At 36.9% G+C, this 72,089-nt stretch overlaps 1 long non-coding RNA gene across 6 annotated transcripts; it reads left to right on the plus strand.

The window, feature by feature from the left end:
- The first annotated feature begins 750 nt into the window (after positions 1-750).
- LOC309667800 lies at positions 751-44,281 on the plus strand. 6 transcript variants are annotated; one of them, XR_014267958.1, is made up of 5 exons: positions 751-2,997; positions 18,796-23,197; positions 36,451-37,511; positions 40,449-41,625; positions 42,807-44,281. It is a non-coding gene; the product is annotated as an uncharacterized lncRNA (long non-coding RNA). The 6 variants fall into 6 exon arrangements; XR_014267959.1 differs by having other exon boundaries at positions 40,449-40,551; positions 41,550-44,281; XR_014267960.1 differs by having other exon boundaries at positions 40,449-40,551; positions 41,571-44,281.
- The last annotated feature ends 27,808 nt before the right edge of the window (positions 44,282-72,089 follow it).

The following is a 72,089-nucleotide window of genomic DNA, read 5'->3' on the forward strand; positions in this document are numbered from 1 at the left end:
CTGGTTGCTGTCAATTTCTGGGTTACCTCATTTTTCCCCCTTTGGCTTCTCAGCTCCTCTGTCACCTGTGTAAAAAATTCCCTGCCTTAAATCCTCTTGTTTGAAATACTCAGAGTGGATTCTCTTTTTCTACTGGAATCTGATTGATGTCGGGACATTTCTGTCTAGCTTTATTAATACATTGTACTTATGCTTAATTCTATGATTTTACTATTCTTATTATAAACTCTGATTTTTAATATAAAATCTTTATACGTTTGCCACTATATTCTTTACATCATAAAATTTATTAAGTACCCCCTCGCATTGTTGTCAATGTTTTTTTAAATAGAGGAAGATAAGAACAAGTGCTTAAAAACTCTCTGTATTAAATTTCACTCTTTTGATGTTTCATTTGATGAACTGCGAGACCATGACATATGCAATGCTGGATTCAAATGCTGAAGCATAAATTCATTCATATTTTTACTTAGTAAATGTTTATTGAACCTACTATATGCCAGGTACTCTGCAAAGTTCTAGGAATGTAAGAAAAATGAGTAAGATTTGCAAAGACCCCACAGTCTAGTAAAAAGGACAACCAATTCATAGATAAATATAAAGTAACATGATAAACAGTATAATAGAGACACATTAGAGCAGCGGTCCCCAACATTTTTGGCACCAGGACCGGTTTCATGGAAGACAGTATTTCCACGGACAAGGGGGGGGGGCAGGGGGTATGGTTCAGGCTGTAATGCCAGTGATGGGGAGCCACGGGGAGCGGCCAACGAAGCTTCCCTTGCTCGACAGCCGCTCACCACCTGCTGTGTGGCCCGGTTCCTAACAGGCCATGGACTGGTACCATCCCACGGCCCGGGGGTTGGGGACCCCTGCATTAGAGGCTTTGTGGGAGCACATGGCACAGCTATCAAACCCAGCCTGGCAGTATTAAAGTGAGAAGTTTATTATAAAAGGTATCCTTTAAGCAAAAACACAGAGGTATTTAAGAAACCAAAGAATGAATAAGAAAAAACAATCTCAATTCACTTCCAAAATTTCTATAGGGTATTCCATCTCAATGAGAATTTAGTAAACACTTACTGTGTAACTCACATTGTTCCAAACATTAAGGAATTAAATAAATTCTTATGAAGCAGCTCACAACATACCCAAGGAAAAAGCAGAGAAAATGGACATCCTCTGAGGGTCTACATTCTACTAGACCTTTTTTGTTTAATGACATTAATGATAATAATGTCATTAATCCTCACCAGGACTCTTGGAAATATTTTTTCCAATTTGCAGGCAAAAAACCTGAATATCAGAAAAATATATAACACATTTAAAGTCATATAGATAAGAAAAATCAAGACCAAACCCAATCCACCTGCTCCAAAATCCATACTATTTCCATTAATTTTGTAAGAAGATATTAAGAAAAATACTAACAGTTTATTTTTATACCATTTTTAGAAAATAAAAATTAATATATCACACTACATAATTTAAAAAGTCAAAAATTCTATGAACTTATGATAAAAAACAAAGCTCCCAACCATGGAAGAGCATCTGAAATGGAGAATTAACATTCCAAAGCACAGCAATTTGTATAAGCATTTATCTAATATTCACATAGTATCATGTTTGTAAAATGATAAAATATACTGAGTGTATAATCCACTTGTTATTTTAATAAAAAGTAATTTATCCACTTGTTATTACACCTTTAACTTTGTGCTTTCAGCATTAATACTGAGATTTTACTAGTTGACAATGTGCCTTAATGATGAGGTAAAAATAAAAAGATGAAGACAAAGTTCTATGTCAGATGACTTGATAAAATATAGGATTAGCTTTATTTCAAATAATTCCTGAGTACTCATCTCAGATTCTGGGAAATTATTGCAATCAAACTAGTACTTATTCATCACTACTTCAAGATAGAACTATGCAGAGTATTCAGATTGCTTTGAAAGGCTAAACTCTCACTACTGGGTTTACTAACGTATGCAAAATGTTACAGGTGTCATTTCAACTACTAGCTGAGTTCTGTGACATGAAACCAAAGTTTGAATCGTATGCCACACTCAAGACACCAGCAAATCATTTTTTGTTGTGTCTCAAGAGAAAAAAATAATAATGGCTCAGATCATAAGAGGGACCCAGTTATGTCCTTGGGTAAAAGAAAAAAAAGCAAACAAAATAAAACAAAACAAACACATTGCAATAAGAGTATAGCAAGAAAGATTATAAAGCACAAGGGGAAAAGAAAAGATGACCAAATATTCAAAAGTGCATTGGCCCCCACTCTGTGCACTACCAGAATCCTAGCACACCTAACAATGTCAACACTTCCTAACAAAGGTTTGTGTTTCAGAAATTCGTTTCTAGGGCAAATATGTGTAATCAGAAATAACTTTGCTAATTTAAGCATGTGATAAATGGTGTTTGTGTTCTAAGTTTACACCAGAGAAACCCACTTAATAGTTAACAACTTGATAACATACTCATACTATACAATGTAATCACTATTGATAATGTTGTTTCCAAGAAAATGCATTCTATTCTCGTCCTTGGAAATCTAGAAATACATTTTCCTTAATCGAGGAGGTGGCTTTAGTAGTCTTCTAGGGTTAGAAATGCCGAACAGGTCTCAAACTAGAGGAACAGAAGGAAGTAGAGACAGAGGAAATTGCAAGGGTAGGACTCTGATAGGGGCAGCAGAAGTTGCAACCATGGATGTGAATAGAATTAACTGAGTAGTGTTTCAGGAAAGCTATTCCAGAAAAGGGAAAAGGAACATTCTACTTGCTCTTTTTCTTTGTTTTTCCTGCCCAAAGTACAGATATGATGGCTGGAGCTGCAGTGATGATCTCATAGTCATGAGCTGATTTTAAGCATAGAATCCATGTACTAAAGAAGTAGAAGAAGAAAGAGTGAGCCTGGAAAATTTGCGAAAATAGGAGCTGTTTTACCAGCCTGAATCTCCCTGCCTTTAAACTTCACTTCCATGAGGTAAAGTAAACACGAATCTTGTTCAAGTTGTTCATATTTGGGGTCTTTGTTCCTAGTAACTAAATACTATTTGTAAGTAATACAAGTAACATAATGAAAATTTATTGAGAACTTCTCTTTGCCAGGCACTGTTGTGAAGATAATAAATGAAAGACATCACTCTTGCTTTCAAAGTACTTAGTCTATTGCAAGCAAATAGATGACTACAATAATGTGTAATGAGTGCTTAGTGTGTTAGGAGAGCACTTTGGAGGGATACGCAAACTCACGTGGGGCATTCTTTTAAAGAAAAATCTTGTGTTGTTTGGTCATGATGCAGACTTAGCTAAAGAATTTCAGTATATTCCAGCTGTATAATACTGGTAGGAATAGATTCTTACTTCTCATCAGTCCTTCCCCAATTTTCTTCATCCCAGTGAATGGCATTTAGGCTTTCATTTTGTCTTTGGTGATGTGTCTAGCTATGAAGCATTTTCATGTATCTTCATGGGATTAGTTGGGCTTTTTGAACCTGTAGATTGATATCTTTCATCAGATTTGAAAAATTCTTAGCCATTCTCTCTTCGAATATTGCTTTTGCTTATTATCTCTTTCCTATTCTCCTGATGACAGTTAAATGTATGTGAAACCTCTCCTACTCTATTCTATGTCACATATGCTGTCTTCTGCATTTTCTATTGTTTTGTCTTTCCCTGCTTCATTATGGATATTTTCTTCTAGTTCAGTAATTATCCCTTCAGCTATGTCAACTGTCCATTGAATTCTTAATTTTGATGAAATTTTCAGTTGCTGAATTTCTATTTGGTTTCTTCTCAAGTTTGTCTTGTCACATTTTAAGAGCTTCTGATTTCCTACTTGAAATTATTAAGCCTAAGTTTTATCCCCTTGAATATAGTTGATTTACAGTCTGCGGTTGAAAATTCCAGGATTTAGAGTATCGGTTGGTCGATTTCTAGTCACTTTACATCTGCTGGTCTTGTATTCTCATGTGTCTAATAAGATCTCATTTAATACTGGGCTTGAAGCAGTATTTGTAGAAAAATTTGTGGAGGACACTATTTTTCTCTAGAGAGCATTGTCATTTGTCTTACACAGACACTTATGCATTAGCAATTGAAGATCATCTTTAATTCAATTTCCATGCCTGAAATTTTTCTGGGTCTCCCAGATGACTGGAAGCTGGTTCTATCTGTGCAAGTGCTGGTTTGCTTCCAGTTTACCTAACTCTTATAATACAGCCCTTTGGGGTTCCAGGCTGAGGTAGAAATGGCTCAGCAGAGTTCCAAGTCTTGCCAAATTTTGGACTTTGACTTTTATTCTCTAATCCTCTTGAGGATGTTAAAAGAACAACTCAACCTCCAGACCTCCTCTTCTGGCTGGGCAAATATAGGGCAAAAATAGCCTCAAATATTGGGTTTACCTCTCTGGATTTCCATCCTCTTTTCATCTTAGTCTACTGACTTCTCACTTATTTGTTAGCTCTTTGATTATCCTTAAAAGATTTTTTTAGAAACCCTATATTCCACCTTTATTAGTAGTCTTCAGTAATGATTTGAATGATCAAGTCTGCCATAACCAAAATCAGAAGTCTAGTTCCATCAGGTTTTCTCTAAACTGTATCTGGAATCCATCCAATTCTCTCCATTTCACTACCAACATCCTTGAGTAAATACCATTGTCTCTTACCTAGACCACTGAAATAGTCATTTAACTTAATTTTCCTGTATCCTTGGTTGACTCCTTGAATCTAAGGTTTTTCAACCTCAGCACTATGGACACTTCAGGCCAGATAATTTTTTTGTTGTGGACTGTGGGAGCTGGGTGCAGAGGAGCTGTCCTGTGCATTATAGAATATTTGGCAGCATTCTTGGTCTCTACCCACTAGATGCTAGTAGCACTCTCCCCCTTTCCTCCCTAGTTATGACAATCAAAAATGTCTGCACACATTGCCAAATGTCACCTGGGAACTAAATCACCCTCCATCGAGAACCACTGTTCTAATCTATTTATTATACAAAGTTCAACCTAAAAAGTATATAAGTCATTATCCCCTCATCATTGAACACCCTTTAGTGGCTCTAAGGCAATTATTCAAATTTCTTGTAAAGCCTTTCAAGGCCTTATATGCAAGGGTTACTGCTTACATTCCTAACTGCATCTCATGCCAATTTTCTGTTTAGACTTTATTTTGTAGCTACATTGATCATTTTCCTTCTCAAAACTCTTTATACCTATAGGGCCTTTACATGTGATGTTTCCTTTACCTGGAATGCTTTTATTCTTGCTTTTCATCCTGTAGATCTCAGCTTAATTACCATTTCCTAAATAGACATTTTGCTGAATGAATGAATGAATGAATGGATGAAGCTATTTTAATTCTAGGTTGGACACCATCTCAGATGAAACACCTCATTCTATACCCTCTTAACAAAACAAGACAAGTCAAAACAAAACAAAACCTAAACCTATCAGCTACTCTTATCTTCTCTACCAAGGCAAATTATGATTTTCTCCTGGTTTGCTGAGTCCCAGGAAACAAAGTTCTGGAAAACAACACTGTCCAGTCCTCAGGATTTTTTCTGCTCATCTTTTTTTTCCCTAATACTATCCCTCAGATTGTTTCATGATCCTATTATGCTTTATGACCAAACTAATGACTTCTGAGTGGATTAAAAACAAACCAAGGTTCTTCTTTGTTTTCTTTTGTATTTCCTTTACCCTTTCTCCATATTCCTACAAACTGCAATTTTAAGCACTCAGTGAAATCACACAGATAGTATTTCTCAAAGGGAATTATATCAAATGTGGTTTACTTCATTTTTATAAAAAACATTACTTGGACTCCACATTTCTTTCTTTCGTGTTTAGGTTCAGGAGGATGTTAAGTAACATTATTTCTATTTAGCCCATTATCTCAAGTTTCAGCATAATAATGTGCCTGCCTTAAGGTAGAGGTTAGTTTAATTATTCAAATCTCAGTTGAAAGAATTCTGGAGAACTCTATCCAAATCACCAGACATTTACATTAGCTAACTTCCTGTTGGAGGATAAACAGTCTGCAGATGCTGAATATGAAAGATAGGAAATAATGCCCATTCACAATATTTGTCTACTATTCCTGCTGCAGCTAAGATTATAAAAGATAGAATGTTAACTTCAATAAAAGAGAGCTTGAATTGACAAGACTTATAGTAGAAAATATTGTGAAACAGTATACTGTCTTTTCATATGTACAGTTTATCATCATTATTTATATCAGACTATGAGAAACAGATGTAAGATGTCTGGAGTTTTCTCTAGGGAGAAATAAGTAATACTAATGAAATACAGATTATGCTTAAACAGATAATCAAGAAATTAAAATTTATGGTATCGAACAACTCTTGGCATGGGAATGATCTACTTGAAGCTTCTGAAGGCAGTGTGCACCTGAGGAGAAATATCAGATACTCTGAAAAGAGAGAAAGGGTAATTGAACATTTTACATGATTCCATATTCTCTCCTTTCTTGGCATATCAATTGTTCTTTTTTTACTTTTTTTAGTGGTTGCACTAGAGTTTGCTATATACATTTACAACTAATCCAAGTCCACTTTCAAATGACACTATATTGCTTCACATATAGTGTAAGTACTTTATAAAAACAAAATGTTCCTAGTTCCTCCTTCCTACCCCTTATATAATTGCTGTCATTCATTTCACTTATATATAAGCATATATACATACATGAACATACATAATCAAATACATTGTTGCTATCATTATTTTGAACATTCAGTTATCCTATAAATCAATTAAGAATAAGAAAAAAAAAAGTTTTATTTTACTTTTCCTTATTCATTCTCCAGTGTTCTTCTTTTATGTAAATCCAAGTTTCTGACCTATATAATTTTCATTTTTTCTAAACAACTTCTTTTAACATTTCTTTCAAGGCAGATCTACTAGCAACACATTTTCTCAGTTTTTGTTTTTTTGAAAAAGTCTTTATATTTCCTTCACTTTTGAAGGATAATTTTCCAGGGTACGGAATTCTATGTTGCTAGTTTTTTTCTCAACACTTTAAAGATTCCACTCCCTCTCTTCTTGCTTGTATGGTTACTGAGGTGAAGTCAGACATAACTGTTTTGTTTGCTTCTCTTTAGGCAAGGTGTTTTTTCCCTCTGGCTTTTTTCGAAAATCTTTCTTTATCTTTATTTTCTGAAGTTTTAATGCAATATGCCTAGGTGGAGTTGCTTTTGTTTGTTTTTTTGTTTGTTTTTTTTTAACTTGGTGTCTGACATTAATTTGGAGACATTCTCAGTCATTATTGCTTTAAATATTGCTTCTGTTTCTTTCCATCTTTCTTCTCCTTCTGTTACATGTATTGTTACACCTTTTGTAGTTGTCCCACAGTTCTTGGATATTGTGTTCTTTCTTTTTCAGTCTTCTTTCCCTTTATTTTTCAGTTTTGGTCATTTCTAATGCATCCAGCAATTTGTCAATTACACTTCAGGTTTTCCTACCCTAATATTGGTTCCTTCTTATAAGTGTCTGCTCTGGTAAGTTATGACTCTCTGTATCTGCCTGTTTGTCTCTCCAGTTTTGGGGCAGTAGTTTGCCCTGTCACTCTACTTCTCTGACGGATCTAAGAAGAGTTGTTGATTTTTCAGTTTGTTCAGTTTTTCTACTTGTTGTTAGAATGAAGATTTTCAATCTCCTTACATTTAGTTTTCAGAGGCTCAGTTTCATTATACAGTAATGAATGCATCTGCACCCTCTATAGTAATTAACTTTTTTAAAGTAAATAGGACATTCAAAAAATTATGTTAAAGACACATTTGTTTTTCATTCAAAATGAAAACTATTTTATCTCATCTCATGGAAAATGTATACATTTATAATTTAAACTGAATACACCAAAGAGAAGCAAATATGGAGGCAATTTTTCAATTATTCATGCCGAAATTAGATCTTAAATCCTACATAGAAGCTGGGCAGGATTCATTCTGAGACCAATAGCTGCTCATCAAAGAACTATGTTCATTTTAGGTCTAAAGTTACATAAATGCTGAAATCTTATGTGATCCTACTACCCATTATAAGATATTTAACGTACAGCAGGTGTTATTTAATGGGATGAAAAAATTACATAGATAGTTAATTCTATAGTAAGTCACAATGAGAGAGTCTCAGAAAACACAGAGAACTGAAATGATAGTTCATTTTTTAAGAACACTTTAAACAGTTTCTGAAAAACATGAATTTTCCCATGAGCAAAAAACAAAGCAAACAAACAAAAAACTAAAACAAGGCATGAATATAGAATGCTCCAAAGATACCATATAAACTGCAGAGCTCATCTGTTGCTCATCAGAAAACTGAGACTATATCAGACCTTCACAGAAACTTCTGTAAGTATGAGTGAGTGTTATAGAGGCATGAAAGGCAGCTGGACTTTTAAAGGAGAGGGTTCATAGGTTTGAGATTCATTCTAAGTGTTGAGTGGAGCAAAGGCACAATGAAGAAAACAATGATCTCACCAGGGAAGAAGAACTAAAAGGATTTCCTGAAGATTATGGGTCAAGAGAATGACACAAATATGGGTGTTTTTGGATTTATAGTGACATCAGCTGTTGAAAAGTTTACATATCACACATTGTCTAAATGGACCCAGATTTGCAGAGGTGAAATGTCAGCCTGCTAATCTAATATGTCTCTTAGCTTCAGAAGACAAGGGAATATATGCCTAATTATTATGCAGGGAAAACAGGTGGCGATGACGTGGACATCCAAGTGATGGGGTGATGGATCTTTGGCCATTCATTTTCCTCCTCAGGACATTGAGTGTCTGTTCTCTTCTCCAGGGAACTGCCTGACTTTCTGCTCACTATTTTCCTGGTTATTTGGAAAAGAAGTTAATTACCCACATAGATTGCATTATGTTCTTCATAATTTCAACTCCTCAAGGCAAACCCTCTGTCCGCAAACTCAAACAGAATACGAATTTCTCTTCTGTGTCCCTAAATACTTGTGCATATCTGTGTCATAGCCCTTATCACTCTGTATGGCAGTAGGTTTCAACTTTTTGGGTTTTGAGCATAGAATTTTTGCCAGAATATTTGAAGACATTAACACGTATCTATCAACGTCACTGTGTTCATTGGGTAGCACTTCAGTCTTGTGTTGCTATTTGAGAGGGACATTTAACCTGCTGATTTATACACTCAGGAGGAAAACTTCTCAAACTTTTCAGTAAAGTGCACAATTTCTCAACAGCTATGGCTTAATATCGCATCTCTTACTCCTCATGGTTTTTTTCCTGCAATAAGCCACAGTGCATAAACTGTTCAACCCCTCTTTCATCTCATTGTATATATCCTACTTTGTAATAAATAAAAATTTAAGTGCTCAAACTTTGGCACGTGCCTCTGGAAGATTCAGAGTATACCAATGTCACCTCATAGTGGCTGAGAACCACTGATTTATCAAAATGGTTGGGCTTTTTTTTTTTTTTTTTTACTATTACAGTTAAATAAATGAATCATTTGAATTGAGCATAAGATACTGTTAATATTAAGTCTATATAGTACAAATGGAAGAATTTAAAGGACTTTAAAAAAATATGGCATGCTCTAAAATGTGGGCATTTAATTTTTTAAGTCCCATAACTCTGACCTAAGCAGCCACTAATTTTCAGAACTTTCATGTAAAGATTTTGCAAATATGCCTGCTCTTTCTTCCTTGATCCTGGCCTCTTCTCTGTCTTTTGCTTAGCACAAACATTTCCTGGCTCTTCCCTAAAATTTCATTATAACTCAGAAGTTACATAAGCCTCAGCATGAAAAACTTTAAAACATTAAACCTCTTTTTTTTTTTTTTTAAAGCTGAGGAATGTATTTTATGGGGTCTGCCCAGGACAGTTCATTATCACAAAGCTAGTTGTGGCACCTAAATAATTAAACTATAACCAATATACGTGTGAAATCACTGACTAAAGCTTACCTTGGTGACTGTTTGCCATTAAATTAGTAGGATAAATAATTTATGTCAAAATGGAGGCCTGAGATAAAGCCATTAAAACTGATAGGACTTGTTCATTAATTTTAAGAAATTAGATGAAACACAATTCCCCAAGTGCAAGCTATTCTGTGGCAAAAATGGTGTGTTAGCTCTATAGTTGTATAGATGAGGATTATGGAATTGCTCAGCTGATGTGATAGCTAATGGAATAGGTGTGTATAAAGCATTGTGCTAAATATATATGGAAGAAAGGGTGAGTGTCTATGTGAAGCAACCAAATCAGTACAAAAAAATTCTTGGGTTAAAAAAAATAGAACTGTTTATTTTGGTTTTCAATTTATGGCAATGATTCTTGAATTTTGGTTGGTCTCAAATCATTTATCCCCAAAGAAAATCTGATTCAATAGGTCTAGGGTGAAGCCCAACAATATTCTTTTAAAATGAGCACTGCAGATGTTTCTGATGCAAGTGATTAGTGGACCAAATTTTAAGAAGCACAGGCCTGTGCAGTTTGATGTGTTTGACCACCGCGTCAGCCAGGTCCCTGTCTTGTTCACGTGTATAGCTCTAAACTTAGCTTGGTGCCTTCACTCAGTAAACATCGTTTCTCCAAAGAGCACTTGAGCCTAGGTCTGTGCACAGAGTGGACAGCAAGGCAGACAGAGCTTTGACTGTGTGGGTGGAAGGAGCCCTTTTCAACACCTCATCTCTTAGGACATTCTCTCAAAGTGGCTCTTTTTTGACAGCTGACATTCTGGTGGGGACTATGATAGAAATATGTCAAAGAAAATAGTTGAAACCAAGAGTTAGACTGTTCAATCTACAATGGAAATATCAGTGTTTTCAGGGTAAGTGTCAGTCTGTTTGGGATGCTATAACAGAATACGATAGACCAGGTGGCTTAGAAACAACAGAAATTTATTTCTCACAGTTCTGCAGTCTGGAAGCCTAAGATCAAGGCACCAGCATGGTTTTGTTCTGGTCAGGGCCCTCTTCCTGGTTCATAATGGGTGACTTTTCAACGTGTTCTCACATGGTGGAAGGGGGGTAGAAAGGAAAAACTGACTTATCCTGTCTTTCTCCTTAACTTTCATGCTACAGCCATACTGACAGCACTTCTGATGCCAGATGTATGGGTTTTTTCCCTACACCAAACAGTTCTTTGTGATACCAGCTCAGTGTCCTGCAATTCAATTCAACTCTGACACTAGCTGGAGTTAGCACAGACTCCATAGGTTAAGGGCTCAGTCCCATGAGACAGCCCACCCCCTCCCTTCAGATGCCAAAGGCAAGTAGCAGGTCCCCAGGTCACCCACAACTTCTGTCTGACTTGGCTACAAATCAGAGGTTCCCATGACTCCCCCTCCTTGGAAAGACCAAATATTAGAACAGAAGATGCTATTCTAGATGCTCCTAGTACTCTTATCACTTAGGAAATTACGAGGGTTTTAAGAGCTCTGTGCCCTGAACCAGGGGCAGAGACCAACTGATGTATTTTCTATTACTTCATAGGGGCTAGCTGGCTTTCTGGGGCCTTTTACAAAAGCACTGACCCCATTCACGAGGGCCCCATCCTCATGACCTAAGCACCTCCCTAAGGCCCCACCTCCTAATACCATCACATCAGACATTAGGGTTTCAACTTACGAAATCTGGGGGGATACAAACATTCAGACCATAGCAGTGAGACAGATAGGAAGAACTGTGTTGCTTTCTTTCTGTTTTGCTCCCTTGCAAACCAATAGGGCTGACCTCATTTCTTGGCCTAGACCCAAGGATGTTCTCCTATTGTTAGAACTGGGAGAGTACCCTGGACTAGTGGAGAATACAACATCAAAGGAGTAGTTGTCAGTCTTATGATTACATGAAAGATGCTAAGTGAACAGGTAATAAGGGCTGCTAACTTAGGGGTGGTCGGGGGAACTACACTGAAGAATTGCTGTTTAAGTTGAGAATTGAAAAGTCAGGGGAATTTAGCAAAGTAAAGAATACAGGAGTTGGGTTGAGTGGTGGAGATTTTCATGGAAAGCAAATTGAATGCATACTGGGGTGACTTGGAGGAAGAAAGCCTAATTTGTAACAAAAGCTGAAAAACCAGTAAGGCTGGATCCCTAGAGAATGATGGGAGATAGGCTGGGAAGATAAGCAGGGTTTAGACCAAGGAGAACTTTACAAGTCACTAAGTTTTAAACTGAGTGACTAAGCACTTAATAAATATTGTGATTGAATATCACAATAATCTCAAAGTTGAGAAATAATCTCAAAGTTCATAAATAAATTTTGTGTTTGAATATCACAATAATCTCAAAGTTGAGAAATAATCTCAAAGTTCATAAATTTCCTTGAACCTTGATATGGCAGACCCTACTTACATGCTAACAGAACTCCAGTTTGTTTGAGGTTAGCAATATACCCAACCCCAGGGCATGAATCAAAACAGGTCTAATACAATCATGTCTGTTTTCTTCCTGTTTGCCAGCTACTTATTCTCCTAGCCTCCCTCATGTCAAGGAATGGCCTATATCTGGCCAATCAGTTGTAAAGGAAAGTATGCTCAGGGCTTGCATTAGTTTCCTGCTGCTGCTATTACAAACTACCACAAACTCAGTGCCTTAGCACACAGATGTATCCTCTTAAAGTTCTGGATGCCAGAAGTCCAAAATCAATCTCATTGGGCTAAATTTGAGATGTCAGCAGGGCTGTTCCTTCAGGCAACTCTAGGAGAGGATCAGTTTCCTTGCCTTTTCTAGCTTCCAGAGGCCAACTGCATCTTTGCCTTGTGATTCTTTCCTCACATCACTCCAACTTCCTGCCAGTCATTATATGACCTATTTTTCTTCTGTGTCAAACTCTCTCCACCTTCCTCTCATAAGGACCCTTGTGATTACATATAGGGCTCACCTAGTTAATCCAGAATCATCTCCCATCTCAAGATCCTTAATCATACCCGCAAAGTCCTTTTGCCATATAAAGTAACACTCACTGGTTCTCGGGGCTAAGATGAGGATATGGTGGCTATTATTCCACCTACCAGGTCTTTGGGTAAGTATTTGCTTTCTGATCATTGGAGAGCCCTCTTTTCAGTCTCCCCCTTCCTTGCTAAGAATTCATGGGAGAGATTTTTTTTGTAGCCATGGTTTTTTATTAAAATTTTTTAAAATAAATTTTTTCCAGCCTTATTGAGGTATGACTAACAAATAAAAATTGTATGTATTTAGACTGTACAGTGTGAATGTTGTTTTTTTAAGGTGTAAGATGTGATGATTTAATATACATATACATTGTGAAATGATTATCACAATTAAGTTAATACATCTATCATCTCACACAGTTACTTTATTGGTGAGTGTGTGTGTGTGTGTGTGTGTGTTGAGAACACTTAAGACCCACTCTCTTAGCATATTTCAAGTATGCAATACAGTATTATTCACTCTAATCACCACAACTTAATCAGCATATAACTGAAAATTTGTACCCTTTGACCAACAGGCTCTCCATTTCCCTTACCCTTGAGCCACTGGCAACCATCATTCTACTCTCTGGTTCTTTGGGTGTGACTTTTTTAGATTCCACACATAAGTGAGATCATACAGCACTTTTCTTTCTCTTCCTGGCTTCAATCACTTAGCATAATGTCCTCCCCAGGTTCATTTTTGTGGAGGCTCGGATGCTTGGAGCTGCTGCAGCCATTTTATAACTGGTAAATGACATCAAAGGATGAAAACCCCACACTAAGGACAGAGAGAGGCTGGACTCTTGATAGCAATGTTGAGCTACTGCACAGAACCTTGAACAATATGCCTCCAAATTTCCTTTAGTGAAGACAATTAACTGACTTTTCTATTGATGCCACAGTTAGTAGGTATTGTTACTTGCAGCTGAATACATCCTCATGGTTCCGTTTGACAAATGAAGTTCAGTGCTGTTTGTAGCCAGGAAAACGTTATATTATTTCAATATTATGTGGATAAGACTTTAATAATATAGACCTTAATATTAATATAGAACCAGAAATTTGCACAGCCAGAAGAGAATGAAGAGAATATCTGGTTCAGCCTCTTTATTTTAAAGATTACTAATTTGAAGCTCAGAGAGTTGATAGATTTCTGCAAAGTCAAGAGCCAAAATTCATTCATAACTAGGATTACAATTTCATCTCCTGGCTCCTGGTTCAACAATATTTCCCCTACCCATGAAGCCTTGGAACAATTGAAATGATAACTGGGAGGGAAAAAAAAGGCAAAGAACAAACATCTTACACTTTCTCTGGGATGCAGGCTTTAACTAGGTTTCAAGTTCTTCTAATATAATATAATTTAATGGGGAGAGCTCTTGACATTAAAACGCAAAATTTGTATTTAAAAGGCTAGGATGGTGACACATTAAAGCACTTTCAGGAGGTTAGCAATGAATACCAAGAATAACTGATGGTTGTTATGATACAAGAACAAAGAAGTTGATTCTCTGGAATTAAAGGTGTTTCAGTGTCATTGTTGCTCATGAGGAGGAGTAGACACCTGGATTTCTTTTTTTCTCAGGACAGCTTTATCCAAATAAAACTCGGTGTGTTTCACCACCCATAATGGAAAGTTCCCGTCACTCCTCAAATATCATCATATGGTTGGTGGCCGGTGGATAATGGAGCACTGAGTGTCAAGGTGACTGGCTTTCAATGAACACAAAACTAAAAATTATAGACCTGTCATTCCAGAGGCAGGCCACAATTAGCTGTCTATGCAACTTGAAATTTCCATTTTGCCAGCTGAATAATCCGTTGACTGGAGTTTCTCATTTTGGATGCATTTCCAAGCCTTTTGTGTGCTGGTCTTTTAAAATGTGGATTCTAACGTAAATAAACAGTGCACTTAATCAGATGTATTCTTTTTTAGAAACACCCCCTTCCCAAATACAGACAAACCCCAATATTCTTTTAATAGTTTGTCACACAAACTATTAAACAAAACAATTTAAACCTTGGGTATTTTATTTAGGGATAGTAAAAATTCAAGCTGAAAAATGAGAATCATGCCTTAATATCTGGGAGTCCAGGGTTGAAAAAGAGAAATAGAGTTTTTGGCAGTTAGATGAATTGATAAGATCACCAAGTGAGAAGTAAAATCAGTGCTAAAAGTCAAAACTGGGGAATTTTAGTCTTGGAAACACTTACTGGCTGAAAACTGTCTGTTTACCTGATTTCTGTCTAGATTTGGTTTCTAATTCTATATCTGAGTTCTATCTTTCCTCTATCCTAGTCTTTCAGAGGTAGAGAAAATGATTCCAAAGTGAGGTCTATTGGAAAATTGTATTGCAATTTCCATTCGTTTGCTGTAAATGCAGTAAACTCCAGGACTCTGCAGTCTCAGATCTGATTCTGGACCATCTACTTGAACCTGGATCTTCACTACCCTCCATGTCCCTTGCCCCCAGTCCACAGTGCTCTCTGCCTCACTTGGATGATCCCTAAGTTTAAATTGACTAGCCACAAGGATGCAAGTAAAGTTGACAATCAATACTAATTAAGGAAAAGATCAGAAGTCTGGATCAGAAGTCTTTGAGTGAAATTCTCTCTACAAGTCTTGGAAATCTCATGATTCTATTTAACTTTCCATCATCATTTGAATTACTGAAAATGTTAGGCAAGTTTACATGGAATAGAAGAGGCTTGCTAGGCACAGAAAAAAATTGAATTTGTATTGTATTGAAATAGGTCCTAACTAGACTGTTGATGGTGAAATATTGACTATTCTATTGTTTTGAATGACTGAGCGTCATATTTTACTGGGAATTGATTTCTGAGGCTCAGTCAAGGAGTGATTGAATTTGCAATTAGAGTCACTCTGTTGTGTAACTCAGATTATGCAAAGATCATTCTGAAACAGCACCTGAGATTTAACACAGGATGTAGTGCATGGTTTCTCTTTAATTTCTCTTTATTTGTTGTTGTGTATTCAGTTTTTAAAAGAGCAAAAGACTTTTTTTCATCTCTCTAGAAAAAAAAAGGATGTAATCTAGGCTTGACTATCTGTTTGATAAGAATCTAAACCTAGCGATTGGTTAATATCCTGTCTCCCATTTCAAAAAATAGTAAGCTTTGTAATTTATTCCTAATGATTAGCACAAAAAGGGAAAGGCTTTTCAAAACCAAGATAGAATCTCTTTAATTCCAAAAGTGTCCATTTAAGAAATATAAACTGTGAAGATAAGCAAAGGCTATTTTCTCTAAAGGAAAGCATTTTCAAATGAACAGAACAAGCAAATGTGGATTTAATTAGGTGGAGTCAGATGGGTATTAATTATTCACCTTTCCAGGGCGAGAATAGCGTTGCTAAAGAAATGAATAAGGCATGCTACTGGCTTCTTTCCTTTCCTTTCTGTTGCTGCTGCTCTGATCTGAACTGGCTGAAGATGTGATAGCAGGGGGACAGAATGAAAATTTCTCCTTCCCTTCACAACTGGGGGTAGATTGTCTTTGAAAAGCATAGTATCTTCCATTGAAATAAAACGTTATTGACTATCCACTTTGAGACATAATAAACCTTCTTATATTTCTTTCTTATGTCTGGAATATACACACACTCATTTGTTATACTCTTTTTAACACTTGAAAAATAGCTAAAGTTTGTCCTAATTTTCAGAGTTACGTATATGCTAGAATTAGAGATAATAGCCAAAGTGGCCAAAAATTCAAGTTGATGATAGTCACACAATGACTAGACCTGTTTACTTCTGCACAGTCTCTTTTAAAAGCATTTGTTAAGCATCTGCTCCCTTGCCCAAGTAGGATGCATGATGCATATGGAGTCTACCAATGAACTATACTTAAAACCAGTGCAGTAAAAGATCAGCACTTATCTGAGTACCAAAAAATGTGTTAGTTCCAAGTGGCAAAAAGTGGAGTCAGAAAGAACCTAGGGATAAGATTTAGCAAATTTGGGTTCTACTCCTGACGCTGCTAGTGACTACATGTTACATACCTCTCAATATTTGTCAAAATATTTGTCAGTGTGTGTGTGTCGGGTGGTGGTGAGCACATGGGACAGGATGGGGCTGGAGGGAATAGAGGCAGAGAGAAACCAACCCTGAATAGTGTTTCCAAGAAGCGAAAAGACTCTGTTATCCTGTCTACGTTCTAATTACATGCGTACTCTACATGCTTTTGATTCTTTAGGTAACTTCCTGTTAACTGCCTTTTATAGCTGAGGAAACCAAAACACATGAAGACAAAGTGAGTTGGCTCAAACTGGACAGCTTGTCAATAGCAAAGCTGAAACCAGACTCTAAGCCTCTGATTTTCTGTGTAAGATACATTTTCCCCCTAAATGAGTTATTTTAACCATGGGTCTCTGAAAATACTCAATCTTTTCAAAGTAACTCTGCATCCCTATAGGTTGTTGCAGATAGCTCTTTTAAAAATTGAAATAACTATGATCATCTTAACAAGTCCATTATAAATTTTGATCCGGTATAGAAAAATATGCTATATTTATATGTTAACTATGTTTTAAATTCCATGGCTATAAAGGAAAAGAATTGTAGATATATAGGAAAAGATTCCATTCTTAATTTTAAAACATATTTTGTTGGGGAGAGGTATGTAAAGTATAGAATAGGAGTCAAAAAACACTGAATCCACTTGTGCAACGGCTGTTCAGGTAAAATTCCTTGGTGAAGCTGGAAACCACTTGAAGAAATGTGTATTTGTATACATGTGGAGGAGTTTGTATTAAACTTGAATCATCTGGTATTATTTTTAAAAACAATATTCCTTTTGGTAAAGTCCAGGAATCAGGTAACAAAGTGTCCCTTTCACTGTGAGAGAAGTTAAATTAGGCCAGTTTTCTTAAATGATTGAAAGACTTATGAAAAATACTGTTAATCCCTATAAACATTGTCTTTCTATACACCTCTGTAAATGTATTTTTTCATAGTAGTTGCTACATTTGTAAAGAGGTAGGTGAGTCAGAAACAAAATAAATGCTATGGGGAAGGTTATTTATAGACAAAAGTAATGAATAAGCTAAACTCCAAATTAGTACAGCCCTAATAATGCGTTCTACTTCTCTTCCAAATCTCGATTGATTACTATTTTGTAACAGACTTTCTGCATATTATAACTCACTGATGCCTTGGTGTTGTTTTCTGCAGCAAAGAACTCTTTTTTTCTTTTCTTTTTTGATGGAATAAAGGTTAACCAAATTTTATAGCTTAAACTAATTTTTGAAGACCAGAATTATGCCATTGCTATAAATTATCTTAAAACTATATGTACATAAAGATTGGCCATTTAATGAATGTATTATTCTTTGTTAACATTATAGGTGGACTTATATCCCGCACTAAAGTGGTCATAAATAATACAGCAAGTGCTAATATTAAAAGCAGGTTACTATTAAAACCAGAATTTTGTGGCGCATCTTAAATACCAGCATTCTCAGGGGTCTAGTTAAAAAAAAAAAAGGCAACAGAAAGTCACGGAGCAGTAGTTTATTCCTCCCCCCCACCCGCCCCCAATTCATCTGGCTAAGTTTTGTGGGGCTTTTTCTTCTCATGAAAATTATTCTGTCACATCAAGAGCGTGTGTATGTCTCTGGATCTGAATTGCATGTGAATTATACCTTGAATAGATTCCCCAAATTGGAGAAGCGCAAATGTTCCCCTTCTGAATATTTTAGACTTGTATGAGTTCTCTCATATTTTTGTTTTTGTGCAAGGCCGCTTGTAAGGCGGCCTGGAGTCTTGAATGCTGACAACCTCCATTAGCATTAATGCTGTTCTCTTATCTCCCCTCGCTCTCCTCAGCTCCCCCCTCGCTCTTTCTTGTCTGACGGTTCCCTGACACCGTTGACAAGGCTGACACCACCAATCAGCTTCGACTCAGCAAGGTCACTGTTGAGACTTGACTCGTGATTGGCTGCTGCGCTTCAGCGTGTTATTACTGTCTGATTTGATCGGAGGCAGGGGGTGGTCTCCAATCAAACAGAGAAAAGGTCCTAGAGAAGGTAATTAAATCCTGTCAGAGGCAATTATCGGTTCCAGGGCCATGACTCTGGCCCTGAATGCAGATGATCTGAAACTGTATTCTTGTAGAAATTCAAGAGGGCTCCTGGCATGGTTCAGCTAGGCATAAAGGAAGCAGCAGGCTTTCTGCAAACAATGCAGCTCTGTGTTATGAACCTTTCTGCCTTTTTTCCCCTTTCCCCGAAGACTTCTGTTTTCACTGATCAAAAATATTCCTTTTCAGGTCACATTCTAATTAATTTAATAGACAAGGTTTTCCTTTCTGGTACATAAATAATGACAAGTTTTACTAAAGAACTTCTGCCCCCAACACGGGCTGTAACAAACAGCCTTTATCAAGGCAAACCAAAACCTTTAATAGAAGGACACTAATCTGTAGTTTGGGTGAAGGGAGAAAAAAAATTTTAAAGCCTCTAATATGGATGTTCTAGAAGCCTGAGGTGGATCCTGCCCTGTTTATACCTTCCCGTGCTCATGATGGAGTTTGCTGCTGTGACAAATCTTGAAGTTTCTCTGACGTAGTCTAGTGACGGCAGTGTGCATTTAATGACTACAGTTTTTAAAGGACAGAGAAAAGCTGCCACAGATTTCACTCTGTGAAGAAAGGACTTCTCCTTACCCTTCAAAAGAATATTTAGGAGAGTTAAAATTTTAAATTGAGCCTGGGAAATAAAAACAGAAAGAGTGGAATGTTGTATTTTTTTTAAATTTTACTCTATTTTATTTATTTATTTATTTTGGCTGCTCCGCATGGCATGTGGGATCTTAGTTCCCCGACCCGGGATGAAACCCTTGTCCCCTGCACTGGGAGCACGGAGTCTTAACCACCGGACTGCCAGAGAAGTCCCAGGAATGTTGTATTTTTAATTGGGAAGAGAAAGCTGAGATAAACTCCATAGGTGCCCTTCTGCTCATCTATAGACAGAAGACTTTGGTTTTGCTTCCTGTGTGATTTCTCTTCAATTGTTATTAAATAAGCTTTGAAGTATGGTTTTTGCCCAAAGAACCCAGCCCTAAAAAGTAAACCTCTCTCCCCTTCCTGAATCATTATTAATTGTTCTCAGTGGTATTAACCAGTTTAGCATGAAAAATATTTGATAGGAGGAAGGTACTTCATTAAGTGTCTATATGCTCACCCTACTGGCTTTAACAGACTTTATGAAATATCACTCTCAATTATTGTCAGTCTTCCAAATGGATAGCCTTGATTTCAACCTTTGTGTTTGTGAGACTGGGTATTACTTTTTCCAGAAGAAGATGTGCAAAACACCATTAAAACAATTTCTGTATTGTTGCTGATGAATCAGTTTAACCACCAGGGTTTCTCCCGAGGGAACAGTTAACTTTCCTCTAATCTTGGTTGTTTTCTTTGTTTCTAAAACACCATATTCCTGACTTTTTTTGGTGAAACATAAACAGATGCTTTAAGCAAAACAGCATTTAAAAAAAGATGTCCCTGCTATGAGTCCCTTAATCCGGATGAGGTATCAGCCTGGGAAAGAAATTGGTGGGAGAAGATGTTAATAATAAGGAGAAGTGCTTTGGACACTGGTCGCCTGAGTTAAAAAAAAAATCTCAAGTCCAAATCTGCACACATGACTGTGAAAATGATGTTTAATTCATCCCATATTGCATTTTTGGAACATCAAAGGCTTCATCAACTTCCCTAATAAAGATAAAATAGATAGAGAGATAGAAGCAAACTGCTCAAGAATCTGGCAGCATATTTTAGATCATCAGGTTTGCTACTATTACAGAACTATCTCACTTTTCCTCCATGTGAGTGACAACTCTGTTTCATTTTTCATCTAGGGTGTTTATTTTTATTTGACCAACCATTGTATATTATTGTGTCATGAGATTATTTTGTTTTGTTTTGTACTGTAGTGGTAGCTATTTTACTGAAGACACCCCTTCTGAAAGAAATATTTATCTGTGAAGAAAAGAAAATTTTTGTAAATAAAACAAAAGGAAAAACATTCGAAATATTTTCAAATTATAAATAAATTATAAATAGTAATTAAGATCAGTGCTCCTAAAAGAGGGGAAAAAAGAAAAAAAGAAAACCTGGGTCACATGTGCCTCTTTTACTGGAGTCCTCTGTACTCCAGGTATCTTTATCCTTTTTGCTCTAGATGCATCTTTCCAGCTCCCTCACTTGATTGGGAGCTGCTTAAGGATAGGGATGGTGTCCTACTCCATCCGGTGTACTCAAAAGCCAATAAATTGAAGACTGTCTTATTCTACAGACCTTTATAGGATGCCCCTATGGGCCTCTGTGAGATGGGACCACTCCCAAGTTGAGATCCTGGAAATCATCAATAACCATACAGTAACATTATTTAATCAGACAAGGGAGTTAACTAAAATGTCCTACTGTGGCATTATGTGATGGCTCTTAGCTGTGTCAAAGTGTTTGATTAGTGCTCTAAATAAAGATGGGAGTTCTTTGTTTTTACTTAATTTTGTGGCCATTGAAGCACCAACCATCAGAACTGCCTTAATGCAAAATATCTGAGATCATTGTACCTTTAAAAAGGTTTGTAAACAGAACTCTCCAGGGGACACTATGTTGTGTTCAATGCTGAAATGTATTTTAAAATTTACAACGATTATGCAAAACATGGAAAATAATTCACATTTATCTCCTTATGTTCAGTTGCTTTGGTCAGTGTTATTGGATTGGGAAGAGTGGATTTGCCTTTTAATTGGTCTTTTCCAGATTTCTGGTGAGATTCCTACCACCACTGATGACAGGAGTATACACAGCCCAAACAAAGCCCATTGAGGTACATTTTCAGGATGGTGCATATGGGAACAATAATTTATGAACAGTAATAGGAGCTGGGTATGCAATTCCCTGCCTAACACCAGCATAAGCGTACCCCACTGATTACTGAGTGCACTGAAAATACTTGAGTAAAAAAAATAAAAGTCATCTGCTGTTCACCTCATTTGTAAGTTGGAATTCCTCGAAAACAATTGGAAAAAAAAAGAATGATGTGAAAATCACGATTAAACATTGTGTACTAAGAACTATATATTTTTTAAAAGGGGGGTTGGCAGTGAAAAATTAGCTAGACCTTGCCACATAGGGAATGAAAAAATTAACTTTCCCTGTTCGGTGATATTGCTGCAAATTCGCTGTGTTGCAAGCTGCATTTCACCCCTCAAGGGATCTGGAAACTTATCAGATTTTATTAATTTATTGGCTCTGTGCTGAGGTGTATTGTAAACCAATTTTAAGTACTTCATTTTGCTATTTATTCACTGCTTCCTAAAAGAAGCAGCCTTTCCTACAAACCCTGAGGGTTTCCATAATCAGTTATATTATAACTTTCCTCAACCTGAAGATATGAAATCTAAATACATTTAAATGTTTTATTTGATGTGGGTGGGTGTCACCTTCATTCCTGATCTGCAAAATTAGGGACATATACTTTCAGCATTGGCATCAGGGTTGGGGATTGAGGGTGTGATTGAAGGAGTACCCCTTCTTCCTATTTATAGTAGGTGGCAGTTTTACCCCTCCCCTTCTTCTGGAGACAAAAATCTGCACATGTGGATGGTGGAGTAGAAATGCTCATTTTAGAAGGAGCATGAAATTGACTGGCAAGGTCAGAGAATGGTGGAGAGGAGGGGAGAGCCGTGGTTTGGCACCAGGAGATCTGAAGGCTAAGAAAAGGGAAGGAAGAAAATGTGGGAGTGTTGATGGGACGAATGGGAGAGAGGTGAGGTCGGGGTGGAGGTGGAGAGAAGAAAAAGAAAACCTCTCTGGTAAATGGAAGCAGGGAAGGGCACCCAACTAGAAGTCACAGGACTTGGTGGTTCTAGATCAGGTTCTGTCCTCACTAGCTGCCAGGGGTGATAGCTGTAATCAGTCCTGCTCAGCACCTGCTCCATTTCCTTCCCTCACCCCAGGGTTGCCAGGTAAAATACAGGGTGCACAGTTAACTCTGAATGTCAGACAAATAAGAATAATGTTTTAGTAAAAATATGGCCCAAGTGTTGCATGAGGCATACTTATACTAAAAAATGTATCCCATATTTATGTGAGATTCTGATTTTATTGGACATCTTGTATTTTCTTTGCTAGATCTGGCAACTCTACCGCCCTGACCCACAGTGATATCTGGAGCTTCGTGCAGGAAGATGCAGAGGTTCTGTAAACATGGGGGCCAAGGTCAGTGTCAGTCTGAAAATTGCCCCTTGGTCAAATTTCTGCTAAGAGCCTTGAGGTTTGTTTATTTCTTGCCTCTTACCCCTGTCATCTTTAGATACCACCGCAAATATTTTCTCTTTCATGTTTTAATACCTAAACGCCTCTGTCCTTCTACTGCCCTCCAATTAGCCACTCTCTTCCTCTCCTTCTCTCAGCTCTTCCCACAGTGTGTCCAGGAATCCACAGTTCATTATTGTTTATCTACATGTTTGAGTTTCCTCCTCTCTTAATGGAAACGCTGTTCTTCCCTGAGGATCTTACTTCCTTTGTAGCTGTCTTAAGTGGAGACCACTCTCTGTGAGTTACTCCAAGAACTATGGAGCGAGGACACAGAGGGGACATTCTCACTGTAACTTCCAAATCCCATGAGAGCCCATTCCCTGTCTTTACCACACTCTTCCCTTCTCTGCTGGCAACTTCTCATCTCCTGTTCATTCTCCATAGGTAATAAAGCCTCTGTCAACTGCCTCACCCAAAGACAAGTGAGTGAGGCCGTTCTAGACCATCCTGCCCCAGCAGAGCTGCCAACCAATGACAAAAGTCAGCTGATTCCACCTAGACTAGAAGAGCTGCCCCAGCCTTTTTGGCTGTCCCTGTCATCTCAGCCAACTCACAGAACATGAGCTAGATAATAAATAATTGTGGTTTTTAGCTACTAGGTTGTGGGGTACTTGGATCATCTTTTCCTTTTTATATATAAATTCTATCATTATCCTTGAGAATTTCAGTGTCCATATATTTTACAGACATGCTTTCCTTACATGATTTGGCTTCTTCATCTTTGAAGAACTTTACCTTCATTAAAAAAAAAAATACAGCTAACATTAATGGTTAGGATATGGAGAAAGAGGCAGAAGAGGATAAGGGGGAGTGGGACCAAGTCTCAAAGTTGTAATCTAAAGGATTGAAATATTTTTTGGATGGACAGCAGAAATGATGACAGGCAAGTTGGAAACCTTCTGTTGAAGGATAGTCAAGTCTAGACAATTTAATCAAACTTCTCTGTCTAAAAAATATCTTCCCCTCAATCTGCCATGGGCCATACTCCCCCAAATATTGATAAATACTCAAGCCAAAAAAATGAACAAGGTTTGGTTCAAATAGGCTGTAATTAAAGAATGTCTATAATTGTGGGGACTCAGTCTAACAATTGTGTGATAATGATGAATTTTTTTCATTTTTAAATAATTGACACCTTGAGTTCTGAAGAGATGAGATGCCAATAGATACATTTCAGTGCCTTCCAGAGAAGAGATAAGAGTGATAACCTTCAAGTGGTGGTAGAGGTAAAAAGAAGGAAATAATATGGGGATAATGGGAAAGGGAGATAAATTTTACGAGCTCGTAAACCTAATGAAGAATAGGCATTAACAGTGGAGGAAGATGCTGAAAAGAATGGACTCTATTGGGCATTTCATCCATTTTATGAATCAATAAATTCAACTCTTTGGGCCTTGTTTTCTTCCTTTGTAAAATCAGTGAGTTAGACTAAAGCTGGGACAGCAGATTTTTGGCATGCTTACTACAACTCTCCCTTTCCATGACCAGGTCAGAGTTTGATAATCAGTTATAGCCCATTCAGCTATGTCCTGTACAGCTTGGATGTAGCTTCTGAATCTCTTTTGGTCTAGCAATCCAGGAAATGCCATCAATACAGTAGAGGTAACATCTGAGATGAAAAGCTCTTCCTTTACCCTAGACTAAATTATTGCAAACAACCTTTGGAATATTAAAATTCATCATGCTTAATATGGAAAAATCTAAATGCTTCTTTCCATCTCTGCTTTAGGAGATGACGCAAACAGTGGCATATTATATATAACCTGGACACTCACATCAAATTACTTCAAGTTCTAGAAAAAAAGTCAATAGAGATATTTGTTCTGTTTAATCTACTTTTCAAAATTCTAAACATGGGAAACCAAAAAAGACATTTAAATTGAATTTTCTCAAGATGAAGGGGAAAATTGATTTCTGACATGGCTAACCACCACATTATCAGATATATAGATTTCAGGGAACCAATATTCAATTTCATGAGCTTTTTTTCCGTTCCCATATATGTCATATTGTAAATCCATTTTGAAGATACCATGATAGTTTTAAAAAATTTATTGTTGTTTCATTGGATTTTTTCCTAAAGCAGAACCCAAATCTAGCCTTGAAAACAAGTTTCCTCAAAACACAAAAACCAACCCTTCTCTCAAAGATCATCTGCATCTCTCCTCTTTGTTCTAACAGAAAGTTGCACTTCCCAAATTATGCATCATGTTGGAAAATTGTAGTAGGGTGACACCCAGTTAATTTTTTTAAAGCTTATTAACATATCTTGAATAATCTTACCCTCTGCCTATGACACCAAAGTTTGCAGAAATGTAGGCTAACTCATGTTTTGAATTTTGTTCCAACAAACAATCTTGAAAAAAGCCAGTATTGAATATATATTGAATACATAGTTGAATTATAAGAAAAATCTGACTATCTTCCTAAACTCACACTTTTTGGGGGGTCATTTCATACTTTTAAAAATTTGTTTTGTTCTCTTCAAAAATATCATCAATGCGTAATGTGGAAAACTTCAAAAACACAGAAAATAGAAAGGGAAAGAGTGACTCAAATTTCTTCCACCCCAAATTTGCCATGCTTATCACACTTTTATGTCCTTTAGTATTCCTCCCTCCCTTACTTCCCTCCCTCCCTCCCTCTTTCCCTCCCTCCCTCCCTCTCTCCTTCCAGCATCATGAAGCATCTATTGTTTTTATTGTCTCTGTTTTACCTTCAGGAACATACTATGAAAATGCTTCCACATAAATGCATATTCCTTCTCAATAAGTTTATTAAAGTAAATCTTACAATGCACTGTACAATTTGATGAGTTTTACAAATGTATACAACCACATAATCAACACAATCCAGACAGAGAACTATTCCTCCTTCCAGTGAGTTCTTAACATTACCTCAAAGATAACTCATGTTTAGTTTTACCTGTCCTTGAGCTTATTTAAATAGAATCATACAGTTTGTAGTCTTTTAGGTTTGGCATATTTTCCTCAACATAATGCTTTTGTAATTTGTTCATGGTGCTACACATAGTTCCACCGTTTTTATTGCTGAGTGGAACTTCATGTGATATATGAATATACCACAATTTGGTTAGGTTTTGCATTCTCCAGTTAATAAACATTTGAGTTATTTCCCAGTTTTTTGCTATTTTGAGTAAAGCTGCTGGAAACATTCTTGTACAAGTCTTTTTGGAACATATAAATGATTTTAAGTGGTTGCGTAGTATACCATTGAATCTGTATACTATATATACAACTCCTATTAATTCAACCCCTATTGTTGGTCAGTAAATTACTTCCTGTTTTCACTAGCATAAAGAATGCTACGGTGTAAACCTTTGTGAATTTTCTTGCCCCCCCTTTTTTATTATGGTAAATACACATAACATACAATTTACCATTTCACCTTTTTAATTGTGTAGTTCTGTGGCCTTAAGTACATTCACATTGCTGTGCAGCCATCACCTAGATATATCTCCAGATATATTTTATCATCCCAAACTGAAACTCTATACTCATTAAACAATAACTCCCTCTCCCAGCCCCTGGTAGCCACTATTCTACCTTCTGTCTGTAAATTTCACTGTTCTAGGTACCTCATATGTGTGGAATCATACTTTGATTGAATATTTGTTCCTTTGTGTCTGATTTCACTTAGCATACTGTTTTCTGGTTCACCCAAGTTACAGCATATATCAGAATCTAATTCCTTTTCAAAGCTAAATAATATTCCACTGTATGTCTACCACATTCTGTTTACCCATTCATTCATTGATGAATGTTTGAGTTGTTTCCCCTTTTTAGCTACTGTGAATAATGTTGCTATGAACATTGGTATACAAGTATCTATTCCAAGTCTCTGCTTCCAATGCTTTTAGGTGTATGAATGGAAATGGAATTTCTGGATTATACAGTAATTTTATGTTTCATTTTTTGAGGAACTTCCGTACTGTTTGCCACATTTTACTTTTTTACTCCGTGGAATGCACAAGCATTCCATTTTTTCCACATCCTTGCCAACACTTATTACACTTACTGTTTTCTGTTTGTTTGTTTTTGGATAATAGCCATCCTACTGGGTATGAAGCAGAATCTCCTTGTGGTTTCCACTTTGTGAGTTTTTGTACATAACTCTGAACATATCCCTGATTATGTGTTTAGGTGAAGTTTCTAAAAACATAATTCTTGTGTACAAGGTTCTGTCCATTCTGAAGTCTCCTAACATGCGTAGTCACACTTCACTGCAGAAAGGTTATGCTGATTTATGCTATCAGCAGTGATATGAATCCTTTTTACTCTGGCTTTTCATTTCCTTTTAGACAAGTCTAAATTATTCTAAATCATTCACTTGATGGTTTCCAACATCTGGATATTTTGCTTTTATTACGGCAATTATTCAGTTATTTGGAAGTGTTTCATATTTTGCATACTAGAGATCACTGATGGTTGTGATGATGACCACTAATTAACTGCTATCCATCAATAACTTGAAACCTTTTATTAATTAACTATGATTCATCCATATTTTGTAGATTGTGCCTGCCTTGCTCTTCTTGTTCTCCATGTAATGCTCTGTCTTCTTTTTTTTTTATATCGGTACAAATTTTATTTTTTTATGATTAGAGGATTTAATATCTACTCTCTTAGCAGCTTTCAAATACACAGTACAGTATTGTTAGCTATATTCACCATGCTGTACGTTACATCCCCAGGACTTAATCATTTTATTTTAACCTCCTTCACCCATTTCACCCACCCCTCACCCCAGCTTCTGACAACCACCAATCTGTTCACTGTATCTATGAACTTGGTGTTAATGCTTTTGTCTTCTTAAAAAATCTTGATAAAAAATAGTAACAATAATTATTCCTTGTATTTGCATAGAACTTTAACTCTTTAAACTCTTCCACACATGTTATGTTCTTGGAGTGTCATAGCAACCCTTCCAAGTATGGAGGTAGGAAATGTACTCTTTTAATCATTATTATACGTGAAGAGGCTCTAAGGCCAGCCAACCAGTTAGTGGCATAGGCAGGGTGGAGACTGAGTGTCTCAATTCCTATTCAGAGCTCTTTCTTGGACACTTCAAAAGCTTTCATAAATATGTGAAAAAAAGTCAGTTTTTAAAAAAATCACCATATGTATAATATTTAATGTAAAAAAGTGAACTCCAGTAGAATTTTCCACTTTGTCAGGCTCAACACATTTAATTTTGATATGATGCCAGGATTTAATGAGGAAAGGTGCATAATTTCATCATTACTCTGAAAATAGACATTTCAAAGCAAGCATAGTGGACCAATTAACTCATCACGGAGAGATGATAGTTTTTTTTTATGATTAATCAGCTTTTAATTACTTAAGACTCATAGAACCTTTCAGAAAGGCAGGAAAAAAACTTTCCATAAAAATATCTAAAGATAAACCAAAGATGAATGTATAACATTTGATATCACTGAATGCTCACAGTGGCATTTGTGGTTTTCTTGAGATTTTAGTGAAGTACTGTCAGTCTTTCCTTAGTATTCTGCATTTGACTTAGATGTGTATGTTTCAAATGACAATATTACCTCCTTGACCAAGCTTTGTCAGTCTCCTCCGAATCCTATTCTCCTGGAGGCTTCAGTGTTTGGAATTCTGTGTTCCTCTTTACATTACCCAATGGTAGCAAGAATCTTGCTAAGTCACTTTAGCAAGAAATCCCACCCTGGATATCTGATCTCCCTCAATATCTGATCAAATCTTATCCCCACCGTTCACCTTGGCCTGTCTTCATATTTTCAACTTCTTCATGAGTTTTTTTCTCAAAAGTGTTGTACTGTTGCAACTGTCTAATGTTATTCCGTGTCCAGTAAGACATTTGACCTTTAGGGTAGGAAAAAAAATCTCTGTAATGCTTTCGTAGTTGTGAAAAACTTATCAATATGAAAGCTGTCATGCCTTTAAAAATTAAGTTAGGGGGTAAAAAAAATAGAATCCAAATTTTAAAATTTACACTCTTGTAGTATGAACAAGAGGTAAGAGTTTTTCAAATTTCAAGTACAGCTGCTTTCTGTAGAAATGACATTCCTGCATGGGTGTCTGCTGACTCAGCTTTGGCTTTAGACCCAGAAGCCCTGTAGAGGTAAAGAAATTTCTAGCTCATGGCTGTCAAACATATTAAGACATTCTTTTTTTCCTTCCAGTTTTATTGAGATATGATTGACATACAGCACTGTGTAAGTTTAAAGTGTACAGCATAAGGATTTGACTAACCTACATCATGAAATTATTACCATAAGAAGTTTAGCAAGCATCCCTTACCTCGTACAGATTCAAAATTAAAGAAATAGAAAAAAATTTTTTCCTTGTGATGAGAACTCTTAGGATTTACTTTCATATGTAACATATTGCAGTGTTACTTATATTTTTCGTGTTGTACATTTCATCCAGAGTATTTATTTATCTTATAACTAGAAGTTTGTACCTTTTGACCACCTTCATCCAATTCCCTCTTCTCCTGCCTCGTCCTCTGGCAAGCACAAATCTGATCTCTTTTTCTGAGTTTGTTTGTTTGTTTGTTTGTTTTTGAAGTATAACTGACCTACAACACTATGTTAATTCCTGTTACACAACGTAGTGATTTGTTACTTCTATACATTTCTAAACAATTACCATGGTAAGTCTAGTTATGATCTGTCACCATACAAAGATATTATATAATTATTGACTGTATTCCCCACACTGTACATTTCATACCTGTGACTCATTTATTTTGCAACTGGAAGTTTGTACCTCTTAATCTCCCTCACCTACTTCTCTCCTTCCCCTACACTCCGCCCCTTTGGCGGCCACCTGTTTATTCTCTACCTATGACTCTGTTTCTGTTTTGTTATGTTCATTCATTTGTTTTGTTTCTTAGATTCCATATATAAATAAAACCATACAGTATTTATCTTTCTCTGTCTGACTTATTTCACTTAGCATAATACCCTCTAGGTCCATCCATGTTGTCACAATGGCAAGATTTCATTCTTTTTTATGTCTGAATAATATTCCATTATATATATGTATGTATGTGTGTGTATATATATATATATATATCACATCTTCTTAATCCATTCATCTATTGATGGGCACTTATGTTGCTTCCATATCTTGGCTATTGTAAATAATGCTGCAATGAACATAGGGGTGCATATATCTTTTCAAGTTAGTGTTTTCATTTTTCTTGGATATATACCCAACAGAATCAAATTGGACTACTTTCTCATACCATGCACAAAAAATAAATTTAAAATAAATTAAAGACTTAAGTGTAAGACCTGAAACAATAAAACTTCTAGAACAAACATAGGCCGTTCACTCTTTGACATCAGGTCTTAGTAATATTTTTTTGGATGTGTCTCTGTCAAGGGAAACAAAAGAAAATATAAACAACTGGGACTACATCAAAGTAAAAAAGCTTTTGCACAGTGAAGGAAACTATCAACAAAACGAAAAGACCACCTACTGAATGGGAGAAGATGTTTGCAAACAATATATCTGATAAGGGATTAATATCCAAAATATGGAAAGAACTAATATAACTCAACATCCAATACGAGTCAATTGTATGATGGTTGTAATGGAAGTCATGAAAAGTGATGAGGTCAGCTGCGGGGAGATTAGAGAAAGAAAACGAAGGTGCCTAGGACAGAGGCTGGAGAAACTCTTATCATTTGAGGGTCAGGTAGTTTAGTGGTTAGACAGTATGTGACACCAAAGAATGTGGCATTACAGAAGCCAGGTGTATTATTTTCCAGGGGCTGCAATCGCAGCAACTGTGTGGCTTAAAACAACCTGAGTGTATTCTCTCATAGTTCAGGAGGCCAGAAGTCTGAAATCAAGGTGTTGGCAGAAATTGGTTCCTTCTTAGGGGTTCAGAGAGAGAATGTTCATGCCTGTTTCTTAGCCTTTGGTATTGCCAGCAATCCTTGGTGTTCCTTGGCTTGTAGACGCATCACTCCTCTCTCTACCTCTGTTGTCACATGGAGTTCTCCCCTATATGTCTCTGTCTCTGTGTCTCTTCTTCTCTTCTTATAAGGACACCAGTCGTATTGGATTAAGGGTCCCCTCTACTGTGGTATGACCTCATCTTAACTAATTACATATGCAAAGAACCAATTTTCAAATGAAGTCACATTTCAAGGTTTGGGGTATACGTAAATTTTAGGGGGACACTATCCAACCCAGTACACCAGGGGAAAAGATAAATTCCAAAAGGAGGCAGTGTTAGCAGCATGTGATGCTGCAGAGAGGTCCAGAGAATGGTTTCAAACTTGTCCTGGTTTATTGGAAAGCGGAGATCTGCAGACAAAATTATAGTGGGTTATCCTTAAATCTGAATGTGCAGATTCCCTTCTTGTTTTCAGTCATCCTGAAGTTTTATTGATGACTTGTACTAGAGAGTCTGTCTTCATCTTTGAGAGATGGCTCAGTTGGTGTCCCTCGCGTGGCACTGGGGTCCTGGCTCTGGAGCGATGTGAGAGTACAGATGTCATCTTTGGAATTTCTCTTTTTGATCTCTGCAACCACTTGATTCCCTTGGAGAACTTTCCTTAAGTAATATCCAAGCCCTCTCCTATTTAGAGTGCACAGGGCTAATGGGATCACTAGCTGAGGTGAAATTGTTGCAGATGGTAATGTGAAGACTAATTTATTTTCAGAGGCTTTTAGGAATTCATGTGCTTTTAATGATAGCTTACTATAACCACAAATCCCTCATTTTCATTCTTTAAAGGGAGAGGATATTGCCCATTATTAACAGTAGAGGAAGATAGAGTAGGCGGCTAATTGACCCAGTGAATCTGACACGATTGTGGTGGGGTTATGAAAGCTGAAGAATTTTACTGCGCTCCTAGGATTCTGTCTTATTTTTTATATCGACTTTTTTGACCCCCTTGCAAGCCACTTTCACCTGCTCGTCTTTCTTCCTCAGTCAAGCATCCATCGGCAGGCCCCACAGTGAGGTTGGTTTTCTATGATCCTTTTATTCATCAAAAAGCTGAGACAGCCTTGTGCCCCCACCATTACGATAGCAACTTTTTCTTGGAGAGGGCAAAAATGGGTGGGATTACTTCCTGTCCTTTACTCTGCCTTGGGGCCCTATTATCTGCTTCTTCTTAAGCCAGGGGATGACAGGGAAAAGGGGGGTGGGTAGGGATGGAAAGATGTATTTTCTTTTAATCTTGACATGAAGGGAGAAAAAAAGTCTTCCATAGCCATAAATCATTAATTTCAGGAGGGAAAATGTTGGTTCCTTCCCTGGTCCTTTAAGCCAGCTGGACTTGGTGATATCATATGTCTATAATTTACAAAGGCCAGAGGCCCTGAGACAGTGCTCTCATTTGCTGCAAGTTCCTCTTTCGACCACCATCTCTACTGATGGTGGACTCTTGGTCCTGCTACGCAGATTTATGTTCTGCCTCTGATGAGTTGCAGGTTTATTGTTAGTCTTTCTAGGTCTTAAAGCTTGGATTTCTCTGAGGGGTTTTCACAAGGCTTGCACTTCCAGCTCTTAGAGACCCCAATTCATCCACGGCTCTGCTCTGCCTCATGTTCCACCCATCCCAGCCAGGAAAGCCCTAGAGCTTTGGTACCCAGGACAACAGTCTGGTTCTGAGATCCAGAAGGAGATTTTCATTGTTTCGAAAGTACCACATGATCATTCTTAATGGGAAAAGTGTGGGTTTTAAAGTCAGGCTTATTCAGGGATTGAATGTCAGGCTCTGACCGCTTCTAGTTTCACTTTTTGAAAAAAAAAATTTCATTCAGAAGTACATTCTGAAAACAACACAACAATGTTTATATCTAAAATATATGTATAAAAACATGGACTGGACTATACATACACACTGTGTGATTGTTATTGCTCCGAGGTGAATCTGGGAACCAGATAGTACTAGAGAGGAAATGAAGGGACTTCAGGTTTATCAGTAATGGCTTAGATTTTTTACATTAAAAAAAATCTGAAGGTATGATGACAAAATTAACATTTAAAAAATTCTGATGGTGGGTTTAATATATAGGGAGAATAATATTCTCCCTATTTTTCTGCATTAAGCATCTTTTCATAAGTTTATTTGCCATTTTTATTTCTTCTGTGAATTGTCTATTCGTAATAGCCTCCTATTTTTTCCACTGGATTATTTATCTTTTCCATATTTCCTTGAAGTGATTTGTATATTCTCATACCAATTCTTGGTTAGTTATGTGCATCATGAGTATATTCTACCTGTCTGTGGTTTATCATTTCCTTTTACTTTGGGCATCTTTTGATGGACAGTAAGTGACAGAAGTGATAAACAGAAGTTGATTTATCAAACTTTTCCTTTATGCCTTGATGTTTTGGTATATTGCCTATAAAGTGCATCTTTACCTTGAGTTCATAAAGTTAGCTATTTTCCTATACCTTCTTCTGATAGTTTTATTTTCCCTTGTAGGTATCTGATCAATCTGAAATTAATTTTTTGGCATGCGTAATTTAAAAATTTAATTTAATTTTTTTCTATATGGAAGTCCAATTGTTTGAAACTACTTAATGGTTGGTTACAGGAATGCTATGGATTTTTGTATCCAGAAAAATTACCACATTCTCATACATTTTAATAATCATAGTTTTATTCTATTCTCTATGTAAACAAATCCATAGTATTGCAAATAATGACAATTTTGTGTATTCCTGTCTAAGTCTTATAGACCATATTTCCTTTTCTTGCCTTGTTGTAGTGTCAAAGTCTCTAGTACAAGGTTGAATAGTAGTGAAAATGGTTGGTGTCCTTATCTCATTATTTACATTAATGAGAATGCTTTTAAACTTTTACTATTAAGTAGGAAGTTTGCTATAGGCTTTTGTTAGATATTCCCTTATCAGGTTAAGAAAATTCCCCTTTATTTCTAGTTGGCTAAAAATCCATTTTTTAAATTATAAATGAAAGGGATAGAGTTGTTTATTTCTCTCTTATGTAATATTTGCCATGTGAATGGCTCAAACAGGTGGTTGAATGATGCTCCTCGGGGTCGTTTAAGGACAAAGCAAGTGCTCTGCCTTTCATTAGGCCACTGTTCTCATTGTGAGAAGAGGGAAGAAAGACTTGAAGGGTGAGGCCCAAGATCTTAATTTAAAACCCAGGCCCCAAAGTTACATATGTAGATACCCCTCCCTTTGCACTGGGGGAGAAATTGGTCACAGGGCTACACATAACTGTAAGGGAAGCCAGAAATTGTAGTGGGCAAGAGTCTTTGCCAGAAAGATTAATCTTATGCATTTTTAAAAAATCTTTATTTTAATTATCTGAAATTAACATTGTTGTTTATTTGTGTTATTTTTTTCTCAATCAGTTGCTGGAGTTTTTTTCCCCTTTTATTAGTTTTTTTTCTTAAAAAACTCAAAATGACAGTAGTGGAAAAACTGGCAAAATCCAAAGGAAGTCTGGAGTTTAGTAAATAGTAATGTACAAATGTTGTGCCTACTACCAAGAGTAATACAGAGTATATGAAGACATAATAAAAGTAGTCAACATTTGTAAGCACTTACTATGTGCCAGGCATCTTTCTAGCTATTTTAATCCTCAAAATAGCACCATGAGGTAGTTTCTACTAGTATCCATTCTGTTTTATAGGTGAGGAAACTGAGATGTAGAAGTTAAGAAATTTGTTCAAGATCACGTGGTAGGAAGGGTTGAGTCATAATTTCAACCCAGGCATTTGGACTCTCACACTAGCACTTGGAACCATTGTGCTCCAAATGACCCAACACTGTAGTTATGAAAAGACTTTAGCCAGTTTCAAAGGTGAATGTATCAGTCAGAGTTCCAGCAGGAAATGGATGACATACTCAAAACTGGCTAACTGAGGAGTGTTTAATAAAGGACATATTACAGAGTTTGGGGAAACCAACAAGGAAAGGTGTAATCTTCAAGGGCTGGTAAGAGTGGGGAGCTAATATGACCCTATGACCTGACTAATCTGTAATTCTCACCTTTCCAGAATGAACTTTTCCCTCTCTTCCACTATTATTTCTATGTATCTTACTTTACACCAATCATACAGCTATATTCAATTTTTTAAAAAATATTGCTTAGCCAGACCTAAAAGGGTAAAAGGACGGAAATGGTTATTAGGATGTAGAGAGACTAGATACAGCCAAATGTGAGGGCTGCCAGGTAAAATCTGTGGCATTTGGTTGAGGAATACAGCCAACCTTCCCTGACTACACAATGAGGGAGCCAGAAGAAATACTTCCCTCTCATTTTCTTCCAATCCACCCATCTCCTGCTGTTCTCTCCTGTTGGTTAAACCCAAATGGAACACAGAGAGCCAAGAACCCAGTTGACACAGTCTATAAAGCTTTGCCTCCCAGGGTCCAGAGCAGGATGGGGAATATCTTGGAAGAGGAATAGGAAATATCCAGCAAAGTGAATTTCTCTGTTAAGGAAATCTTTTAGCTCCTGGAATAGTTTTGTACAAAACTGAAATCTCCAGTAAAGTTAGCATATTTAACAAGGTGTTTAAAAAATCCCTTTGTTTTCTTTATTTTCATCACTTTGGGAAAGGAGCTAGGCTTTGGTAAATGCCCCTGCATATTGTCTGCTTAGTTAAATTTCTGTGACAAAAATATTTATATGTCTTTGAGTATGTATATGTAACTGAGTGGATAGAAGCCATATTTTGTTCCCAAAGAGTCATCAACTTAGGAATAGTGGTTCACTTTTAGGCTATTGTGTACAGTCATTACAGTACATAAAGGAATGCTCAAAGTTAGAGGAATTGAAAGTCATTCATGTCTTTAGTGCTAGAAATCAGGTTGATCAAATCACAGAAGTTTCAACAGGTATTTAGAAATTGGATGAACCTTTTGGATTCTCTGGTTTAACTTCCCACTCATTGAAGGAAGGCTCTCTATAAGAAATCCTATAAGATAATTTTTAAATCTATAAATCTATAAATCAAGGGAACAGAACTTCCTGGGACCCTATGACATGACTGATCTATAATTCTCACCTTTTCCAGAACGGACTTTTCCCTCTCTTCCACTATTATTTCTATGTATCTTACTTTACACCAATCATACAGCTATATTCAATTTTTTAAAAATATTGCTTCAACTCATCTAATTTCTTAAATAAACAGGAGCAAGAATATGGTGATGCAGAATGAACAGTGAATTAAAACTCTATTCACCTGTGTAAGTATTTCCTGGGGAGAGAGGAAAAAAAGTTTAGATGCTATGCTTAGTTCAAGCTAGCATATTCACTTGGATGGGCCTATGTACTTTAGTATGTATCAAGCATTGCATTTTACATGTTTCATTTAATCTATACAATAAAGTAGGTACATCGTTTTACAGGTATGGAAATCAATTCATTTCCCATGAATAGATAGATAGAACCAAATCACTTTCCTAATTCTGTCGCATCTCAACCAGTGTTTCTCAAGAGGGTAGAAGGAAAGAGAGGGAAAAATGTCTCCAGAGGGGATGCTTGGAAACATGTGTGGGGCTTTATTTATTTTTTTGATTGTCACATGGTTGGGGAAGGCTATTGGTGGCCAAGGATGCCAACACAATAGTGCCCAATTAAGAACACTGACCTATGACACCCTAAAATAAGGTAGAACACTGAAAATGTTTATGTTTTAGAAGTGACAATTTGAATATTCATACATTTTTTATTTTATGGATTTTAATCATGTATATATGTCTTTTGCTTTAAAAAAAAGTGGTGGGGGAAGAAGTTAGATTTTTATAAAGAAATCGTATGGATCCGGATGAAGAAAGTGGAAGCCAAAAGAAATTACATCATGGTTAAAGTTGGTATGAAGAAGTATATTGCCTGGATCACCAGTATTTATTAGTGTTTCAGGCAATAATTTTTAAGCAGCTGAACTGGTGCTTGAAAGATGTTTCTGGGAAGCCGTATTGTTAAGCTCGTCTCCTCTCTGATAGTGGAAGAGATATAGCCCAGCCATTGGCTCATATGCCTTCTTGTTTATGTCAGATAATGTAAATTGGCTGGGGGGGCGGAGCAAACATTTTGAACTTACTAACAGTCTCCCTTTTGCTGTGATTTGAGAGGTACAGACAAGGAGAAGCATCTTCTTGCATGATTCAGTCTCTGTATTAATCTTCCCTTTTCCAGGCCCTGGAATGCTTACAAAACATTTCCCTGGAGGACACTGTAGGAGGAAGTGAGGTAGGTATCAGGGTGTAAATGAAGTGAGGATGTGGATGTGGGCTCCAGGCAGGCTGACTCCAGAGCTGTGCTCTTAATCACTACAGCGTAGACCAAGTTAAATCCTAGCTCTACCCCTTATTAGCTATGTGACCTTGAGCAGGTTACTTAACCTCATATGTAAAATGGGGGGAATAAGATCACTCATGGAGTTGAGAAAAATTAAATGAAACAATAGGAGTAAAAGTACCTGATCTATAGTAAACATCCAATTAATGCAAAACTATTATGATTATTCATCATTTGGCTCTTTCCTGTCTCCCCAGCTTCTACTTTCTCTTGGCAATTCCACACTGGATATTCTAGTTGTATCAGATGAACTAGTTGACATTTCCAAACCACCTTTTTACTGGGGCTCATGCCGTACCTCTTTTATGAAATAGTGTTCTTCTACTTTACCGGGCATAATTTTATTGTCTTTCCAGGTCTAGCTAAGATGTCTACATACTTCACTTATCAGAACAAATTCCACCTTCTCTTGGCTTCTGTGGCAGCCAGCCAGCCAATATTCTATCCCCAACTCCTCTTTGCTAACATAACCCAGACTTTGCTTAAAGCAGCAATATGCCAAGCCACAGGAAAGATCATGATTTCTCTAAGCCAATCACAACAATACTGTTTCCCACTTTCCCAAACTTCACTATAGCTGGGAGCAGTCAGGTGACTCATTTCTGACCAATAGGCTATGAGGGCAAGTCAGCTGGATGAAATTCTGAGGAAACCTTTGCTTTCCTGCTACAGGGACTTGTGTGGCTACTGCTTTTCTTACCTCCTTTTCCTGTTTTCTTCATTGAAGATGTTAGGTCTGTAGCAGTAGCAGCAGCCATGTGTGAAATGGGCTGCAAACATGAGGGAAAAGTCAAGAGAACTGACAAGAAGTTGGCTCTAATATGACTGAGTTGCTGAACCAATGCTTGAAGCCACCTAACCTCACACAGGTACTTCTTACTATGTGAGAGAATAGGGCTTTCCTTTTTAAGCCATTGAAAGTCAAATTTTCTATTATTTGCAGCTAAATGCACTTCTATTTAAAGAGAAGTAAAATTACTTAAAAGTCAAAGGCTCTGATATTTTTATTTTAACAAATATTATATTCACTCATTGCAGAAAATTTGGAAAATACAGGAGAACTTGTGGTAGATTATTTTATTTTTTTAAATATTTGGGGCCTCTCCTTATGAGAGGAATGCAGTTCCTCATCACAAACATAGGGCATGGCCATGTGGCTTGCTTAGACCAATGAAAGGTGAGGGAAATGGCATGCATCACTTTCAAGAAAAAACCATTTGTTTTAACCTCTGTCTTGAGACTGGAATGGTCCAGGTAGAGGCTTCTCCTTTAGTCATGGATAAGAAAGAAGAGAACGTGGAACAGTGCTGTGTCTAACCCCATGGTGGACGTGAAGATGAACTACAAATGAAATTTGGGGATCATTTCTTCTTAAAGCATCAGTGAACCTAAGCTGACTGATTTAGAACCAGGAGAAGAAGAAGAGGGAGAGGGAGAGGGAAAGGGAATTAGTAATTATTGTTTTCTTCATCAAAATTATCAGTAGTAATTTTCAATGCATGTTTTTAATATTTGAGATGTCATATTTTCACAAAAACTTCCATTGTATAATTATTTCCCCTGCTACTAAAAACCTTTAGATTTTTCTTAATAATTATTTAACATTCCATTGTTCAAAAACACTTCTTATAAACCACAAAAAGGGCATTTGTATCATTATTATTTGGGTGAACACCTTGAGCTCCCCCTTAGAATTCCTTATGTATTTATGCAGCCAAGTACCTAGCACAGTACCTGCTATATAAGCACTCAAAACTTTTTGTTCAAGAGAAGTAAAAAGAAGAACGGAAATGATAAAGTACTGTGGCAGAGATACAATAGGAGGCCTGGGAAGAGTGTCAACAACCTAAACCACATTTTGTCCGATTCTCTATTTCTTTTTGAAGTTTACTGTTTATAGCTTCTCTGTCTGTATCCCTATATCCCATTTCTCACCACCATATTGATTTTTTTAGAATTAAAAAAAAATTTTTATTGGAGTATAGTTGATTTACAATGTTGTTAGTTTCAGGTGCACAGCAAACTTTTATATATGTAAAGTTATACATATACCTATATACATAGGAGGACTTCAGAGAACTATGTGCTTTCTGTCACATAGTTAATTACATAATTCATTCATATTTTTACTCAATACACGTTTTTTACTGAGTAAATGCCTATTATGTGCCAGGTCGTATTCTAGGCCCAGCAGACGGAGCAGTGAATATGACAGACAGGTCTCTGCTTTATGGAACTTTATATTTGGCTAGCGACAGAGGGGAGGTAGGGAACGAAGAAGTTAACAAGTAAATACCAGATGATTTTATATAGAGATGTGCTGTGAAGGAGGTAACACAGGGTCGCGTGAAGAGCATATGGGGAAGTGGAGAATGGAGCAGATGGGTTAGTGTGGGAGTTGAGGAAAAGTCTCTCTCAGGAGGTGACCTTTGTACTGATGGTCCGATGGCAAGGAGTATTCAGCCACGTGAAGATACGAGGCCTAAGTGTGACGAGCAGAGGGAACGGCAGGTGCAATGGCCCTAAAGAGAGAATGAACTTGACATTGTTGAGGAAAAATACAAAGGGCAAAGTGATGAATGAGCAGGAGAGGAGAAGATGAGGTGAGGAGGTCGGCAGACTGTATGTGGTTTTAAAGACCATGGTCAGGACTTTGGATTTATTTGAATAGGGATGGAGAAGCCAGTGGAGAGCTTCACGCAGGGGAGCAAAATTAGAAGAAAGTCTGTTTATAGCCTAAAATGTTCACTTGGCGGCTGTGTGGAACACGGGTTGTAGGAGGGTACGAATGGAAGCAAAGAGACTAGTTGAAGCTTTGCAGTTCTCCAGGCAGCAGACGATGGTGCTTTACACTATGGTGAGGTTGGTGAAGATGGAGAAGAGTGAGTGGACCGGCCACAGGTTTTGGAAGTAGAGGCAGCAGAACTTGCTGGTATGTTGTACAAGTGTTGAGTCTCCTTTGTGTTTTGTGCACTGTTACCGGGTGTGGGCACGGGGGTCAAAGGGTTTCACTTGGAATCCCGGTTCTACCTCTGACTAGCTGTGTGATTTGGCACAAGCTATTACACTTCTGTTAACTTCCACTTCTGCATCTGCCAGGTACCTCATAGGGTTGATTAAATGAGCTAATGCCTGTGAATTGTTTAGCACAATACTCGGCTCATAAGCAATGTTTGAATAAATTTTAGCTGTTATTATCCTTAGGACTATGCAATCTAGAGCATTTTGTTCAAAGACAAGTGTGCTTAAACCACTTGGCTTGAAGTGGGTAGTGAAAAGATGTGGGGCGAGTAATGCAGGAAGTTTATCTCAGGAGACTTCTGTCTCCCCGAGGGATAGCTTCTGATTTGGCTCTAGACTAAATGGCTGGAGATGTAGTCCAGTGATAATTCAGTGCAGGATATAAAAGGACTGTTCAGGAAGAAGCATAATACTTTTTTTCATCTTTGGTAATTCCCCCTAAGATGCCCCCTTTTATTCTAGCACATTATTCATCTGTAATATAAAGGAGATAATGTGGAAATTAAAGTGCTAATTTCAGCTGTTATGGGAATCAGGCCACAGTGTGGGGATTAAGAGACAAAAGAACAGGAAAATAAAAATCTTCCCAGCTAGGTTGCTTTAAGCCTGTGGATTTTTATGAACAATTTGCCTAACATTGAGAAAATGCCCCTTTTGTTGGTAAATTTCTGAACACCTAGAGTTTAGTGGCACTCACAGTAATTCATGGCTCCATACATGGGTTACAAATGTTTACCTGATAGACTGTGAGAAATGCTGAAGGCAAGGTGAGCATTCTAGTCTGCCTCATTGTTAGATTTTTGTTCACTAATAGTAAAAGCTGCCATTTACTGAGTGTTAGCCACACACCAGGTACTGTTGCTAACATACCCTATGCTGTTTAATTCTTACTATACCCCTATAACACAGGTATTGATATCTCCATTTCAGAGAGGATAAAATCGAGGCTCAAAGAGGTGAAGTAATTGGCTCAGAGTTACACAGAGTAAGTGTTAAAGCTTGGGTTTGAACCCAGATTCATCTCTAAATCTTGGCTTTTTAAAAAAATTGGAGTATAGTTGATTGACAATGTTTCAGGTATACGGCAAAGTGATTCAGGTTTTTTTATATATATATGTGTGCGTGTATATGTATATATGTTCTTTTTCAGACTGTTTTCCATTATAGGTGATTACAGAATATTGAATATAGTTCCCTGTGCTATACAGTAGTATATAGTAGTGTGTATATGTTAATCCCAAATTCCTAATTTATCCCTCCCCACCTTTCCCCTTTGGTAACCATAAGTTTGTTTTCTATGTCTGTGAGTCTATTTCTGTTTTGTAAATAAGTTTATTTGTATCATTTTTTAAGATTCCACATATAAGTGATATCATATAGTATTTGTCTTTCTCTGTCTGACTTACTTCACTTAGTATGATCATCTCTAGGTCCATCCATGTTGCTTTAAATGGCATTATTTCATTCTTTTTTATGGCTGAGTAATGGTCTATTGTGTATATCTGTATCTATATCTATATATAGAGAGATATATAGATATAAATATATCACATCTTCTTTATCCATTCATCTGCCAGTGAACATTTAGGTTGCTTCCATGTCTTGGCTATTGTAAATAGTGCTGCTGTGAACATTGGGGTGCATGTATCTTTTCAAATTAGAGTTTTGTCCAGGTATATGCCCAGGAGTGGGATTGCTGGATCATAACTCTATTTTTAGTTTTCTAAGGAATAAATCTTGTGCTTTTAACCACTATATTTATAATACCTACATCTGCCAAATGTTTTATTAGACTTTGTATAAATTATACACGTGCCTTATGTGAAATATAAACCCATGAAAATAAAAAAATATACTTTCTATAGGAGTAAAGGCAAAGAAATTTGCATATCATAATTCAGGTGGGCTAGGATACCTTGTTTGTAACTCACCTTTAGAATCACAATCTTATATTGTTCATCACTTGCTGTATGCTTGAATGCCTAAGACTGTCTTTATTTTTTTTTCTAAGTTAAAAATTACCTGTCCTGCAGTTTAAAGGCAAGTGAACAGAAGAAATAAAGCCTGAAATATTAGATTCAGATATGGCTTGGTTTTGTCTTCAAATTACTCTTCTAATCACTTCTGGCCATGAACATTGTCAATTTGACATTTTGTTTATTTCAGAGAGAAATCATATAGACCAAAGTCGTGATGTCAGAAGAGTCAATGGAAATCCTCCCTACTCTGTCTCATCCCAAAGAAATGTGCAATGGCTCTGCCTTCTCCTTCAGTTCACAAGTGGAAAATGTCCTACAGCTGCGCTCTCCAAAATGGTAACACTAGCTACCCGTTAGCTATTGAACACTTGAAGTATAGCTAGTCCGAACTGAGGTGTACTTGTAGTGTGAAATGCACACCAGATTTTGAAGACTTAATATCACAGAAAAAGAATGGAAAATATCTCAACAATCATTTTTTACTGATTACATGTTGAAACAATAATACTTTGAAAACAGTGGGTTAAATAAAATAGATTATGAAAGTTAATTTCACTTGTTTCTTTTTTCATTTTTTCATGTGGCTACTGAAAAATTTAAAATTGCACATGTGGCTCACCTTATTTTTTGCTTGATAGCGCTGTTCTGGAATCCTATATTTAACATATTTGTTTTCAGATCCATTTTTGAGGTTAATGGGGGAAGAATTCATGCCCTCAGATATACCAAGAGTGACTGTATAATGGTCCACTTCTGATATAGTATAAAATCAATACCAGACCCTTGTCTAATTGCCAAGGGTAATAAACTCATGCTTTAGTAACACAAAGCCAAATCTCTTCTTGGGCACTCATCTGAATTATGTAAGGCATCCAGGTCTTGCAGTCATGCAGGCCTGATTTCAAGTATTGAATAGCTTTATGACCTTGAGTATTAGCCACCTCTGTGTATCATTTCACATCCTCCCAGCCCCACCTCTTGTTTAGCCACTGCTGTCCTGGCCACTTTGCACAGGCTTCAGCCAGCTTTGCACAGGTGAAACAGGACAGTGCATTGCCACACTCCACCTATATCTCTAGCTTCTTACTCTAGGGCTTAGCTGTGGGGCACCCATGGGAATACTCTTGGCTTTGTATATGCAAAACTAGAAGGGCACAGGAGCTAGCACCTGTGGGACCACCTTGACCTGTCAGGGTAGAAAATGATAAATTCTTCTTCCTTTCCAAACCCAGGTGCACAGTTCTATGACACACTCACAGACCTCCTTGGAAGGGCCCTGCCGAGTCAAGCTCTGTCCCCTTTGGAGGTGGCCGACTTCATAATGCATCCTTGTATTGGCTTTTCCTTCTTCCCTGTCCCATTCCTGGTGTCCCTCAGCCTGGTTCCCTGGCTCACTTCCCAAATAAACTACCTGCACATAAGCCTTTGTATCAGGCTCCGCTTTAGGGGGGACCTAAGCTAAGGCACCTTGCATAAGTGAGGTGCCTTTATGGATCTCAATTTTCTCATAAGTAAATTGGGGATAATAATATCTATTTTAAGTGTTGTTGTGGGAATTAGCGAGAATGTATAAAACTCCTAGCAGATAATCATAGCCATGATTATCTTCTCCCCTGACATTTCTTTTTTTTTTTTGAAAGTTATACAATTTTTTTTATTTTTCTTATTATGGCTGTGTTGGGTCTTCGTTTCTGTGCGAGGGCTTTCTCTAGTTGTGGCAAGTGGGGGCCCCTCTTCATAGCGGTGCGCGGGCCTTTCATTATTGCAGCCTCTCTTGTTGCGGAGCACAGGCTCCAGACGCGCAGGCTCAGTAATTGTGGCTCACGGGCCTAGTTGCTCCGCGGCATGTGGGATCTTCCCAGACCAGGGCTCGAACTCGTGCCCCCTGCATTGGCAGGCAGATTCTCAACCACTGCGCCACCAGGGAAGCCCCGGCCCCCTGACATTTCTTAAGGCAAAATTCCATGTGGATGGCAAAATACGGTCCTTTAAAGAAGTTCTTTCACATGAGCTCTGGGAAAGGCAGTGGTTTTGAAAAAAATTTTTTTTCTGGGAGGGAAGGTCTCAACTTTACCATTCTAAGATAACCCAAGGGGACTAGAAATAGAAGTATATGTTGAAGGGAAAAATCTCTTCTTTGGTAAAGTAATCCATTTTGAAATGAAACGGGGAAGGAGATAATGACACAGGGTTCTGCTCTGGGGTCTGTCACCCCAGATCTTTGTCTCTAAAGTTTGAATGTGAGAAGAAGTACAAGCACAGCTGAGAACACACACACACACAATGGTTTTACAAAAGAAAGCAAAAATGCTCATTCTAATTTAAAAAGTGTTGAAAGTTTAATGTGCATTAAATATCAGACAATAAACTCAAATGTGAAATATGCCTTTTATACCCCTACAAATGTACCTAATTTATATGTAGAGCCCCCAATCTATTGATAGTGGAAAATTAGTCTTAGTCAATTCTAGGGAAACTCAGTTCATTTGACGTTTCCCATTTCTTTTCTCCCTGAGGTTGCATTCAAGTTTACAGGGCACTATGTATCATAAAGTCATTGGAGTCAGGAGAAAAAAGGCATCTGTTTCTTGGCCGCCATCTTTCTGTGCTGGAAGCCACTGAAATGAACATGGTACCTGGTTTTTCATTCCTAGTCCCTGGTCCATTGTATAAATATTCTGCTATATTCTCCTGAGTTTGACAGTACAACCTCTCTGGGCACCTCCAGTCTCTCTGGAGGACCGCCAGTACCTACCCCATGCCATGTCCATGCTATTCTCAAGTGTATGAGGAAGAAACATTTTGCTGTTCCCTGTGATACCTTAGACACCCAGTGGAGTTGTGTCAGTCATCACAAACAGCACAGCTGTGGTTGGCAGAATAATGGCTTCCTGAAGACGTCCCTGTCTGAATCCCCAGAATCTGTATTTATGTTATGTTTCATATCAAAAGGGAATTAAGGTTGCAGGAGGAATAAGGTTGTCAATCAGTTGAATTTAAAATAGGGAGATTATCCTGGATTATTCAGAGAGGCTTAGTGTAATCATAAAAGTCCTTAAATATGGAAGAGGGAGGTAGAATAGTCGGCATTAGTGATTCAGTGTGAGAAAGACTTGACTGGCCATTGCTGGCTTTGAAAATGGAGGAAAGGGACCACAAGTAAAGGAAGGCAGGCAGCCTTGGGAAGCTGGAAAAGACTTGAGAGCCTTCAGAAAGAAATGCAGTCCTGCAAACACCTTGATTTTAGCCTATTGAGACCCTATTTGAAACTCTGAGCTCTGTAACTGTAAAAGAAGAAATTTTCATTGATTTAAGTCACTAAGTTTGTGGTAATTCATTAAGGCAGCAATATGAAACTAATATACTCAGCCATTTCTATCTTACTGTCCCTGCCAATATTGACTGGAGGGCTTTTCTACCCATTTGCTCCTTTGCTTAAACCTACACAGAAAAAGGGTGCAAATGTCCCTTCTGCTCTCAGATCACAAAACTTAGGAGATTCTGTTATTTTGTCCCCTTGATGGCATCATGTTGGGACCCTGCCAAAACTTATACTTTGTACTTTCCCTCTTATGCTCTTTTCTTTCCCCAGCCCTTTATCAACTCTGGACTGGAGGAAAAAATCCAACTTTGACCGATTATGTATTCTTCCAAATCTACCAGCTATGCCAAGACTTCTGCAAAAACCTGACTCATTAGATGTATTTTCCCTTCCCTAATGCAGGAAGTCTAGAATACCTTAGCAGCTGCTTGGATGGAAAAAGTATCCAGAAATTAAAAACAAAACAATAGTTCATAGATAAAACATTATCTTATTGCAATATCAGCCAGTTATTCCTTAAATGAAATTTGGTTGAATTCAAAAGTTTTCTTTGTCAGTGTAGTTTGTCTGAATGTGTGTGCATGTGTATCCCTATACAACATACAGAGATGAACATGCACACACTCATAGACAATGAAGGAAAGAGAGAAGAAGGACAGGTAAGAGGAAGGCAGCAGAAAGATGATAAGAGGCAGGAGGAAATAAGAGAAATGAAAACTAAACAGGACAGAGAGAGGGAAGCAAGTCAGCTATCAATGATCCGCTGAGAAGCTGGCCATAGATGTTGTGTCAGAAGAAGGAGGAAATCAGAACCAGATAACTCCCTACTGAGGATGGAGAGACTTCTCCTGGGCCTCCTCTAGGGAGCAGTGACTCCTTCCTGCCAAATCTCATGAATGCCTTGGTTTTCATCTTTTCACCCAGATTTTCTACCTCTGTTCAGTACTTTCTTTACCATGAGTTTCTTGTGTTTATTTTCATCACTAACATTTTCTGGGTGTTCCACTGGAATTTCATAACATTTGTCAACATTCCAGCAAACACTTTTTGAGCATCTTTTATGTGCCAGTGTAGTAGAGATGAGACAAGCTAATTTACTGAGTCACATGAACAAAGATAATTTTTTTCCTTAGTGAATAAATATAAAGGTCAGAAATAATAGAGATGATCAGAATGGATATAGAGCCACTTATCTCAGTATTCTTCCCATATTCAAAGAATTTATAGCACTTCAATAAAGAAAATTATGAGCTACTTATGCAATGAGATAGAAGGGAAATATTTGCGTAACATTTTATACTTAATATATGAAAAGTTCTCTGTTGCCAAACTGATGATGTATTATTATCAGTATTATCATCCTTCCAACATGGCAACTAAGGAAACTGAGTCTCAAAGAAGTAAGTCTTCTGAAGCGGATGCTCGAACCCAGATCTTTTAACTCCAAATCCCATAATTATTTTATCATACCATCTTACTGTACCACATACCAGATTACTAAATAAAAGTGAATTTTATTATGTATTGCATTTTATATTTTATTTTACAAACTGTTAAAGCCATGCAGTCCATTCAATAGCCATTATGTGTTTGATAGCAGTTTTATAGAGACTAGAGCTTTAGAATTAGTTGTATTCCAGAAGAGCTCACCTTGTCACATTTAATTGATAAAAAATGCTCTTTCATCGGATGGAAGGACATTTTCAAAGTCTCCCAAATGCAGAGTCTTCCAGTGTGCAGAAGTGTGAATCATACTATGTCAGAGAATAAATTCCAAACCTATCATCAAAGAAAGTGTAAAATCCACTGGTAAGACTGGGCCTATGAGCAACCATTCATAAAATCAAGAGTTTCTTAATTTCATCCTTCATTGATTATATTGAAGAAATAAAAATTTTAGGAGAAAAAAAATTGACCTACAACTTTTGCAGAAGGTTGACCTGCAGTTTCATAACATAAAAAAAATAAAAAATAAAATTAAGATAAAGAAGATGTGGTACATATATACAATGGAATATTACTCAGCCATAAAAAGGAATGAAATTGGGTCATTTACAGAGATGTGGATGGACCTAGAGACTGTCATACAGAGTGAAGTAAGTCAGAAAGAGAAAAACAAATATCGCATATTAATGCATATATGTGGAATCTAGAAAAATGGTATAGATGATCTTATTTGCAAAGCAGAAATAGAGACACATATATACAGAACAGATGTATGGATACCAGGGGATAAGGAAGGGGTGGGCTGAATTGGGAGATTGGGATTGACATATATACACTACTATGTGAAAAATAGATAACTAATGAGAACCTACTATATAGCACAGGGAACTCTACTCAGTGCTTTGTGGTGACCTAAATGGGAAGGAAATTCAAAAAAGAGGGGGTATATGTATATATATATATAGCTGATTCACTTTGCTGTACAGCAGAAACTGGCACAACATTGTAAAGCAGCTATGCTCCAATAAAAATTAATAAAAAGTAAAGTTAAAAAAATAATTTTATTTTAAGATGAGCTCCAAACTCTGGTCATGTGCTGACATCCCCTGACCTGCTGAGGCAAGGACAACTTGGAAGTTCTCCTCAAAAGTGGATAGAATTATTTTTAAAATGAAAAAACACAAAAACCTGGTGAATGCCATCATTACAAGGTAGGCAAAAGAAAAGAAAACACAAAATATCTTAAGGAAGATCATCACAGCCTAAGAGGACAAGGTTGGATGGAAGAATAAGAGGTGAAAATCTGGTGATGGATATTTAGTTAGTTATAAGCTTAGAGACAGAAACAGAATAAAATGATTGGATTTGATAGTGCTTGTGATTTCATCTGACTCTGAAATTCTATGATTCTTACCTAGAAAGAATTCAGACACAAGATTCTGATTTATGCAACCCACTTATCAATTTATTGATATTATTTGTATTTGGGAACAGTAAGTGGGGAAGCATAATACTCCCTTTTGAAACCAAGTAGGAAACAAGATAGATAACTTTGAGCTCTTTACATAAAACAAGAAGAATTCTGAAATTTAGTTTTTCTTCCTTTCTCCAGTGGATGATATGACTGTCTCTTTCCCAGTGGTAGTAAATAATCTAGGTAGGGGCTCAGGGACTCCAGCCAGCGGCTCTGACTGCCCCTTTACTTTTTCTGTAGGAAAGGAATTAGTGACATAAGTCTAAGTGAGCATCTGGTGACAGACCAAGAACACACAGGCACAAAGAGGGGGCGCATCTTTCTGGATTCCCGTGGATTGAAGAGCTTGCCTCTGGAGCCCTTGGGAATCCAGAATAAGTGTGGAAGATTTTTATGAGGTAAACTGACAAGTAAGGTTTGATGAACTGAAAGAGAGGGAATCTTGTGTGCTATTAAAACCTTTCTTTAAAATAATAGTCGGTTTTGTTATATAACGTACTGTTGCTTTTGGTTTGATTCACAAACACCTTGAAGAGAGTCTTAGCCCATTTGGGCTACTATAACAAAAGCAAAAACTGGGTGGTCTTTAAAAAAAATTTTTTTATTGAAGTATTGTTGATTTAAAATGTTGTGTTAGTTTCTGGTGTACAGCAAAATGATTCAGTTATACATACATATATATCTTCTTTTTCATATTTGTTTCCATTATGGTTTATTATAGGATATTGAATATAATTCCCTGTGCTATACAGTAGGATCTTGTTGTTTATCTATTTTATATATATAGTATTTTGTATCTGCTAATCCCAAACGCCTAATTTATCCCTCCCCCATCCCCTTTCCCCTTTGGTAACCATTAGTTTGTTTTCTATGTCTGTGAGTTTGTTTCTGTTTCATAAATAAGTTCATTTGTGTCATATTTTAGATTCCTCATATAAGTCATATCATATGGTATTTGTCTTTCTCTTTATGATTTACTTCACTTAGTATGATAATTTCTAGGTCCATCCATGTTGCTGCAAATGGCATTATTTCATTCTTTTTTATGGCTGAGTAGTATTCCATAGTGTATATATATACACATCTTCTTTATCAGTTTGTCTGTTGATGGACATTCAGGTTGATTCCATACCTTGGCTACTGTAAATAGTGCTTCTGTGAACATTGGGGTGCATGTATCTTTTTGAATTATAGTTTCGTCCAGATATATGCCCAGGAGTGGGATTGCTGGATCATATGGAAACTCTAATTTTAGTTTTTTAAGGAACCCCCATACTGTTTTCTATAGTGTCTGAATCAACTTACATTCCCACCAACAGTGAAGGAGGGTTCCCTTTTCTCCATACCGTCTCTGGCATTTGTTTTTTGTAGACATTTTAATGATGGCCACTCGGATTAGTGTGAGGTGGTACCTCATTGTAGTGTTGATTCACATTTCTCTAATAATTAGCAATGTTGAGTATCTTTTCATGTGCCTATTGGCCATCTGTATGTCTTCTTTGGGGACATTTCTATTTAGGTCTTCTGCCCATTTTTCGATTGGGTTGTTTATCAGTCACAACATTTGCAAATATTTTCTCCCAGTCCATAGGTTGTGTTTTCATTTTGCTTATGGTTTCCTTTGCTGTGCAAAAGCTTATAAGTTTGATTAGGCCTCATTTGTTTATTTTTGCTTTTATTTCTATTGCCTTGGGAGATTGACCTAAGAAAACATTGCAATGATTTATATCAGAGAATGTTTTGCCTATTTTCTTTTCTAGGAGTTTTATGATGTCATGTCTTATATTTAAGTCTTTAAGCCACTTTGAGTTTATTTTTGCATATGGAGTGAGGATGTGTTCTAACTTCATTGATTTACATGCAGCTGTCTAGCTTTCCTAACACCACTTGCTGAAGAGACTGTCTTTTCTCCATTGTATATTCTTGCCTCCTTTGCTGACGATTAATTGACTGTAGGTGTGTGGGTTTATTTCTGGACTTTCTATTCTGTTCCATTCATCCATATGTCTATTTTTGTGCCAATACCATGCTGTTTTGATTACTGTAGCTTTGTAGTATTGTCTGAAGTCTGGGAGGGCTATGCCTCCAACTTTGTTCTTTTTCTTCAGGATTGCTTTGGCAATTCTGGGTCTTTTGTGGTTTCATATAAATTTTAGGATTATTTGTTCTAGTTCTGTGAAAAAAGTCATGGGTAATTTGATAGAGATCACATTAAGTCTGTAGATTGCTTTGGGCAGTATGGGCCTTTTAAGAATATGAATTCTTCCAATCCAAGAGCATGGGTTATCATTCCATTTCTTTGAATCATCTTCAATTTCCTTTATCAATGTTTTATCAATAGGTTTCAGCATATCAGTCTTTCACCTCCTTGGTGAGATTTATTCCTAAGTATTTTATTTTTCTGACGCAATTTGAAAAGGGATTGCTTTTTTTTTACTTTCCCTTTCTGCTATTTCATTGTTAGTGTAAAGAAATGCAACAGATTTCTGTATGTTATCTTGTATACTGCTACCTTACTGAATTATTTTATCAGTTCTAGTAGTTTCTGTGTGGAGTCTGTAGAGTTTTCTATATATAGCATGCTGTCATCTGCATATAAAGACAATTTTACCTCTTCTCCTCCAATTTGGATGCCTTTTATTTCTTTTTGTTGTTTGACTGTTGTGGCTAGGATTTCCAATACTAGGTTGAATAGAAGTGGTGAGAGTGGGCATCCTTGTCTTGTTCCAGATTTTAGTGGGAAGGCTTTCAGATTTTCACTGCTGAATATTATGTTAGTTCTGGATCAACTTGGTGGTTTATAAACAAAGAAAGTTTATTTCTCACTGTTCTGGAAGCTGGGAAGCCCAGTACCATGGTGCTGGCAGATCTGGTGAGTGCTGAGGGCCTGCTTTCTAGAAGACTGTAACCTCACATTGTAGAAGGAGCTAAACCTGGGGTTTCTTTTATAAGGGCACTAATATCATTCAGTTGCACTACACCCTCATTGCCTAAGCACCTCCCCAAAGCCCCACCTCTTAATACAAACACGTGCTTAGGTTTCAGTATATGAATTTGGGGTGGATACATTCAATTTATAGCAAAGAGTAAACTAATAACAGAGTGAGAGAAATTTCTGGAAAAAGTTTCCCAGTCCCCTCTCTGGCAGGGCTGCATTATGACTTGCATGGACCTTGGGCATATCTGCCTTCATGGGCTCCTTCGTCCACCAAAAGAAAAAAAATCTCAATAATAATATTTTACGACTGTATTCGTATAAAGACAAATATAATCCAGGTTGGGTTGATTATTATACATTCATTGTTATTATATTCATTTCGTTCTTCTGATTTTAAAAGAAATTAAGATGAAAAGATTTCATGGATCCCTAAAAGTACTGGGGGTTCTCGACCCCAGCACTGGATGTCAGCCGTGCTGTTAGAAACACCTTCTTGTTTTCCCGACTATGTTCTAAGTCCTATCACAGGCCCCCCTCCTCCATGAAGCCCTCCTGCTCCTGTCTGTGGGAATTCTTTCAATAGTTATTGTCTAACTCATTTTGCAATTAGTGTATTCCACATTCTATTATCATTTATGTGTGAGTCCTTTTATTCCAAATAGACTTTAGGCTGCTCAAGGGCAGTGACCATGTTTTATACCTCTTCCCCTCCTTGGCACTCACCATATTCAGTGATAATTACTATTTATCAAACCCATGCTATATGCCTGGCATGGTTTTTTTATATATGTGGCATAATCCTCCCTTTACAGATATGGAAAATGAAGTGCAAGAAAAAAAAGTGACTTGCTCCAGGCTTCCCATCTAGACTCAGAATTGCAATCTAAATGTCTCTGGTTCCAAAACCAGCCATATTTCTATTCAATGCCACTGCCTCCACATGTGAATAGTGGTGATGATCATGAGGAAGATGAACCAGGAGACTTTTTTTCTTTTTAAAGCAAAAGAAAATGAAATCAAAGTAAAACTTAGCAGGCATTTAAATTCTGTATATTAAAGCAAATTTAAAGCCAGTACTGCTCAGATCTCTTTCATAGCTAACTTGAAATCTTTATTTGAAGCATTATTGACAAGAAAAGGGAGCTAGTTATCATAGTGGCTATGTGTTGGGTAACTTACTCCTGGTGTAAAGGAATCCGTCACTTCACATGGTAAGATTTTACTGCTACGTTTTCTTTTTACAATACATTTTTAACAAAGACAGATCAGGAAAAAAGTACTATCTTCCCAAGGACAATATGCTCAGGCACTACCTCTTCTTTCTATATGTCACAATCATGTCCCATATTTCAGCCAATATTGGGCAATGTCAGAGTTAGACCTAATAACACCTATTCAGTGATTCCAAATTCTGAGTAATATTAGTTATCCATTGACAAATCCAACACCAATATATTCATATCTGATACGCTTTCATGACATTTCGGAGAGTGGCCTGTGATTTTGTCATTTTCTCATGATGTCATATAGCAATTGTTGAGTAGTCAAGTTTCCTTTCTTAGGTATTTCCCCACCACAGCTTCAAGCGGGAATAGACTCAAATTGTGTGTTGCAGTTTGTCAATTTGAAATCTTCTCTGTCTAAAATGTGAGAAACCACAGAAATCCAGAAGAGAAAAACTGTTTTTGCATACGCAAAGTTTACTTTCCTGGAAAGACTATGAGCTCTGGATTTCAGCACATCTGACCTTGGATTCTGCCTCTACCACTTAAATCTGGTGTGGCCTCAGAATAGTCACTTAATTCTGTTTGCATATCTATAAAATAGATGATAAAATTATGTACCTTTACAGGTTAATTGTGAGGATAGGAGATTACCGATGGAAAATACTTAGCATAGTACCTAGTATGTAGTAGGTGCTTAATAAATGCTAGCTTATTTGTATTGGTATTATTGCTACCATCTCTGAATGATCCTGAAGGACCAATTAGGAAAATTAAGATAAAAACAGCTCTTGAATTTATTCACTAGGGCCCTGAGATGGGATAGGCTTTTTACGTTGCTGAAATAGCCAGGTAAATATAAGTGTAAAATCACATTAAAATGTTTCATGCAGGGAAAAATAAGTGGTCCCCTAACTTGATTTTGCTCATTTATTTTTCCAGCAAGCATTAAACCATAATCAGACCCTTACAACTGGGAACATCTCATGGCAATTAGAGGTTCATGTGTAACAACTGAGGTCTTTGGGGAAAGAGATGCGATCAACACATCAGCCCATTCTCTTCTCTGCAATCTAAAGCTCCCTTTGTTACAACAAGCATTTTGTAACGCACTTTTACTATCCTGAAATGAAGCTCATAAAGTAAATCTATCTGTGCAAATAATTTTTTAAATGCCCTAATTATAACATGAAGGAAAAATAAAAAGAAAGTAATAAATAATAAAATAATATAAAATGCTTGGACTTAATGAAGTCATCGGACGCTTGTGCTTATAAATAACATCACCTTGACTGTGATAACTACAGATATGGATTGATACAGGTTGCTGAATTGACAACTCAGATACCAAGAAGTGTTCTGCATCATTTTTTATTTTCTGAAATGGTGAATGACTCTTGATAAAGTTCCAAACAAAGTAAAGTATAATCTTTCCTTGATTTACATGATGATTGCATTTCTGTAAAATTCAATGTACATTAAAACTCTGCAAAACATATTTTGTATTATATGTAATGTGGGATTAGGCTCTAAGCCAAGAGAGTTATAAATTTTTCATTGACATGAATGTCTGAAGGGACATTCCATACTTGTGTAGAACTTGGGACAATTTTTCATTATGCGGGATTGCCCTGCCCATTACAGAACATTTAACATCCCTGGTTCTTTATCTTTTATAGGCCAGTAGTACCCACCAATCATTGGGACCTAGTACTAAAGTATCCCCATTGCTTTTTCAAAGTGTCCCCTAGGGGGTGGCCCTGCAGCCACTGAGAATACTGCTCTAGTCATACTGAGTACTTGCAGTTCTCTGAGCAGCCAGCCTTTGCTTATTCTCTTCTTTCCACATGGGATGTTCTTCCTCTACTTGGAATCGCTACTATTCACTCACCCCTAAAGACTCACCTCAGGTGTCTCTCAACCAGGAAATCCTCTGTAAAGCTCCAGTTACTCCTTCTTTATGTTGCCATAGACCCTCTGCTTAGGACTCTTATGAATTTGATTGTACTTTATTCTCTGTTTTCATTTCTGTTTTCTAGCATTATTCTAAGAGCTCCTGAGGACAAAACCAATCAACCAATTTATTTATCTTATATTGACTTATTTTAAAAATTTCTTTATCCTTAGTTCCTGACTCATGACTTCCACGTATGAAGTATAGATGAATGGACAGATGCTTGAAAGGACTAACAAGTAAATGATAATGTTTATACCAAAGGTTTATTATCTACTTTCCTAAGGTACCATGGTTGGCTCTGGGGGAGACAAATTAAAAGTGGATCCCGCTCTCAAGATGTTTGTGGTCAAGGAGGTGACTTGCATCACCCATGGTCATTTTCAAACAAAAGTGTAAGATATAGCATGTTAATTAGATATGGGTTGAAAGTAATCTACATGGTGCCATCTACTTTATTTGGAATTAGTGGAGAAAAAAAGGCTTTTTGTAAAACCCCAAGTTTAAGAGTCATTAGTGTTATTTCAGGCGGGTTAGCTAGGTTATTCTGATATAGTGCAGAACAGTGGAGAATTGTTTTTAAATAGCAGTTTTCATACTTGGGGTATTTTAAAGGACTTTAAAGTGCTTTACAAAGTAATGAGTTAAACGCTGGTAGTGAGAAACTATGTATGCTAATGGGAGAAACCTATTATGCTCTTGACAGTAGCTCAAATGGGACTGTGGAAATTAGAGGCAGTTTTATTGATATTGGCCAGGATTGGGGATTAATCCTTGCTCCTTTTGAAAATTGCCATGGGATCTTTAAATTGCACTTGGATGGTCACTGTGTTTAACACAATTGTTTTCAGGACCTGAAACTCAACCAAAAAGTTTTTGCATTGACATTCTACAAATAAAGCACATTTGGAGATAACGATTTTTTTCCTAATGAATTTAGATAATGAAAGATTTTCATAGAAGAAGAAGAAGAAGCAGGGAAAAAAGAATCCCCATGACCCTTCCTTAGCTTTTGGAAGTAACCTCATTGGATATTCTGAAATATTCAGATAAATGTGTTCCAATTTTGCCTTTGCTCTTCAGGCTTCTGGCTGAGACTGAGGTAGAGATGCCAAAAATCTAATGAGAAAGCCTGTTCATGAACAATTTCCATACCACTTTCATCAGACTTGCAAGGTTAAGAAGAAACTTTATGATACCAAAAGGAATACTGTCTCATGCCTTTGGCCTTTTAAAAATTTTGTATGAAATTCCATCTAAATTGTATTCAAGTACAAATGACAATTTAATTGGAAAGAGTGAAGCAATCTGAAGTTTAAAATTTATTTTAATAGATTGTATTATCTATTAAGTTAATATGAAATTAAAAGTTAATACCATTATTAGTATTCTTGAGAAATCTCCACTATAAGCATACAATGAAATCTACAACTTAAATGGTAGATGTTAAACTAATCATTCAACAGAAATTTTGTTAAAATTTGCTGAAAACTGTGGTACTGTAATTCACCATTCATTCAACAGTATTTGATTGGGTACCTAATGCCTCGAAGACAGGGATACATGTTAAGAAATGAATCTTTACATTAAGAATGAAATAGCAGAAAGGGAAAGTAAAAAAATATCCCTTTTAAAATCCCATAAAAAAATACTTAGAAATAAACCTGACCAAGGAGGTGAATGACTTATATGCTGAGAACTATAAAACATTGATAAAGGAAATTGAAGATGATTCAAAGAAATGGAAATATATCCCATACTCTTGGATTGGAAGAATTAATATTGTTAAAATGGCCATACTACCCAAAGCAATCTACAGATTTAATGTGTTCCTTATCAAATTACCCGTGTCATTTTTCACAGAACTAGAACAAATAATCTTAAAACTTATATGAAATCACAAAAGACTAGGAATTGCCAAAGCAATCCTGAGAAAAAAGAACAAAGCTGGAAGCATAACCCTCCCAGACTTCAAAAAATACTACAAAGCTACAGTAATCCAAACAACACGGTATTGGCACAAAAACAGACATATGGATAAATGGAATAGAATAGAGAGTCCAGAAATAAACCCACACACCTACAGTCAATTAATCTTTGACAAAGGAGACAAGAATATACCATGGATGAAAGACAGTCTCTTCAACAAGTGGTGCTGGGAAAGCTGGACAGCCACATGTAAATCAATGAAGTTAGAACACACCTTCACTCCATACAGAAAAATAAACTCAAAATGACTTAAAGACTTAAATATAAGACATGACACCATAAAACTCCTAGGAGAGAACATAGGCGAAACATTCTCTGACATAAGTAGTAGCAGTGTTTTCTTAGGTCAATCTCCCAAGGCAATAGAAATAAAAGCAAAAATAAACAAATGGGACCTAATGAGTCTTGATAAAGACCCTTAAAGTGGATGTTTATTTAGTCCAGATTTTAGAGTTAGCAATAGTGAGACCATATATTTAGCCTTGGAATTTAAACTAACCTCCAAACAATCAGCTTTTAGTTTTTAGCTCTTTTGATATCTAACAGAGGTTTAATATGCCAAAATCTTCATTTTGAGATTTGCTTCACTCCCAAATCTTTCAAGTCCATGCAGAATATATCAACCAAGCCATCTTTCAAAGGAAAATGAGAAGGAACTGTTTTAAGCATCAGTTTCTGCAGTACTTATCCCTTTGATAGCAAAACAAGGTATTTTTCTGTAAGTAAAAGTTACATAAAATTGACCACAGAAGGGCTTGCCTTCCTCAGTATAAACAAAGGTTATCAGCAAAGGTTATGAACTCGTCATTAGGATTTAGGGCTCACATTAGTTTAGCCCCAGTGTGGGTTATAGAAATTGAAGGTGGGTAAGAGGCAGATGCTTTCCAGATCTTAACATTTCAATGCAACCCTGAAACTTTCCAGGGGTGAGAGTGGGTAAGGAGATACAGCTATTGGAAATGTAACATCTTTCTTAAACACAGGAATATTTTGAAAGATAACTCTCATTTCAATGATGTTATGTCTCTCTCAGTTACTGGGATTGTAATGGCAACCCAAATTAAGGCAAAAGTTGTGTGTCATAATGGCAGGAACACTGATTTGGGACATAATCTAGACCTCATAATCTTACTTCTGCCATTAACCCTATTTTCCCGCTAGGCAAGGCCCAAGCCTATCTAATTTGCCACTGTATTTCCACTGCTTACTGTGTTGAGCATGTGTCCCTTAAATATGTCTTTTTTTTAAACTTTTTTATATTGGAGTATAGCTGATTAACAATGTTGTGATAGTTTCAGGTGCACAGCAAAGCAACTCAGCCATACATATACATAAATATCTTTTGAATGAATGAATTTTTTGAAAAATTGCATTTGGCAATAACTTCTGTCTTACTCTCAGCATCTTCATTTGTAAAATGAGCTGGGTGAGCTAGATGATCTTTTTGGCCTCTTCCAAAATAAGACAGTTTCTTAACTACTAGCCCTGGTTAAAAATACAAATTTCAGGACCCAACTGAGTCAAAGTCTTTGGGGATGGAGCCCAGGCACTTGCCCTTTTAATGCTTCACAAACTCTTCTTATGCACAATAAATTTGTTCTGGAGCCAAAACGGGTATCTTAAATAGGTTTAGAAGTCAGAGCTTGACCACACCAAGGTATCTGCATGCAAAGGGCAGGTAGAGAGTAAAGGAGATCTTCCAGTTAATTTGGTTTTCTAATTTCTAACACTCTTTCCTTAGAGATATAGATATTTTATATAAGGCCTTTCTATCGAGAGAATTTCCCCTGTTCTTGATGGAAGTAGACAAGAATATAGTATTTCCAGATTTGGTTGAAAAGCTGTAACTCTTAAATTAAACTCTCCTTTTTCTTTCTTCATGTAGATGCAATTTTCAAGCTGTTCATCTTTCCATTTGCAGATACACTGCTAAAACTGGGTTTTGAAACATTATCCTACAAACACAGAAAAATTTCTTTAACTGACAGATAAAAGTATAATTGGCTTTCTCAATATTCAAACAAATCAATCTCCTAAAATGTTAACTGACATCTACTTTTATGGATAAGTGTTTTCTTTTATAAAAGTGTAATTTTTAAACCCCTAAATTTAAAAGTTGGCACTTGTAGATGTGATTTCTTCATATTGACAATAAAAAAGACAACTCCTTTTACTCAAATTCCTCTAACCACAGAAAGTACCAATGAAAAACCATTAAACAAACAACTAGAAGTCCTTTCGTTGACATTCTCAGAGGCCAAAATTAACAGCTGAATTTAGGACACTCAATCGTTTCTTTGTTCTTCCAAACTTCATACTCTTGATGAGGTGTAGATTGATATGACTCAAGAGAAGCCAAAGCAAAAATATTTGGTTTATGCATCTGAACTTCAGTCAAAGTGAAATAGGTAGGCTGTTAAGGTAGACGCAAGAGCCAGATTTTCAGACATCACTCGGGCAGAACTCGTGCTGGGCTCTCTCTCGTTCGAATGAGTTGTCCAAACCAAACACAGCCAGTCGTTTCCAGTTTTTTCCATCAGTGTGCATAGTTTCCAACTGCGGAAATAGAGAGACAATTTGCTTGACTTCATGTCAGATGTCAGGCCTGCTGACCTTCAAGGAAAGCTGAGCTTGACAATGGTGAACACTGCCCAGAGTATGCACATCTGTGGTCTCATCTCAAATACTTGCTCCTCTGCCAGAAATACAGATGGATGTAAAATAGGAACATTTTAAAGGTTTAAATTTCAACAGTGTGCTTTAAAGGACACATGATACTGAAACATTTTTTCTGTAATTCAGAGTTATCATGTACTTAGGTTATAGGTGCAGAGGATTAAGCTGATTGATAAGACACGGCATCTTCCCCCTCCCCCCATATTTTAAAATATACTGTTGATTTCCAGGGCATACTGTTACATTAAAAAGCAAAGTACAAAAGAGATCTCGGTTTCTAAGCACCATTTGACAATGAAGGGAATGAGGGCTCCAAGGAGAAATGGTTGATTCCAGGCCTGAGTCAAGAAAAATACAAGATGAACCTGAACATCTTATGGTACTGGTATATAAGGAAATGCTCAATAAAAGATGGAGCCTATTGAAATTTCCCTTTTGTTCAAGAGCCTACTTGAAGGAGTGCCTCATGGCCAAAGCTGGAACAATTTGAGCAACGAAATAAATGACAGTATTGGATTATAATCTGTAGAATAAAATAAATATATATGTGTCCACACTGATATAAATAAGTCTTTGGTTAAATAAATAAATTAGGGATAAGGAAGAACTCTTCCTTACTGTAGAATTATAGTTAATAAATGTTCAAGGGAGGAAGGAAATAGAAAATCACCAAAATGTGTTCTTTTACTAACTACAAAAGGAAAAATAGTAAATTTACAGTGGTGAAATGCAGCAGACACCAACTTACCAAGCAACTGGGATCAACATCATTAGCAATAAAGACACATCCATATCATGAACCCTTTGATATGATATGACACAAGGAGAAAGACACAACATCATTTCTGTGGTATTCTTGCAAAAAATGCATAACCTCACTCCAATCACAAGAAAACATTAGACAAACCCAAGTTTTTGCTTTTGTTTTTGTTTTTTTACAAAATATTACACAAAATATCTGATCAGTGCTCTTCAAAGTATCACGGTCATGAAAGCCAAGGAAAAAACTGAAGAACTGTTACAGAATGCAGGAGACTAAGGAGAAATAAGAATTGCAATGTGGTATTTCAAGTGAGATCCTGGATGAAATCCTGGAACTCAGAGACAACATTAGTGGGAAAATGGGTGAAATTCAAATAAGGCCTGTAGCTTAGTTAATAGTGTTCTACCAATGTTAATTTCCTGGTTCTGATTAGTGTACTGTGGTTATGTCAGATGTTTACAGGGGAAGCTGGGTGAGGGTTACATGGAAACTTCATGCTATTGTTGCAACCTTTCTGTAAGTGTAAAATAAGTTAAAAATAAAAAATTTAAACATGAAATATAACATGATGAGTGAAAATTGGTTTAATGACAACTGTGTGTCCTTCAAATTTTTAAAATAATTTTTATTAAAATTTATTTCCTTCCAGTTTTTTTGAGATATAATCGACATACAACACTGTATAAGTTTAAGGTGTACAGCACAATGATTTGACTTATATACATCATGAAATGATTACCACGATAAGTTTAGTGAACATATCTCATTTCATATACATACAAAATAAAAGAAAGATAATTTTTTCTTTGTGATGAAAAATCTTAGGATTTACTTTCTTAACAACTTTCATATATAACACAGCATGTTAATTATATTTATCATACCGTATATTACATCCCTAGTACTTATTTACCTTATAACTGGAGGTTTGTACTTTTTGACTTTCTTTATCCAATTTTTCAAGAGCTTATATAGTCCAAACTCTTTACCATGGCTTGCAAAAATTTACACCATCTGGCCCTTTCTTTCTTACCTCTGCTTTGTCATCTCCAGTTTTGTGCCACCCACACTAGTTTTCTTTGTGTTCCTTGAGCACGCCAATGAATGCTCAGCCACATACACACACATATGCACGCCCGCACACGCACACAATCTTTCCATGATCTTCTAAAAATTGGCTCTTTCTCATTGTTCAGCAGTATATATTAGTCAGCTTTTACCAGATTATAGTGTCTCAAAAAGACAAAGTCTTATTGCTTGCTTATTGCATGGCTGACCCATGAACTGTGAGTTAACTGTGGATCTGCTCCCCCATATCTTCTTCATTCTAGGATCCGGGTTCAAGGAGCAAACCCAATCTGGAAATGTCAAATTCATGGCAGAAGGAGAACAAGCAAGCTGATGAAATCAAATGCTGGTTATCAGAGCTTCACCATGGAGTTGCCACACTGTTGCTCATGCTCCCATTTCATTGTCGAAGCATATCACATGCCAAGCTTGATATTAACATGGTAGGGAAGGAAACTCCTCCTACCGAAGACGCTGCAAGTCATAGGGTGGGGATGCCTAATCTTCTTATAGGAAAGAGGGAGAGAATTGGGGAACAATAATGCAAACGACCGTAAGACTCAGCTCGCAGGAAACCTTCTTAAAGGAATCTTCTTGTACCACCTGCACCTTCTCTCATCCCTCTTTCCCAGGTTACTTAATATTCTATTATTTTGTTTTATTTTCATATCACTTTCTGGAATTTTCTTACTTTATTTAGGTTTCCTTTTATTATTGGTGTCTACCACTAGAGTATAAATTCTATGAGAGCAGAAAACAGATAAATTGTTCATAGCACTATCCAACAGTTCTTGGCCCTTAGTTATGTGCTCAGTAAATATTTGTTAGGTAAAAAGCAGGCACAGCCTGAAGGTCCATAATGTTCATGTCTTTACAGAACGTATCATATACAATGTCTCACGAATAGTAGGCACTGGTAAATGCTTGTTAAATAAATAAATGAACGCATATTTATATTGAATAAAATTAAAGGGGAAATAATATATATTTATACACACATTTTTTTTTACATGGCTAGGACTACAACTAGAGAAAAGAACCTCCCTATTAAGAAGGGACATTTTAAAAAATTATTTATTTATTTGTTTTTGGCTGCGTTGGGTCTTCGTTGCTGCACGTGGGCTTTCTCTAGTTGCGGCGAGCGGGGGCTACTCTTAGTTGCGGTGCGCGGGCTTCTCATTGCGGTGACTTCTCCTCTTGCGGAGCACGGGCTCTAGGCACGCGGGCTTCAGTAGTTGTGGCTCACGGGCTCGGTAGTTGTGGCTCGCGGGCTCTAGAGCGCAGGCTCAGTAGTTGTGGCGCACGGGCTGAGTTGCTCTGTGGCATGTGGGATCTTCCCGGCCCAGGGCTCGAACCCATGTCCCCTGCATTGGCAGGCAGGTTCTTAACCACTGCACCACCAGGGAAGCCCCAGGGGCATTTTTATACGTTGAACTTTTCTCCAAGTATACTTGGACCAGGTAGATGAGATTTGATTTTTCTCATGTACTTCCAAGTAACCTCACCTATGAATTCAGTCTGGCAAATGCAAAGCAGGTTTGCAGAACCGACAAATTAACAGTTTGTCTTAGAAGTGGAGCTGCAGCAAGATGAGAGATTGGGATGGGGGATAGCGCTGGAGCCAAGGCAACAACATGCTGGTGTTTCAATGTTTCCAGTGCTTTTTTCTTCCTTCTACTGGTCAGAGCTACTTTGGTAGGTCATTTTAATCAATGGCACTTTGCATTTATTTATTTATTTATCTCTGTCCATCTTGCCTTTCCATAATATCTGTGAAAGTTCCAGGACATTCCCCTGTTTGAGTTCCCACCTCCCCCGCAAAACAGCAAAATCACATTCTAGTTTCTTTCAATGGACATGACGCTATAAAGGTTGCTTTGTTTAGCAATGACTCTTCACAGGCCCAAAACATTCACAGACCAGCTCAGATTTAACCTCAAGTATAAGTGGAGTCAGTGCTACAATTGCAGAAATTTTGGTAAACTTTGCCTTCCCTGGACATAGATTTCCACTGTTAATCTAGTTATTTTCCATTTGAATTAGATGTTCCAAGATATGAAGGTTGCTTTCAGTCATAACTGTCTTAATGTGAAAAAGATTTTGATGTTTTAAAACCAGGTTCCAGAAAAGAGTGCTAGAGTGAAATGTCATTGTTGGGAAAAGTGACATGGAAGAACATGGGAGAAGTAGAACTATGAAGCTGAAAGATTCATGAAGACAAACGTTTTTTATTTTCCAAGTTTACCTTGAGCTGGCTTTGACTTTAGAGTAAATTACCCACTGTGGGAGCCATAAACCTGCAACCTGTTATTGCACAGACTGAATTAAGATGAAGTCTTTAATAAACCCTGTGAAAGGAGGTTCAGTTATGGGAAGTTATCAATGGACCAGTTATTCCAACGGTCCTTCAGCATTGTACTTTAATAGCATAGAGGCCATTAGAGTGAGTTTCTAGAATATTTACTTCTTTTCAATCGTTCTCAAATGCAGGATTTAATGATTCCAGCTAATAAGCAATATTATTATTGCTTATTAATAAGCAATATTATTATTAGCTTTATGATGGTAATGATGAATTGTAAATCTTTGTAATGAGAGATTCTGAGATTTAATCCTTAGTCCACCATTTGTCAGCTATGTATAGTTGAGCAAGATACTTAATCTCTCTGAACCTCAGTTTCTTCACCTGGAGAATGGATACATTAATAGTATCTAAGAGCATGTTGTAAGGATTAAATGAAAACATTTTTGTGTACTGTCAGGTTATCATCAGTTGTAGGTCACAAAAATCCAACTCAAACCAACTCAAACATAAAGGAGAATTTATTAGTTCATGCAATAGGGAATTGGAAGTGCAAGGCTGACTTTAGGCAAGGTTGGATGGAGACATTCAATGAACGTATTCAAAATCTACCTCTTCTCCAACTTTTGGCTCTGTTTTTCTTGGGTTTGGCTTTGTTCTCAAGTCGTCTCTCTACTACTTTTGAGATTTTGTGTTGGCAAAGAAGATCACCGATAGCAAGCTCCAAACTTACATCTTACAGCTTAGCAAGTAACTCTTTTTTTAAGGTTTCAGAAAAAGTCCTAAGACTGAATCACCTTTCTGGGTCCTGAGTCATTTGCTCCAGACTGAGGCCAGGGGAAAGGATTCTCAGATAGGCCTGATCCTGGAGCCAGTTGCCTATGCCAACCCCACCCAAAACAACATGGACAGAAAAGTGGATGAAGGATACCTCGTCTCATCAAAAAACAATGGGGCTTTGTATTGCTGCAAGAAAAATTGGGGGTAGACAAAACAACAGATGTCCACTACAGTGCTTAAGGCATTCAGCACACTGCCTGACCATGGATTCAGCCATCCATGAATATTTGCTCTTATTAATGATATCGGTTTCCTGGAGAAAAATGTAGATGCTGACTAGGCAGAGAACACTAGGGGAGAATCTGGTTGATTAAAAGTTAAACAAGAATGTGAAATGTGAGAGCATGACCAATTCTTCTTGAACTTTCTATCCCCAGTAACCAACACAGTAGTTGGCACGTAACAGGTGCTCATAAACGCTTGTTCAGTGAATGAATACTTGCCAGGAATCACGCCATGCACTTCCTATCCAATAGCCATTGTAACAGCAACATTAACTTACTTCTTGGTCTGTTTTCCCAGTAGTCTCTCTCTTCTGACAGGCTTGTTGTAGGGTACTTTAAACTTGGAAGTGCATGTGAATCACCTGGGAATCTTGTTGAAAATGCAGATTCTGATACAGTGAGTCTAGGGTGGGGCTCGAGATATTGTTTCTAATAAGCTCCCAGGTAGTGCCTTCATGGCTGGTCTGCAGTTCACCCTTTGAATATCTAAAGCCTCTAAAGTGCTAAACTATTTCCAGGTAGGAGCTGACACAAAGCTTTTACCATGGGTCATTCAATTCCACCATTCAGTAGAGAACCTGCTTCAGGGTGTTCTTGTAGCATGTCATTTCTTTCACGAGCAAGGGGGCAAAAAGTAAAGAACAGAGAATTTATGCTAAGGGTAATTCTCTTAAAACAGAGAAGCAGAGAAAAGAGTGTAACATGTGAAAACAGAGCAAACAATGTAAAATGTAGTTTTGAAGAGGTTGATCCAGTTTTTACAATTGTTCACTATTTATTAAGGAAAGAGCTGCCTTTTATTGAAGATGAACTCTGTACCTGGGCATTGTGATTTATATCTACTATTTCACTTAATCTCACAACACTCCTGTGATGCTATAAAGAGGGTCCCCAATTCACAGATGAGGGAAATCATTCTCAGAGAAGTTAAAGGCACCCAGGTATGCAATGGATTTATGCACTGATTTGTACTTCAATCTCTCTCTTAATCTCTATATTTTAATTTCTCATTTAGAATACAATAAGAATGTTAGAGAATGCACCCATGGCTATTATTAATATCAAGCATCATGATTTTTACCTCTTTACTTATTTCCTCTGGCACTTTATGGTGTGCAAAGCATGCAGGCATTTATCTTAATAAATAAGATTAAAATAAAATAACAAATTAAAACTATTCCATTTAAAACCATGAAGATTAAATGTGATTAAAAAATAAAGCACATTTGCCTTATCTGATTTGGTGATCCCAAGATAAAAGCTGACCTTCTGAAATAAAATGCTGAAGATGATTCTGATCAGTTTGTCTGAATGAACACACAAAAGAGAGAGAATATGAGGTCAGTTGGACCATACAACGCAGAGGAATGATTTTATCACCATGTTGGCAGTCTTGGGTTGACTGTAGCACAGACTGTGGGCATTGGTGTGAACAAGACCTGAGTTGGGTTCCTGGTTCAACCATTAACCAACTGTGCGACCACAGGAAAATGACTTACCTTTGTTCTGCCTCTATTTTCCCATATATACTGTTGTGAAAATTAAATTTAATTATGCAAATGAAGAGCTTAGCTTAGTGCCTGGCACTTAGTAAGCACTGAAATTTAAAACATATATATAGGTAAGGGGGTCTGAATATCACCAAATATATTTTATTAAAGATGAATATTACATACTATTTCTTTTCTCTTTTGGCTATAGATCTCATTTTTTTTTAATTAATTAATTAATTAATTAATTTATTTATTTATTTATTTATTTTTGGGCTGTGTTGGGTCTTCGTTTCTGTGCGAGGGCTTTCTCCAGTTGCGCGAGCAGGGGCCACTCCTCATCGCAGTGCGCGGGCCTCCCACAGTCGCAGCCTCTCCCATTGCGGAGCACAGGCTCCAGACGCGCAGGCTCAGTAGTTGTGGCTCACGGGCCTAGCCGCTCCGCGGCATGTGGGATCTTCCCAGACCAGGGCACGAACCCGTGTCCCCTACATTGGCAGGCGGATTCCTAACCACTGCGCCACCAGGGAAGCCCTAGATCTCATTTTAATGTGCTCATTGTCATCCGCAATCTCTCCCCAATCAACTCTTTTTCTAGGATTTTGAATTCTTGGCTCCACACCTGAGATTCCGAATTGCTTCCTTCTGTTTGGGCAGCTTAAGTTCACACGAAAATAGTCTCCTTCCTCTCACTGGATCCATGACATTGAACATGCATTTTCCCTCCTCAGCAACTACATGGAGGTTACATAGCCTACTTGTTGAGTTGGACTAGCATATCTAGACTAATAAAATTTTACCATTGACAGACCCTTATAGTTGATCTGTGTGTAGATGAATCAGAAAGATGTATTTGCAAATGCAACACAGCTAAGCAGAAAGATTTAAATGAATCTAGACAAAGGAATCCAAGGAGAAAACAGTTACTCTGTAGTACATCTGGCTTCTGTAAAGCATGTCCAGGGCAGTGGGCATACCCACTGGAGCTAGTGACTGATATGGAAGTTTCTGTCCAGATGTCATATCTGTCCAGACTTCTGCCTCTTAAAGTGGGTAGGAGATGATGAACACCTTGCCAGTTTAACTTCATTTCTCTAGGGGCTCAGCTTTAGGGCTAAACATACTGTACTGTTTGATTCTTCTTTTGTTAGACAGTCTGATTCCCAGTCATATCTGGGGTCTCCTTACGTGTGTGTCTCATCCCTCACGTTTATTATTTAGGTGGGAATATGAGAAAGAATTCTACCCATGTTCTAGGCTTTTTTTGTCACAGTAATTTGGTCACTTAATTCTTTCTTCTTAGTAATAAAATAAAATGAATACTTATCCAATAATAAAAGTAAAACTTGTTTAATGTAGACCATTCAGAAAATATAGAAAGATTATAAAGAATAAAATAAATACCTCTGGAAATTCTACCCCTCATAAGTAACCACCATTAATTGGTGTTTAGTTTCCCTCATTTTTTCTGTTTTTCCCGATTTTTCATCTTGGGTATCTGTGTGTATATTTTTAAATCATACTGGGATCATACTGTAAAAATAATTTTGAATTATGCTTTTTTTCACTGAGTATTATATGAAGTATCATGAATTTTTTTTCTTTCTTTTCCTTTTACCTTTTGACCCCCTTCACCCATTAAAATTAAAAAAAAAATCTACATGGTAATTTCATTATAAGAATGTACCATGATTTATGTAACAATTCCTCTATTATTAGATGTTAGGTACATTTCATATTTTTCATTACAGATCTGAGGCTGGCAAAAGTTTTCTATAGAGGGTCAAATGGAAAATATTTTCAGCTTTGTGGACAATAATGTCTCTGTAACAACTACTCAACTGTGCTGTTGCAGACATAGCCATAGGCAGTGTGTAAATGAATAGTAGTGGCTGTGTTGCAATAAAACTTTATTTACAAAAACAGGTGGCAAGTAGGATTTGGCTTGTGGCCTGTAATTTGTCCAACTTTGACATAGACAATGCTAAGATCAACATCCTTGCACATGACGTTAATAATTATTTCTATAAAATCAATTCTTAGAAAGGGAATTATGGGTTGAAAGGGGATGAACATTTTTAAGGCTCTTGATATACATTACTAAATTTCTCTCCCAAAATATTGCAAAAATTATACTTGTACTAAGTGAGAGTAAAAGTCCTGATTTCTCTATGCATTCACCTACACAGATTACAATCAATTAAAAAATAATTTGATAAATTAGTGGTATCTCATTATTTTGATTTATTTTAATTACTATTTTTAAAATGTACTTGGATATTTACTGGATATTTATATCTATTTTCTGTGGGTTCAAAATGTTTTTCAACAAATAGGAGGTTTTTTTTTATTGCATGTCATTTAATTTTTTTCTTAAAATTGAACATTAAAAATCCACTATAACACCTAATTTAAGGGCGACACATCCAGAAGTTGAACATACATGGATAATATTAATCTGGGTAAGTTAACTATTATAACAATCAAGCCTTGACTCTTAGGAGTTTAATACAGTAAAGGTTTATTTCTCACTCACGCCGCAGTCCAGGGCAGGTCTTTGGTGACTGCTCTGTGGAGTCACTGAAGGACAGACTCTGTCAAGACTGCACCATCCTCATTTCATCTTTTTCCTGTACATCGAAATCCACCTTGCAATGGGGGGGTGCAACAGTGTGGAGAAGGTGGGCATTCCCTTCACTGTTTGAACCTGCAAGTGACACAGTACCTCTGCTCCTGTCCCGCTGGGGATGACATCACTTGGCTTCACCCAGGAGAGAGACAGGAATGTAGGTTAGCCCTATGCCCAGGAAAAAGAAATGGATTTGGTGAACAACCAGCCAGTCTCACCACATAACTGAAATTTAACCTCCAGATTGCAGGACTTTTTTTGAAGTCCTTTTAATGTGTATGGTGAAGACTAGTACTCTTTTATATAAAATATTGGCTAATAAACACGAATATAAAATGTATATTTCTATAAGAAAAAATAGAGAGCTGAGGATAAAACTATAAATACTTTTGTGGTTTTTTGAGGGGGTTCTTACACTAAAACTATTAAAGTGTATCTTTGCGTTTGTAACTGGCCGCATGCTATTATAACAGTATCCCAAATTTTGCTAATTTTCTCGAGTAAGAAGATTTAGCCACCGGTTTTCCTCACTGAGTGAAGCCAAGTAGAAAATCAGTACATTAAATGGCAAAAAAAGAAGCATCTTTGAAGAGAAAATTTAAATTTTGTCAAAACAATTTCTATGATTAATCACCATTAAATAAAAAATAATATCACACTTGACATGTTAACACAATCTTCCTAACAACGAAGCCAGGAAAACAGAAGCAAGAAAGAGGAGATCATTAAAGATTTATATACAAGATCAGAATGAGGAAATTTAAAATTTTTTCTTAGGTACATGCGATTGAAAATGGAAATAGTGTGCTTCTGTCTTTGATGCTTCTATATGGTCTTCTCATTGAGAAAGTTTAAAAGCATCAAATCACTGTATCCCTCCTCATTTTAAAATGTTTAAATGAATGCAGGATAACCTGGCCAGAAAAGCACAGGAAAATGAGGGGGCTACTCAGTGAAGGGAGGTTACCACCTGAAATTCCAAAAGAATAGATTAACATTGTCTGCTTCTAAACTCTTGAAAAAAGGCTGTAATTGTGCCTTTTATATCTTACCATGTGCTCCAACTGCAGAATTCCTCAGCTCCCAGGAGGGGTCTCATAGAGATGCCGTGCTGTTTGATTTGGCACTATTCACGGACCTTGGCAGATGATCAAATAGAGGGCACAGAAGTGCAGGAAAAGCCTTAAGAAACTGTCTTCGCTGTTGTCGTTACTGCCTTCATGCACTGAAATCTCAATGGTACGCATAAAGAAGCCATAGATATTAACCGAGCGTGCATAACTCCAATTTAGATGTTTAACACACCTTGGCATGGAGAAAGCATGTAAATTTACTGCTTTATGTGCTTTATCTTTTTTTTTTTATAAATTTTTTTAAAATTAATTAATTTATTTATTTTTGGCTGTGTTGGGTCTTCGTTTCTGTGCGAGGGCTTTCTCTAGTTGCGGCGAGCGGGGGCCACTCTTCATCGCGGTGCGCTGGCCTCTCACTATCGCGGCCTCTCTTGTTGCGGAGCACAGGCTCCAGACGCGCAGGCTCAGTAATTGTGGCTCATGGGCCTAGTTGCTCCGCGGCATGTGGGATCTTCCCAGACCAGGGCTCGAACCCATGTCCCCTGCATTGGCAGGCAGATTCTCAACCACTGCGCCACCAGGGAAGCCCTGTGCTTTATCTTGAGTTGCCTTTGTCTCAACTTTCCAATAAACCTGCTTTCTTAAAATAATTATTTTTGCCCCAGAGTTTTTGGACTAAGTGTGTAGGCGTGATGCCTGGGCAAATCTTGGCTTTGAACTCAAAAAAGATCTGTGTTCTAGTCCTGGTACTACCAGTTCCTAGCTGTGTAACCTCAGGCAAGTGGCTCAACACCTCCAAGCCTTCGTTAGTGTATCTATTAAATAAATAGATACTGCCTAGCATACTTGTCTGGATTTCTGTTAGAACTGAATAAAAATTATAGTTGGGATCATGCAAAAAAATATATAGAAAATTGGTAAAATGTAAAGAGCAATACTGTTGTGAGAAATTATTAGCATAATTAAATAAAACTTTGCAGAAATGTTGTGAGACAACATTAAGGGACAGATATTTTAAGCAATCTATTTTACAGTGAAAGAACAATCCAGAAGAGAAACTACTAAACTGTTTCTGAATTTAAAATATAAATGTACAGAAAGTCTATACTAAAAAAAAAACAAAACACAGACAGAAAGAAAATGAACACAAAATTGAGAAAAGTTATGCTATCTATGGAAATGATTACCAAATAGTGGAATTTCTAAGCCATGAAATTCTCAAAAATAGATTAATTGGAAAGAAATAGGTGAGGGAGATTAAGAGGTACAAACGTCCAGTTGCAAAATAGATGAGTTGAGGGTATGCAATGGGGAATATCGTCAATAACTACGTATGGTGATATGTTGTAACTAGACTTCACAGTTATCAGTTTTAAATGTATAGAAATGTTGAATCATTACCTTGTGTAACAGGAACTAACATAGTGTTGTAGGTCAATTACACTTCAAAAACAAACTCATAGAAAAAGAGATCAGATTTGTGGTTATCAGAGGTGGGGAGTGGGATTGGGGGAATTGGATGAAGGCAGTAAAAAGGTACAAAACTTTCAGTGATAAGATAAATAAGTATTATGGATGTAGTGTACAACGTGATAAATATAATTAACACTGCTGTATGTTATATATGAAAGTTAAGAGAGTAAATCCTAAGAGTTCTCATCATAAGGAAAAAATTTATTTTTATATTTTTACATTTTGTATCTATATGAGATGATGGATGTTGACTAAACTTATTGTGGTCATCATTTCATGATACATATAGTTCAAATCATTGTGCTGTATAGCTTAAACATGCAGTGCTGTACATTAATTATATCTCAATAAAACTGGGAGGAAAAAACCAAAGTAATTGTTAAGTCAACTATACTTCAGTTAAAAAAAATAGATGAATTATATATTTGGGAGATCTTTTTGGAATGGATTTGGTGATCTTTGGTTGGTTTCTCTCAGCCTATTCATTCATTCATTCTTTCATTTTTAGAATGTAAACTCTTTTTGTTGTGTTCCCTAATTTATTCTAAGGGCACAGAGTAGATGCTCGTGAAATATTTCTGGAATG

The sequence above is a fragment of the Balaenoptera physalus genome (assembly GCF_965194825.1).
Source record: "Balaenoptera physalus genome assembly, chromosome: 10".
Classification (NCBI taxonomy): Eukaryota; Metazoa; Chordata; class Mammalia; order Artiodactyla; family Balaenopteridae; genus Balaenoptera; species Balaenoptera physalus.